Source organism: Schistocerca piceifrons, chromosome 1, assembly GCF_021461385.2.
Source record: "Schistocerca piceifrons isolate TAMUIC-IGC-003096 chromosome 1, iqSchPice1.1, whole genome shotgun sequence".
NCBI classification, from domain to species: domain Eukaryota; kingdom Metazoa; phylum Arthropoda; class Insecta; order Orthoptera; family Acrididae; genus Schistocerca; species Schistocerca piceifrons.
The window spans coordinates 34926619-34998707 of record NC_060138.1 but is presented as its reverse complement, the minus strand read 5'-3'; the positions used below and the strand labels follow the sequence as shown (position 1 = coordinate 34998707).

The following is a 72089-nucleotide window of genomic DNA, read 5'->3' as shown; positions in this document are numbered from 1 at the left end:
CAGTTGCAAAATAGTAACACGAATTCTTCACAGACGAATGGAAAAACTGGTAGAGGCCGACCTCGGGGTGCATCAGTTTGGATTCTGTAGAAATGTTAGAACACGTGGGGCAATACTGACCCTACGACTTCTCTTAGAACAAAGTTTACGGAAAGGGTAACCTACGTTTCTAGCATTTGTAGACTTAGAGAAAGCTTTTAACAATATTGACTGGAACACTCTCTTTCAAATTCTGAAGGTGTTACCGGTTAACAACTTTTTACTCGAGTACCATTGCAGGAATCGTTGTTGCTCATTAGCGAGAAGCTGGATGGGGAACTTTCAGACTTATTCCAACATGTGCTCACCTCGACTTACTTTTTATTTAATGGACAATACTTTGAACAGACTGACGGCGTCGCAATGGGTAGTCCCCTGTCACCCATTGCGGCTAATCTTTTCATGGAAGACTTCGAGGAGAGAGCCCTCCAGACGTCGGATTTGAAACCTACGTGTTTTTGGCGATATGTGGACGACACCTTTGTTATCTGGCCTCACGGCTTTGTATAGTTGAATGTTTTTCTTGAGCATCATAACTCGCTTCATCCCACATCAAGTTCACGATGGAGATGGAGAAAAACGGCGAACTTCCATTCCTGGACGTGTTGGTACGGAGAAAAGAAGATGGCACATTAGGTCACGCAGTGTACCGTAAACCAACGCACACGGACTTATACTTACAGGCCACCAGCTGTCACCATCCTTCGCAACGAAGTGGCGTACTGAGGACGTTGGTCCACAGAGCACGAGCCTTATCAGACTGACAGCTTATCCAATGAGCTACTCCATCTGCGTACCGCTTTCCAACAAAATAGATACTCCGAACGGGAAATTAGCCGTTCCTTACAACCGAAGCGGGTTACCCAACGTGAAGAAGTGGTACAAGGCGATGAACAAAGAGGAATGGTCATCTTGCCATACATCGGCGGGTCTCTTCAAAAATAGGAAGATTATTGAAGAGGCATAACGTTAAATGTGTTGTGGCGTAACAAGCTTGCTACGCCACACTGAGAAGGGAGCCGAAAGGCACGCGTACACACACGCCGACTGGCGTCAAGTCTGGAACAGGATACGTTATGACTGCTATAAAGAAAATACGTAGCTTTGGAATATACTTAACTTCATTCTTTGTTGGTTTACACGTTCTTCTTGAGACATTTATACGATAACTCTCAAACTAGGTAAGGCTAATGGCGCCTTGCTAGGTCGTAGCCATGGACTTAGCAGAAGGCTATTCTAACTATCTCTCGGCAAATGAGAGGAAGGCTTCGTCCGTATTGTCGCTAGCAATGTCGTCCGTACAACTGGGCCGAGTGCTTGTCCGTATCTCGAGACCTGCCTTGTGGTGGCGCTCGGTCTGCGATCACACAGTGGCGACACGCGGGTCCGACATGTACTAAATGGACCGCGGCCGATTAAGCTACCATCTAGCAAGTGTGGTGTCTGGCGGTGACACCACAAAATGTGTCTTTCGTCCGCCGGCAAAACTCAGAGCTCTCTTGCGCTCATATAAGGACAGCCTTGGCCTAAGAAGACCCGGTGTTTACGAGATTCCTTGTAGATGCGGCATGCCGTACATCGGACAAACTTGTCGCACTGTAGAAGATAGATGTAAACACCGACGCTACATTCGTCTAGAGCAACCAGGAAAGTCTGCAGTGGCCGAGCATTGTCTCAGTACAGTCCATTCTATGAATTATCTACATACAAAAATTCTCGCATCGACGAGTTCGTACTGGGACAGTGTTATTAAGGAAGCAGTGGAAATACGTAGCTCGACAAATCTTGTAAACAGAAACACAGGCTTTCAGCTTAGTACAGCTTGGGATCCAGCACTGGCCATATTGAAGTCGCTTCGAGCAGAGAGGAGTACTATTGGTCATAAGGCGAATGACGATTCACCACCAACATAATTTTTTCTGTTGACAACGGGAGGATAATCAAGGCGCCTACGTGGACGCGCATTTTTGCTTGCGGCTTCCGACAGAGGTCGCTGGGGCGGCCGATGGCAGCGCAGAGTAGCGGCGGCAGCCTCCGCGCCTGCGTCAAAGTCTTTGGTTCTTCATCCTGTAGGTGGCGTTGCTGTCCTTCCAGCTATCGGTTGATATCGTCGCTATTGGCCATCGAATTTGGCGCCTCCACGCCTGCGCACTTCCTGCCCAATACTGGCATAAATAGGGAGCTCTGGTCCTGCCTTAGAAGCGTGCTCGTCGCACCTGAAGATGTCGGTCAGTTGCGCTGACGAAATGTTGTGGAGTTTTCACTATGACATCCGACGTCTCGCCTGAGAACCATATATACAACATGTCCGTCGGGAAAGTCTGAAGCAACACAGGGTTATACCTGTCACCGATGTTATTGAATCTGTATATTCAGCAAGCGTAAAGGAAACAAAAGATAAATTTGAAGTAAGAATTAAAACCCATAGAGAAGAAACAAAAACTCTGAGATTTGCCAACGACATTGTAATTCTGTCAAGGACAGCAAAGGACTTGGAAGAGCAGCTGAACGGAATGGACAGTGCCTTGAAAAAGAGGATATAAGATGAACTTCAACAGAAGTAAAAAGAGGATACTGGAATGTAGTCTAATTAAATCACGTGATGCTGAGAGAATTAGATTAGGAAATGAGAAAGCAGTAGATGAGTTTTGCTATTTGGGGGGCAAAATAACTGATGATGGTCGAGGTAGAGAGGATGAAAATTTAGACTGGCTTTGGCAAGGAAAGCGTTTCTGAAGAAGGGACATTTGTTAACATCGGGTATAGATTTAAGTGTCAGGAAGTCGTTTCTGAAAGTATCTGTATAGAGTGTAGCCATGTATGCAAGTGAAACATGGACGATAAACAGTTTAGACAAGAAGAGAATAGAACCTTTCGAAATGTGATGCTACAGAAGAATGCTGAAGATTAGATGGGTAGATCAAATAACTAATGAGGAGGTATTAAATAGAATTAGGGAGAATAAAAATTTGTGGCACACCTTGACTAGAACAAGGGATTGGTTGGTAGGACATGTTCTGAGGCATCAAGGTATCGCCAGTTTAGTAATGGAGGGAAGCGTGGAGCAAAAAATCGTAGAGGGAGACCAAGAGATGAATACGCTTAACGGACTCAGAAGGATGGAGGTTGAAGTTATTCGGAGATGATGAGGCTTGCACAGGATAGAGTAGCACGGAGAGCTGCATCGAAACAGCCTCTGAACTGAAGACCACAACGACAGCAACCACAGTAACACTCATACAGGATTCAGAAGTTGCATCATCTGAAACCTCACGATCCACAGCAACGTTCTGAATGTTTTCTTGGGTTTCTGGCACAGATCGAAGTTGATATGACATGTGGCCAGACAATATTCAGTGGAATGACGAAGCACATTTTACTTTACAGGGAGCAATGAATAAACAGAACTGCTGAATTTGGGGCAATGTTAAAACGTGTGTTGTGTACGTAGAGCCGCTGCACTCGTCGTATGTGACTGGATGGTGTCGTTTCTTGACCCGTTCTTCGTTTCAAGAGAGTACACCAAGAGGGCCTGTCCGGTGTACTATGGAGTCTGCACGTTATCGAAACCTGCTGGTAGACAGAGCATGTCATTCCTGCTGTGGAAGAGCGCATCCATGTGGAAACCACTGTTTTCATGCAAGATGGAATAACCTCATGTCGCTCGCCCAGTGAAAGACCTGCTTAATGCAACATTGCAATAACGTGTTATTTTCACAGGTTTTCCAGATACATGGCCTGCAAGATCACCTGATCTGAATCCGTATGACTTTCTGCTCTGGGGGTTATCCAAAAGAACGCCCTTACGAGTTGAAAATAGGGTTTCTACATAATAAGGAGGCCATTACACAGGAACACATGGCTTAGATTCCACCAGGACTGCTGCGAGCACCTGATGTTCAAGTTATATTATGGATGTAGCCTCTCTTCGTCCTCTCCAGTGCTCATATTGAACAAATTGTGTAAGCAGCAGTTAATAATAAGATCAACGTTATGGCTTCCTGACTTGTTTGACCTCGTCTGCCCACATTCCGTTCCTAATCCACTACACTTCTATTCGTATTTATTGCAGATTTGCACCTATGGGTAAAACTGGAATTAATGCCTTTCCGTTGTAAACCGGCTCCGCATTAACGCATTGGAATATCTATCAAATTCCACCGCCATATGACAATTACAGCCCACACTAGACGTCTGTGAGCAGCTGCACTTTAATTATACCCAAACAGTACCTGACAAGTTTAGTGCATTCATCTCAACAGTTCCTTATGTCCAATCCTTATCTGTCAAGAAAGTGGAGTACCGCGTCAGCCAGCTCCTCGCCACCATGTCGTGAATCGGCTATCAATTCAGCAATACGTTCTACTGCTAACCATAGTTATTTGATATAGCACCACAGCTTAACTAATCATTGTGCGCAATATGAAGACTGGGGTCAACAATAACAATGTAATATTTAGCTGCAAAAATTACTGTCACTATTTGTTCAACTACTCTTCCCCATGATCCTTATTAAATCCTCTTATGTAGTGAAAGCCAAGTATGGCGTTTTTTCCTTCCCAGAATCTTTCTTTTGTGACAGATGCCTGGCAAGAAATAATCCAAATTCAGCAATACGTTCCACGCCCATTAAGAAGCTGCCCTTCTGAACACTTTCACGTTCATCATCATCATCATCATCATCATCACGACGGAAAGGCAGAATTCGAGTGCAAAGTTCGTTAACAACAGTAGTAACTCCTTGTAACGTACGTTTTTATTTTAACGAATCAGTCTCTTTATTTTGTTTTATCCCATTCATAGCAATGTAGTTCCACATTTTTCAGATTTTTTAAAAAAAAAGAAAGAACGAAAAGTATCAACACCGTGAAACGTTCCTCGACAATGCTGGGCGGTCCATTTTCCAATTACGTATGGTGAAAATGTAGTGTGTTCATCTTTAGTGTGTTTCCTCCTGGTCTTCTACAATTTCACTTGGAGAGTGCGTTTATTGTCTACCTGAATTCTTTGAGGATTTTATAAAAACGTCGAGAAAATATCTTCAATGCTTACTTTCTTTTCCTTTTGCTGGAGATCAATACTGAGCCCCATTTAATCGTTTCTTCAGTGATTACCAAAATATTGTAAAGCAGCACCCATTAACCCTGCCACCCTGGGCAGTTGCCTAGTTTGCACCACCCACCTCATCCCCTAAACACGACCGTGACCATGTGCATTCGCAGGTTGACGGTTGCCAGGTGCATTAGAAGAAAGGAAGGGAGTGGTAACCCGAAAATGCGACATCATTCTGGAGCAGCAGCTCACGACCGGTGGATATTTTCTTTCAGTGATTAGCCCTCCATTCTTCAACGCACGACATATTCAGCAAGTTTTAAGCTTCACTGTTATCAGCAGGACAGTCATTCGTCTTCTAAGGAAAGCAGAACTGAGAGCAAGAAACACTGTTCTCTAAGAGACATTGTCTACTTGCTACAGAGAAGCCTGCGCAGCCTTTGCTCCTGTTAATAGCGACACAACCCTCCACTTTTGGAGACGAGTGGTTTTCACTGGCGAAAACTTTCCTTTATGGCATCGACGGGAAAAGTACTTCTTTACCAGCCAAAAGCTGCTAATTATGATCCAAAATATATACTATAAGACAGAAAAAGACGCATCACGAAGTGGTCATCGGAATAGGACAGAAATCGGCAGATGTGTCGTACAAGTACAGACAAACAAATGAGTACTGTTTCAGAAAACTTGGATAATATAATCCAGAGAAAGAGCTTCACGAACTGAGGAAGTCAGTAATGCGGTTGTCTACGTCTGGCCCTTATGCAAGCAGTTATTCGGCTTGCCACTGATTGACAGACTTTCTAGATGTCATCCTGAAGAACATCGTGTCAAATTCTGTCACACTGGCACGTTAGATCGTCAAAATCCCGAGCTGGTTGGAGGGCCCTGCGTGTAATGCTGTGAACGTTCTCTGCTGACGAGACATCTGACGACCTTGCTGGCCAATGTACGGTTCGGAAGGCGAGAAGACAGGCCGTAGAAACTCTCGCCCTATGAGGGCGGGCATTATCTTGCTGAAATGTAAACCCAGAGTGGCATGCCAGGAGGGGGAACAAAACAGAGCACACAGTGTGGTCGGCGCACCGCTGTGCCGTAAGGGTGTCACGGTTGACAACCGAAGGGGTTCTGCTATGAAGTGAAATGAAATGCCACCCAGACCACCACTTCTGGTAGGTAGGCTGTGTGGCGGGCGGCAGTCAAGTTGGTATCCCATCACTGTCCAGGGCGTCGCCAGACACGTCTTCGCTGTTCATTCGGGCCTGGAATCTCATTGACCGGAGTAGAATTGTCTTCAGTGAGGAGTCCCAATTCGAACTAAGTCCCGATGGCCAGCGAGTACACATCTTGAGACCCTGGAGTGTAGTGGTATATCGACCTGTCTTCCACACTCCGTACAGTCTGACACAGTGATAGCCTGGGATGACATTTACTTTCGTAGCAGGAGCCCTTTCGTTGTCAGCTGTGACACCCTTACAGCACAATGGCACGTCGACTATACAGGGCTATTACAAATGATTGAAGCGATTTCATAAATTCACAGTAGCTCCATTCATTGGCATATGGTCACGACACACTACAGATACGTAGAAAAACTCAAAGTTTTGTTCGGCTGAAGCCGCACTTCAGGTTTCTGCCGCCAGAGCGCTCGAGAGCGCATTGAGACAAAATGGCGACAGGAGCCGAGAAAGCGTATGACGTGCTTGAAATGCACTCACATCAGTCAGTCATAACAGTGCAACGACACTTCAGGACGAAGTTCAACAAAGATCCACCAACTGCTAACTCCATTCGGCGATGGTATGCGCAGTTTAAAGCTTCTGGATGCCTCTGTAAGGGGAAATCAACGGGTCGGCCTGCAGTGAGCGAAGAAACGGTTGAACGCGTGCGGGCAAGTTTCACGCGTAGCCCGCGGAAGTCGACGAATAAAGCAAGCAGGGAGCTAAACGTACCACAGCCGACGGTTTGGAAAATCTTACGGACAAGGCTAAAGCAGAAGCCTTACCGTTTACAATTGCTACAAGCCCTGACACCCGATGACAAAGTCAAACGCTTTGAATTTTCGGCGCGGTTGCAACAGCTCATGGAAGAGGATGCGTTCAGTGCAAAACTTGTTTTCAGTGATGAAGCAACATTTTTTCTTAATGGTGAAGTGAACAGACAATGTGCGAATCTGGGCGGTATAGAATTCTCACGCATTCGTGCAGCAAATTCGCAATTCCCCAAAAGTTAACGTGTTTTGTGCAATCTCACGGTTTAATGTTTACGGCCCCTTTTTCTTCTGCGAAAAAAACGTTACAGGAGACGTGTATCTGGACATGTTGGAAAATTGGCTCATGCCACAACTGGAGACCGACAGCGCCGACTTCATCTTTCAACAGGATGGTGCTCCACCGCACTTCCATCATGATGTTCGGCATTTCTTAAACAGGAGATTGGAAAACCGATGGATCGGTCGTGGTGGAGATCATGATCAGCAATTCATGTCATGGTCTCCACGCTCTCCCGACTTAACCCCATGCGATTTCTTTCTGTGGGGTTATGTGAAAGATTCAGTGTTTAAACCTCCTCTACCAAGAAACGTGCCAGAACTGCGAGCTCGCATCAACGATGCTTTCGAGCTCATTGATGGGGACATGCTGCGCCGAGTGTGGGAGGAACTTGATTATCGGCTTGATGTCTGCCGAATCACTAAAGGGGCACATATCGAACATTTGTGAATGCCTAAAAAAACTGAGTTTTTGTATGTGTGTGCAAAGTATTGTGAAAATCTCAAATAATAAAGTTATTGTAGAGCTGTGAAATCGCTTCAATCATTTGTAATAACCCTGTATTCTATTCCCCTTTCTTCTGACCTTCGTGGCAAGCTATTCTGTACTTGCATTTCAGCAAAATGACCTGCATGCAGGTAGAGTCTCTGTTACTTGTATCGTGTTTTCCAAACCCTACCTGGGTCAGCAAGGTCACCAGATCTCTCCCCAGTGGTGGTGGTGGTGGTGGTGGTTGTTGGGATGTTTAAGGGGGACTAAACAGCGAAGGTCATCAGTCCCCCAGTCCAAAATCAGGCGAGCCGAAAATCTACGGAGCAGGTAAAAACCAAAGGGGGAGGAGACGCCCCCCAGGCGCTAAAAGAACACAAATGCAGCAACAAACACTACAGACAAGAACAGAACAGAGGAACACCAGACAGAAAGAAACAGAAGAAAGGAAGAGGGCCGGAGACTGGTTGACTGACCACGAGATCAAAAAAGGGAAAGAGGCAACCATCTCATGGCCTACCAGAACAGCAACAGACACAAGGACAAAAGACACAGAAAGGGAAAGGTGCAGGACTGCCCTAAATCGAACCATAAAACGCACTACCACGGATAAAATTTAAAACTTCATCAGCCATGGAGGCATCGTCGGATAAAACCAAAGCCAAAGTGCCCGGGAGATTAAAAGATTGCCGGAGTGTGAGCAGTCGAGGACACTCCAGCAAAATGTGGCCGACCATCAGCCGGGACCCACACCGACACAGGGGGGGATCCTCCTGACGAAACAGATGGCCATGCGTCAGCTACGTATGGCCGATGCACAGCCGACACAGGACCACCGAGTCCCTGCGAGAAGCCCGCAGGGAGGAACGCCACACAGCGGTCGTCTCCTTGACAGCCCGCAGTTTACTTGGGGCTGTCATGCCACGCCACTCAACAGCCCACATCCCAAGCACCTTACGGCGCAACACCAGCTGCTGGTCGCGAGCCGTAAGGCCGATCTCCAAAGCTGGGGCGTCGATCGCCCCTTTGGCCAGCCTGTCAACACGTTCGTTCCCTGGGATGCCAACGTGACCTGGCGTCCAAACAAAAACCACCGAACGATCAGAGTGGGTAATGGTGGAAACAGACTCCCGAATAGAGGACACCAGAGGAGAAGAGGGATAGCAGCGGTCGATGGCCTGGAGGCTGCTCAGGGAGTCACTGCAGATGACGATGGACGCACCTGAGCAGGAACGCATATGCTCAAGAGCGCGCAAGATGGCCACCAGCTCTGCAGTAAAAACACTACAGCCAGCTGGCAAGCAGCGCTGTTCAACATGGGCAGCGTGAGCAAAAGCTTAGGCAGTGCGACCATCAACCAGGGAACCATCAGTGTAGACAGGCTCACAGCCCGGAAATGAGGCGAGGAGCGCAAGAAAACGGCGACGGAGGGCCACAGGCGGAACCGAGTCCTTGGGTCCCTGTGCCAAGTCCAGACGGACGGACAGCCGGGACAAACACCAGGGAGGCGTAGGTGCACGGACCCGGAAGGGAGGCGGAAGAGGGAATAAACCCAATTCTGACAGCAGGGACTGAACACGGACAGCGACGGAAAGCCCAGACCTAGGTCGCCGTTTGGGCAGATGGAGGACCATGGCAGGGAAAAGCAGGCGACGATTGGGATGGCCTGGCGAGCAATGCACGTGGACAGCATAGTCGGCGAGCAGACGATGGCGGCGAATCCGCAGCGGGGGAACCCCGGCCACCACCAGTAGACTATCCACGGGGCTCGTACGAAAAGCGCCGAACCCCACAGTGGTGTATGGGGTCTAACAACTTCAACACTGAGAGTGATGCAGACCCATAGGCCAGGCTCCCATAATCAAGCCGAGACTGCACAAGGGCTCTGTACAATCGCAGCAGCGTGCAGCGATCCGCACCCCAAGACGTGTGGCTAAGGCAGTGGAGGGCGTTGAGGTGCCGCCAGCATTTTTGCTTCAGCTGAGTAATATGAGGAACCCATGTGAGCCGGGCATCAAACACGACTCCCAAGAAGCGGCAAGTGTCCACCACTTCAAGCAGGTGGCCGTCGAGGTAAAGTTCAGGATGAGGGTGGACCGTCTGATGCCTGCAGAAGTGCATAACTCGAGTCTTGGCTGCAGAGAACTGAAAACCGTGAGTCAGAGCCCATGATGCTGCCTTCCGAACGGCTACCTGCAGCCTGCGTTCGGCGACTCCCGTAGTCGTGGAGCTAAATGAGATGCAGAAGTCGTCGGCATACAAAGACGGAGACACCGACGACCCCACAGCTGCAGCCAGACCATTAATGGCCACTAGAAATAAGGACACACTCAACACCGAGCCCTGCGGGACCCCATTTTCCTGTGTATAAGAAGAACTAGAGGCGGCACCGACTTGCACCCGGAAAGAGCGGTGCAATAGGAAGGTTTGAAGGAAAGCCGGGAGCCGACCACGAAGACCCCACTCATACAACGTGGCGAGGATGTGATGCCTCCATGTGGTGTCATACGCCTTCCGCAGATCGAAAAATGCAGCGACGAGATGCTGACGTCGGGCAAAGGCCGTACGGACAGCAGATTCCAGCCGCACCAAATTGTCCACTGCAGACCGGCCCCGACGGAAGCCACCCTGGGATGGAGCGAGGAGACCACGCGACTCAAGGACCCAACACAATCGCCGCCCCACCATACGTTCGAGCAATTTGCACAAAACGTTGGTGAGGGTAATGGGACGATAGCTGTCCACCGCCAGTGGGTCCGCATCGGGCTTCAAGATGGGGACAATAACACCCTCTCGCCATTGCGACGGGAACACGCCTTCGCTCCAAATGCGGTTAAATACCGTGAGAATGTGTCTCTGGGAGTCCCGGGAGAGATGCTTCAGCATCTGCGCGTGGATGCAGTCCGGTCCTGGTGCTGTATCAGGGCAATCGGCGAGGGCAGCGAGGAATTCCCTCTCGCTGAAAGGAGCATTGTATTTTTCAGAACGACGCGTGTGAAATGAGAACTGCGTCCGCTCGGCTCCCTCCTTGAGAGAGCGAAAGGCGGGGGGATAAGATGCAGTCGCCGAGCTCGTCGCAAAGTGCGCGGCAAGGTGTTCAGCAATGGCGGCAGCGTCTGTGCAGACAGCGCCGTCCAAGGAGAGCCCAGGTACACCCATAGGGGTCTGGTATCCATAAATCCACCGGATCCGGGACCACACGAGCGAGGGGGAGACACGGGAGCCCAAGGAGGAGACATACCGCTCCCAGCACTCCTGCTTACGCCGTGCAATAAGACGGCGGGCCAAGGCACGGAGCCTCTTAAAGGCGATGAGGGTCTCGAGAGACGGGTGCCGCCTATGACGCTGGAGAGCCCGCCGACGGTCGCGAATAGCCTCAGCAATCTCCGGCGACCACCAGGGTACAGCCTTCCTCCGAGGGAGTCCAGAAGAGCGGAGGATGGCAGCCTCGGCCGCCGAAATGATGGATGTGGTTAAGACACGGATCACCCCGTCAATGTCACCTTGGGGGGAGACTCAATGGTTGCAGCAGAAGTAAAAGCCGGCCAGTCAGCCCTGTGGAGAGCCCAGCGGGGCAGGCGCCCAGAAGAATGACACTGGGGCAGTGACAAATAGATGGGAAAATGGTCACTACCACAGAGGTCACGATGCACTCGCCAGTGGAGGGATGGGACAAGGCCGGGGCTGCAAAGAGAGAGATCGATGGCCGAGAAAGAGCCATGGGCCACACTGAAATGCGTGGCAGCACCGGTATTCAAGAGACTAAGGTCGAGCTGAGCAAACACATGCTCCACGGCCCGACCACGGTCATCGGAGACAGTCCCACCCCAAAGACGGTTGTGGGCATTGAAATCGCCTAGAAGCAGCAAAGATGGCGGAAGTTGAGCCAGCAGTGCAGCCAAGACATGTCGGGGGAGCTCCCCATCCGGAGGAATGTAAACAGAGCAAACAGTAATAGCCGGCGGGAGCTCAACCCTGACAGCGACTGCCTCTAAAGGCGTCTGAAGGGGTACTGGCGAGCTACAGACAGAGTGGTGAACAAAAAGACAAACCCCACCTGACGCTCGTTGACAGGCAGCGCGGTTCTTATAGTATCCCCGATAACCGCGAAGGGCGGGGGTCCGCAGTGCCGGAAACCAAGTTTCCTGCAGAGCAATGCAGAGAACAGGGGAATCACTCAGAAGCATCCGGAGCTCAGGCAGGTGGCGGAAATAACCACCGCAGTTCCATTGGAGAATGGAAGGAGGAAGGGACTGGGAGGGCGTGAATGCGACTAAGAGGCAGACAGCGCCTCAGAGCCAACTGCCGCCACCGGGGCAGAGTCAGCTGAGTCCATAGGAGAGGCCCCCATGGGTTCCGTGAGGGCGAGATCTGCGGCAGAGGCGAGGATCTCCACCTCATCCCCGGAGCCTGGACTAGGTACAGCAGGCGGTGCCGAAACCGCCGGAACGTCCTCCTTCTTGGACACATGCCGTTCCTTCTTCTCACGTCGGCCCTTAGGGTGAGAGGGCTGGGAGAGCTTCTCTGAAGGAGCGTCGGAGGCTGACGACGACGCAGAAGCCCTACGACCAGCAGGTGGCGGAACCTTCAGCCACTGGCGGACATCCGGCTGGATAGGAGAAGAAACGGAGGAAGGGAGAGTCCCAAGGGACCCCTTCCGCGAGAGAGGAACCGGCGGAGGCAACGCCGGCGGAGAAAGAGGGGGAGGGATCGAGCCTCCCGGTCGTGGAGCAGATGTCACTCCCGAAGTTAGCGTGGGGGGAGCGACAGAAGAGGGTTTGCCCCCAACTGCTAAGGGGGCAACAGAGGAAGGCTTGCCCCCAGGCACGAGGGGGGCAGACAGAGATACACGGCCCCGAGGGCCCACTGAAGGCGGCAGAGATGAGGCGACAACCGTCGCTCGCGTGGGCGACGATAACGTGGCTGCAGCATAAGATGTTCGAATGGAAGCAGGATACAACCGTTCATATTTCTGTTTAGCCTCTCGATAAGTAAGCCAGTCCAGGGTCTTAAATTCCATGATCTTCCGCTCCTTATGAAGAACGGGGCAATCCGGCGAGCATGGAGAGTGGTGCTCCCCACAGTTGACACAGACAGGCGGAGGCGCACATGAAGAATCAGGATGAGAGGAGCGTCCGCAATCTCGACATGTAGCGCTGGATGGACAACGGGAGGACATATGCCCAAACTTCCAGCGCTGGAAGCACCGCATCGGGGGAGGCACGTATGGCTTGACGTCGCAACGGTAAACCATCACCTTGACCTTCTCGGGCAAGACATCACCCTCGAAGGCCAAGATAAAGCCACCGGTGGCCACCCTGTTTGTCTTGGGTCCTTTATGTACACGACGGACAAAATGCACACCACGTCGTTTCAAGTCGGCTCTCAGCTCGTCATAGGATTGCAACAAGAGGTCACGATGGTAAATAATCCCCTGGACCATATTTAAGCTACTGTGGGGAGTGACGGTAACAGGGACGTGCGCGTTTTTGGGATGTCATAGTGTATGTGTTAGAAACTAATGTATTGGTAGAAATTATGTCATAGCAATTTGTATAAGTGATACAGATGTCTAACCAAATATGTAACATAAGAAATACCACACTGCAATAAACAAACCCCTTCCAAACCACCACTACATTAACTATATTGTGTGACGACATAATAAAATACCGACGCCACCAACGGAAGATACTGTTTGAGACGCTGTACAGCGCTATCAAATACGCACCTAGAGATACAACCGTCCAATTACTGAAACCACCTCAGCGAACATCAGTTCGCTGACGGTAGCCTACCCCTTTGACTGCAAACTGTGGATGGATAGCCGCGGAAACTGCTGCTTGGAATATGACCGCGGACATGCGGAGCAACTGCTGAGAACGTTGGGGTGTAGTCATCCCCAGCCTGGTGGCTCACACTGCTGCCGTATCAGTTTTGGTCGAAAAGTCTCCTGCCCGCTGTAATATAAAAGCAAACAGATCCCAACATGTCGGTGTAAATTCAAAGAACGCTACAAATACACACCTGGATGACGAGGATCTCCTCCCCTGTGTTCACTGGATAATGCCAGCAGGGTACCGAACTCCCTGTGCGGTCACGGCCACAGAGTCGCGAATGGGAGAGCACTGCATGTCTGCCTAACAGTACACCAGACCGTCTCCCCAAATGTGGTGGAGAAATTTGCGCTATTTAAACAATACGTATCTGTGCACACGCAACAGACCTAGTGGCTGCCACAAATAGCACTCAGTCACTGGGGGAGAGGACAGTCCGCCACAGAAAACCTGTCGTAATGTACCGACGCCCTTGCAGATAAATGTTGCTAACAAATTTAGCGCCGAGTACTCCCTTTCCCAACCCCTTTTCTCTAGACCAATCAGAAACAGGCTTGCTCTGCTACCGCCTACCATCATTCTTTTAAAACCTCCGTGGGCTACTGCCATTGTTGTGTCCATTTTCCATTTTATATGGCTTTATGACAGATGGATTACATATACAGGTTCTTTTACACAATCTGTTGATGCTACAAAAGGGTGAAATGCATCGTCAATGTTAAATAATTTCGCATTCCAGTTTGTTGTTATGCTGAAATTGCATGGGTGACTCCATTTTCAGCCAGGTGGACCCCCATGTTGAGTGAAGATATGTGATTACGCTGTCTAAACAAAGTAAACCCTGCAATATTGTTTGTATATGCGGCGGAAAACCAGAGTTTGATCATTGCTACTAACATTATTTGACTGATCCATAGAAATACAAAGACACACGCTGGACAGCTAGAACATTGTGGTATTTAAACATTTCTACAAAAATTTATCTGTGCATGAATATAGTGAGTTGTATTCTCCAACAGTTTGTTGAACTTAACTTCTTCTACAATACAATAGCTGGCTGTGCAATAGATGTACATCGATCGAGTCAGATGTGGTTCCTCTCAGTCGACTGGTACTTCGATCGGCGGTGCAGTACAGCGACTTCGGTGATACCTTCTCAGAGACTCTGCTACAGCGGTTGCCATTATCAGTGGACGAAGACTGGTCTTCCTTCGACTGGCCGGGCCTATATAGTGAGCTGGAGCCAATAGAAACCCTGTGCAGGAATTCGTGGCTGGCTATCTCGCGGTGACCTCTGCAAGAAAAGGTTCCTATTAATCGACTGGAATCTTTGGCGTGTTTACCTGATGTCTTCGGCTGTTGGTTTGCTTCCCTCATAGCGTGGCTGTTATGCGGTGCTGCCTGCCATTTAGAGGAACCCGATGGCAGACAGTACACACCACTCTTCCTGGGGGGTGGGGGGGGGGGGGAGGGAGAGGAGGGCGACATCGTCCTGCTTGGCCTTGGCGGCCTCGTGGAGGAGGCGGTGAAAACTCGCCCCTGCAGAGTAGGGCGCGGCGCGGTGGGCCAGACGGGCGGGGCTGCGTTGTGGAAGATACGGGGTAGCCGGCCGCGACGGTGCCACGGGCATAGGTTCGTCGACGTCCGCGGGATGCTTCCCGGAAAATGGACTGCGCGGGCGTCGCTGGCTAGGCTGCGACACCGGCGGCGGCGGTGCCAAGGGCACGGGGGCATCGTCAACGATGGTGGATGGCGCAGCCGGTCGGGCCGGTGCAGGAGCCGGTGGAGCCAGCAGCCGCTGTGGAGACGACGGCTGTTGCTGCTGGACGGGGTCTGGCGGCCCTGCACGCCGACCACGGGTGGAAGGGAGTGCATCCGGGCGGCTGGAAAAAGGCGGTGGAGCTGTTTGCTGGAAAGAAGAGGCGGTCGGGAAACCGTGATACCAGCGCCTGAGTTGGTTGCGGTGGCGGCGGACCACTTTGTCAGCGATGCAGACATCAAAGAGCTGATGGCCTTGCGGCCAGACGATCACCCCCTGAATCCATCCAGCTCTCAGGCCGAAACCTCGCGTCCAGATAAGGGATCCAGGAACAAAGGGAGCCTGTGCAGTCGGAACCTGTCGTTTGGGTCCAGGCCGGAGGAGGTGCCTAAGGGTATGAGGTTGCCGGCCGTGCAAAAGTTCCGCTGGACTACGGAGGCCGATGGGCGTCGACCGATAGGAACTGAGGAACAACGTGCGCGACTCGTCCAAAGTGTGGGCGGAGGCATAATTTGTCACTTGGGTCTTAAATGTCCGGACGAGGCGCTCGGCCTCGCCGTTCGATTGCGGGTGAAAGGGCGCAGTGAGGACCTGTTGGATGCCATTGGCAGAACAAAACGTCGCGAATTCCTGGCTCCGGAATTTAGGGCCGTTATCGGTAACAATTGTTAGCGGCAACTCATCCGAGGAAAAACTTTCTGGAGAGCAGCGAGGGTCGCTTCCGAAGTGGGCCTTGGATAGAAAAGCCACTGGACGTTCTGTCCCATTCAGAAGCTTGTGGGAGAGGACAGCCCTGAGCCCGTAATCAGACGTGTCCATGGCCAGGAGTAATGGCAGAGAGAGATCATATGGCATCAGGTGGGAGGCTGATTGCAACTGGCGTTTGAGGGTGGAAAAGGCCGTCTCAAAAGCAGGGGTCCAACTCAAGGGGACATTTTTGCTGCATAACGAACGGAAAATGTGAAAAGGCATCAGTGACGAGGAGCCATTGGTAGCGGGGGAAGGGGCCGGCGAAGTCCAAATGAATGCGATCCCAGGGACCCGCCGGCTTAGGCCAAGAGAGGAACGTTTGAGGGGGCCGGGACAGCTGTTGGGCGCACATGGAGCAATTGTGAACCGTAGGAGCGACGTCCCTTGTAAGCCCGAACCAAAGGACGTGACGCCGGGCCAACGCCTCGGTGCGAGGGATTCCCCAATGGCCTCGATGTAAGAGACGCAAGACTTCGGTCCGTAGATGCTGGGGAACGACCACACGCGGCGTGGACGGAGGGACTACCCACAATAGGATACCATCCACCGCCGACAGCTGATGGCGGGTACAAAAAAAGATCTGAAGGTGCTGCTGGTCGCGGGTGGGGGAACTGCTGGGCCACCCACGCTGAACATAGAAGCGGACACGGCGCAACAATGGGTCACGCATGGACGCAATTGCCACTGTGGAGGCCATGATGGGAAACCCGCGCAGGGTGTCGTAGATCGCTTCATCAACTTGGAACATGAGGACGTCCGAAGAGTCGAACGCAGGGTCGGGACCAAGAGGAAGGTGTGGAAGAGCATCCACATTGGCGTGCTGGGAGGTGGACTTAAAATGCAAGGTGTAACGGAATTGCGAGAGGAACAGGGCCCATCGTTGAAGCCTCTGAGACGTCTTCGTAGAAAGCCAGGCCTCCGGGGAAAACAGGGAGAGGAGGGGCTTTTGGTCAGTGACAATATGAAAGTCCCGTCGATATAAAAAAGGCATGAGTTTGGAACAGGCGAATACAATAGCCAATACCTCCTTTTCGATCTGAGAGTACTTCAGCTGGGTGGCAGTTAGGGCCTTGGATAGAAAAGCCACTGGACGTTCTGTCCCATTCAGAAGCTTGTGGGAGAGGACAGCCCTGAGCCCGTAATCAGACGTGTCCGTGCCCAGGAGTAATGGCAGAGACAGATCATATGGCATCAGGTGGGAGGCTGATTGCAACTGGCGTTTGAGGGTGGAAAAGGCCGTCTCACAAGCAGGGGTCCAACTGAAGGGGACATTTTTGTGGCATAAGTGATAAGCGGGCCGCCACCTGAGCTGCCGATGGAAGGAACTTCCGGTAATACGATATTTTTCCAAGGAAGGATTTCAGCTGATGGATGTCCCGTGGGGAAGGCAGGCGGCGTATGGCGTCCATATAGGAAAATGACGGAGAGATGCCTTTATGTGAAATAACCTGGTAAAGTAACGACCACCAGCCAATCGATGTAAGAGATGATCAGACCGAGGGAGTGGAAAGTCGTCCACCTGGAGCTGGGTGTTGAGGGTCGCCGAAAAGTCCCCAAAGAGACGGAGACACCTGCCTGGCTTTTGGACGATGACGAGAGGTGTTGCCCAGGGGCTGAACTGAACAGGCTGTAGCACCCTGTCCTTTTGCAGACGGTCCAATTCGTCGTGCAGTGGCTGCTGGAGAGCGACGGGGACCTGCCTAACCTGGAAGTATCGAGGGCAGGCTGACGGCCAGAGGTGGAGCGTTGCTGCAAACCCCTTGGCGCACCCGATGCCGGGGGAGAAGCTATCCTGGAATTCGGTGCAGAGGGAGTCAACTTTGGGAAACGGCAGATCTGAAGAAACCAGATGTACATGATCATCGATCCTGAACCCGAACATTTGGAAAGCATCCAACCCAAACAGATCGGTAGCATTGGAACTGTTGACTGCCTGAAAAGAAATCGTATGACTGACCACCGTCGTGAACTGCCCCAACAAGGCGATTTCCTGTCTGTTGTATGTAAGTAGGCGTCGAGGGGCCGGATGAAGGCTTGGCGCTCCTAAAACGGTCTAGGTAGTGTAATTGAGCAGGGATACCGCAGCCCCTGTATCGACCTGCAGTCGAACTGGCTTACCCAATAGGGTGACATCAATATACAGTTTGGGGGACGCCAAAGACACAACTTGGTTGATGTCCACGGACGCCTTGGTGTCAGAGTGCCTGGAGATTGGCGCCGTGGCAGAGCGACAGACAGAGGCAAGGTGCCCGTCCCGACTGCAACGGCGACACGTCGCCCAGCGGTCAGGACAATCCTCCTGTTCATGCTGGGAATAGCATCCTGGACATGATGGAAGGCCCAGGGGTTCTCTGCGGCGGCGTTGCTGGCCCCGTGAGAGCTGCTGGTTGTCTTCCTTGAACGACCGTCTTTTTTTGTTTTCCGTACGCCGAGAAGATGCCGGGGCGGTGCGCTGGGGAGTGCGGTGTGAAGGTGCGTATACGGCCGCAATGTCCTCCTGGACGTCGGAAGTCTCTTCTCGGACGACTGCGACGTCGGTCCACGTTTCCAATCTGTGGTCAGCTGCAGTGGGAACTTCAAACTTGAATGCAAGGTCTATGATTTGATCTAGCGACGGGTCCAACTTTAAGGCGTCGTGGCAGAAAGCCGCGTCTGGGGCAGCTTGGATCAGGTGATCCCAGACCACGTCATCTGCGTAAGATTCCCGGGATATGCGGGCGACAAAGTTACACTTCCGAGAGATACCTTTGAGTTCAGCAGCCCATTGTCGGTACGTCTGATCGGGTTCCTTTCGACTCTGGTAAAATTCCACTCTTGCTGCCATGACGTGATATCTGCGGCGATAATAGGAGGTGAGACACATATGGCGGTGAAGGTGAGACTGTCAGGATCACATGGCTTGAGTTTCGTCAGGAGCTCGTACATACGGGAGACATTCCAAGAAAGAAAATAGGCTCTCTGATCATTTTCCTGGGATACCTGATGAATCCGGAAATGTTGACGAATCCTCTTTTCATATGTTTCCCAATCTTCAGCATCTTCATCGAATGCTGGGAACGCTGGCGGTGTCGGTGGTGAAGACTTTGAATTTCAGCAATCAGTTGCTGCTGCAGTATTGCGAAATGTTGAAAAAGTTGATTCAGTACCTGCTGCACTGATAGATTCTGCTGCTGCAGTTGTGATTGCGCTTATTGTTGTTGTGGTTCCATCTTCTTTGGGTTGTCGAATCCTTACTCATCGCCACTGTTGTGTTCTCCAACAGTTTATTGAACGTAACTTCTTCTACAATACAATAACTGGCTGTACAATAGATGTAGACTTCCGTCGATCTAGCCGGAGATGTGGTTCCTCTCGGTCGACTGGTACTTCGATCGGCAGTACAGTACCGCGGCTTCAGTGATATCTTCTCGGAGACTCTGCTACAACGGTTGCCATTAGCAGCGGACGAAGACTGGTCTGCCTTTGACCGGTCGGGCCTATATAGAGAGCTGGAGCCAATAGAAACGCGGCGTAGGAATCCGTGGCCGGATATGTCGCGGTGACCTCTGCAAGGAAAGGTTCCTATTAATCAACTGGAATCTTCGGCGTGTTTACCTGATGTCTTCAGCTGTTGGTTTGTTTCCCTCATAGCGTGGCTGTTATGCGGTGCTGCCTGCCATTTAGGGGAACCCAATGGCAGACAGGACATGAGTGTCCTTCAGTTGTGAGCAGGACCAGTGCAGCTGACGTATTACCCCACTACACGTCAACCATACCGGGTATATCGGGAGAAAATTTAGCGACAAAATATAGTCCTGGAATTACGTTGACGGTGGGCTGTATCTTCCCGTGTTCCCAGACAGAATGTAAAAACATGTAGCTCTCACAATATTACATCGCTATGTCACAGTAAGACTCATGAACAGATGCGGAACTACTCCGAAGTAAACGCGTCCTCACCACACACAAACGAAACTGAGTAAAGACCACAGTGTAGGAAAAAGAAACTATTTACGTACGCGAAGTCATATACTCACAGAGTCACAGTACAATAAATCGCGAGCTTAGAGAGTTGCAGGGATTGAGGACCGTTTGTCGATAACACTATTCTCCAAAGACTGTGTGGATTCAAACAGCGCACAACACACGCACAATGAGCTCTGTAGAAACAGGCTGCACATACCCGATAACACTGCAATCGGCACCATATTTGTGATGAAATGCTGTTCCTCTCTGCAGGTGCTACTGCTGCAGCAGTGAACCATGAGGTTTCACGTCGCCATTGCGAGCCTGTGGTCAGCTGTGGGAATACTGAAGGCGGCAGCCATTCGTCACATCTCCGAATGTGTTGCCGCTACCTCTAAACTGGTTGAGAGAAAGTGTTGAAGCGGCCTACGCAAAGCTGGAAAATTGGGGGGACGCAGCGACCTGTGTGCGTCATTAGGAGTAACGGACAAGAGATTTCTTTCATCTCCACCTGTGTGTCAGAAGACTATGGCTCCAAGGCGGCCGTTAAGGAGCCATATCTGAACAACACCCACACACACTAGCGACGCGCTCCAATCGCAGGAGGATGTTTCGATAAGGCTAACAACGTGGCACCTGCCGAAAGTACAGAGAATTCTTTATCAATAAAAACGCACTGAAATTAATGATTCGTTAAAACTACACCCTTTTACAACATCTACACATCCATCTCAAAGTATCAGATGTATTCCAGTCTCATGAATCATAACAATAAAAAGACGTCACGGTCAACAACATCTAATCGAGTATTACTGCCCCAGTAGGCAAAGTGCAAGGCGATCTTTGGGCTACATGTCTTTATATGAAAGCTTTAATAGGTAACGGCCTAAGTCTCCTCGACAAACAATTCCAACGTAACCTATCAGGAAGGTATAATTTGGTCTATATCGTAACCAGTAATGCAGCCACGAATTATCGTTGCGGTATCAGAATTATTTTCTAAATTTTTTTGCCATATTCATCCACATCTACAGGATTACTCTGCTATTCATAATAAAGGGCCTGGCAGAGGGTTCAATGAACCTCCTTCAAGCTGTCTCTTTACCGGTCCACTCTCGAACGGCGAGCGGGAAAAACGAGCACAATTTTTTCTGTGCGAGCCCTGATTTCTCTTATTATATCATGATGATCATGTCTCCCTATGTAGGTGGGTGCCAACAGAATCTTTTCGCAATTGGAGGAGAAAACTGTGGTGTCACCGCCAGACACCACACTTGCTAGGTGGTAGCCTTTAAATCGGCCGCGGTCCGTTAGCATATGTCGGACCCGCGTGTCGCCACTATCAGTGATTGCAGACCGAGCGCCGCCACACGACAGGTCTAGAGACTTCCTAGCACTCGCCCCAGTTGTACAACCGACTTTGCTAGCGATGGTTCACTGACAAAATACGCTCTCATTTGCCGAGACGATAGTTAGCATAGACTTCAGCCGCGTCATTTGCTACGACCTAGGAAGGCGCCATTACCAGTTACTATTGATACTGAATCATGTACAGTCAAGAGCGCCGCTCCTCATTAATGGATTAAAGTTAAGTATTCCACCAGCAACGTCCGTTTTTCTGAAGTCTAATTTCCTTGGCCTGTTCCAGACCTCACGCCAGCCTGCGTGAGCTAAAACACGTGCCTTTCGGCTTCCACTAATAATACGGTGTTGGCTCTCCTGCCAACCCACAACAAAAACTTGTGATTAAAATTTCATGAGAAGATCCCGCGCAACGAAAAACGCCTATGTTTTAATGATTGCCACTCCAATGTCTGTGGTACTATCTTCTCTATTTCGCGACAATACAAAATGAGCTGCCCTTCTTTGAACTTTTTCGATGTCATCCGTCGTTTCCACCTGATGCGGATACCACACCGCACAGCAGTACTCCAGGATAGGGCGGAGAACTAGACCTGCTACACCTTCTAAGTGTTCTGCCAATAAATCGCAGCCTGCCGGAGTGGCCGAGCGGTTCTTGGCGCTACAGTCTGGAACCGTGCGACCGCTACGGTCGCTGGTTCGAATCCTGCCTCGGGCATGGATGTGTGTGATGTCCTTCGGTTGGTTAGGTTTAATTAGTTCTAAGTACTAGGGGACTGATGACCTCAGAATTTAAGCCCCACAGTGCTCAGAACCATTTGAGCCAATAAATCGCAGTCTTTGATTGCCTCTATCCACATTTTCTATGTGATCGTTCCAATGTATTTTATTTGAAATTGCAATCTCTAAGTATTTAGTTGAAGTTACAGCCTTCAGATTTGTGCGACTTTTGGCGCAATCGAAATTCAGCGGATTTTGAGAGCTCGTTTCTCTGGATGGGGCAGGATAAGGTTACGATTGTGGATGGGGCCGTAATCAGTTACTCTCGGTTGCGCAAGAAATACGTTAACTTTATTTAAAGGAATTATAATTTTAAAACAATCTCTTAAAGTCACAATTGACTATGATACCACAGAAAAAAAATCCACAACTTTAGCGCTGAAGGCCAACAACAATAACCTCAAACAACAAACGGCGGAAGGCCTGAAATAAAAGTCTGAAGAACAATTCTAAATAGCACTTTTAAAATAAATAGCTTGCTTTTAAAATAAATAGCTTGCTTTTAAAATAAATAGCTTGCTTTTAAAATAAATAGCTTGCTTTTAAAATAAATAGCTTGCTTTTAAAATAAATAGCTTGCTTTTAAAATAAATAGCTTGCTTTTAAAATAAATAGCTTGCTTTTAAAATAAATAGCTTGCTTTTAAAATAAATAGCTTGCTTTTAAAATAAATAGCTTGCTTTTAAAATAAATAGCTTGCTTTTAAAATAAATAGCTTGCTTTTAAAATAAATAGCTTGCTTTTAAAACAGATTTGCTTAAAAACCTTACTGTAACACGTCTGAAGGCCTTATCACCAAAGAAGTGAAATTATTGCTCGGCTGAAGGTCATGTCAATAATAAGAGAATTACAAATATCTTTAAAACAAACATCACAATCTAAGGAATCAAGACAAGCGGTTCTCAGCAAGTGTTCCAAGGGCCTTGGAAGGTAAATCAAACGTAAGGTACGGTGAGACAGGCAGCCAAGAGTTGTATTCACGTAACAGGATGACAAAACTACTGAAACTAGGGGCACAAACGCTCCGACCGACCGACTAACCAGTCTGCCTAACGTCCTATCACCGGTACAACGATGGAATATTTTTAGGCAAGGGCGAAGAGACAGACAGCACTACGTCTTCAGAAAACACCCAAGGCCGAAGGAAACACCAGGACCGACGTAGTGGACCTCCGCGCCCCCCCCCCCCCCCCCCCCCACCCACACACACAAAAATATGCACAGTACAATACAAGAAGTTGTCAAACTACACGCCGTGTCGGACAGCATCAACACGACGAGGAAAGGCACACCACCTCCAGGGCAGGTAACTGGGGCGTTAGCGGCCACAAGGCAGAAAATACCACTGGTTGTACTTCACTAACAAGAATAATACCAAATTCAGTGATGAATAACAAATAGAGAAAGACGGCTGCAATATTTCACCGCCTCTGAACACTTCACTTGTTGGCGCCAGGGTCAGCGGCCCTGGAAGCAACAACCCGCCTGCAAAAGTCGAGATCTCAGAATAGTCAAGGTTGCATTAGCATTTAACTCTTCACTCAAACGTCCAGGGTTCGGTGTGCAACGAAGTCGTCGCTCTCGCAGCTACCCCTCCTCGATCCGGCAGTGGCAGCACGCCGCCAGCAACCCTGGCTTGCCCCTCGCGCTGCATGGACCTGCTCGCTGCTGCGCCCCCAAACGACCTCATGTCCGTTCACCCTCCCACTCACAACAAATCCAGTACGCAGACAGCATTAAAATAACCGCTCATTCAAAACCACGAGATACACACGGAGCCCGGAAAACAATTACGACAACAATTCACAATACTAAAACGAGTCACTATGAAACAACATGGACGAATTAGAAGTCGGCACGAACACAGAGAAGCCAGAAGCGGTCGGAAGACCAAATGTACGTCGTCCGCTGCGACGACCGACCGAACGACCAACCAACAGTCGTCTCCACTCAAGTCAGGCACAGGAAAGATTCCAGTATAAATCTTCGACTGACAACTTATTTCCATGGGATCACTTCGACGGCCACCCACACACACACACACACACACACACACACACACACACACACACACACACACACGTGAAAGTTGCACTACTCAAATATCACGACCCATTCAACTAAAACTCGCTGAATCCGGTCCTTGACGTGGTCGTGCACTCTCGCGACCACACCCTTCCGCCGGACAGTGGATGTGTGTCGCCAGCAGTCGGGCGAGCACTGGCTGTCCGGACCTCACTGCTGCTCTCTCCCAAATCCTCTTGTTCGACATACGACGGCCCGGAAATACTACAGGCTGCTCCAAAGATGGTACCACAGTAAGCGCTATCGATAAGCGCTGCTGCTGCTGCCACTCACGGACAGACAACGCGAGCAAACGTAGCGGCGCCAGTGAACACAATAAGAAAACGAGGCGCCACTATCGCTATTACAAGATGCCAGGCTATGATCCTGATCAGTTACCGCTTAGCAGCCAGCTATTGTTGCTCGAGCATCACATTAGCGAAGCTGTTACTTCACGTCATCAAGAGAAACAAGAATATTCATATCTTCAGTATCATTGTCGTCCAATTGTTTTGATTGTGATTATTGCGTCTGCTGACTCATCAAGTAAATATAATAGTCGTAGTGATGGGAGTGCAATAAAAATTAAGGTAATTGCGGGTAATGCTGTTCAGATAGTTTCAATTAAATGTCCATGATGTATATTTCGGTTTGTATAGCTCTTTGTGGATCGGAGTGTGGAAACAGATCCCTTCATCTGGCAGGTAGGTTAGAAAATTTAAAAAAGGAAATGGAAAGGTTGAAGATATAGCAGAAATTAGAGAGGTTTGGTGGCAGGAGGATGAGGGCTTCTGGTCCGGCGAATAAAAGGGCTATAATTACAAAGTCAAATATGGGTAATGCAGGAATGGTTTAGTAAAGAATAAGATGGGTGGTTGTTTGAGGTTTAAGGGACCAAACAGCAAGGTCATCAGTCCCTTGTTTCAAATATGCTCCATTCCGCTAATGCGACATCTCAGGAAAGTCAGAACAACAAAACGGAAAAAGGTAAATACCTAATAGGGCAGACATGTTGTCATTGGTAAAAACAAAATAAAGGAAGTCGGCAAGAGAACTAACCCAACGCTATGCTGAAGCAGCATAGGCAAGACCACCTGTGACTTAAAAGGTGCAACCGCTAGAATGTAGAAATACGTATGGGAAAAGGAGACTAACCAATCCTTAAAAAACAAAGAGGTAAAAACAGAGTAAAAGGGGAAGAAAAGAGGATCTCGGTCAGGGAGGTGAATCGGGAATCTCCCAACACGGCTTACAGAGGGAGACACCCAAACACTCACTCAGCGCCCTGCCCCAACACCAGAGAGATTGAAAACCTTAAAACTGAGAATAAGAACCACTTTCCCGGAGGAAACCGAGAACCAGAGAGACCATCCGGGAATCGTCAGCCAACATCAAAGGTAAAGTGTGGGGGAGTCTGTACTTAGCACGCAGAGCCAAAAGAAGGGGGCATTCAACCAAAATGTGGGCTACTGACTGGAGGGCTCCACAACCACAAAATGGGGGTGGCTCATCACGCAAAAGAAAACCATGGATCAGCCTGGTATGGCCAATGCGGAGACGACACAGTATGGTTGAGTCCTTTCGGGAGAGGCGAAAGGAAGAACGCCACGGGCCTGGTGTCACCTTAATCGCACGAAGTTTATTAGACAGGGGAGTAGCCTCCCAAGAATTGGCCCATGACTGTGCGAAGTGGGATTTTACGTGAAGCCGTAAATCCGCTGCAGGAGGGGCTACAGAAAACGGGGGTAAGTAACTGCTCCCCCAGCCAAACGATCAGCGAGCTCATTACCCGGGATACCCACATGGCCAGGGACCCAAAGGAAGTCAATAGAACAAGCAGCATGGTGAATATCAGCGAGATGTTCATGGATGGCAGAGACCAAGGGATGGCGCGAAAAACACCGGTCAATAGCAAGAAGGCCACTCATCGAGTCTATACATAACAAAACGCGGTTGTGTTGGGACTGTTCAACAAAGCTAAGGGCCTGGGAAATTGCAATCAATTCCGCAGTAGACACCCCACATGTGTGTGGCAGCAGATGATTTTCCATTCCAACAGAGGACTTGAAGGCATACCCAACATGATCAGCAGATTTAGAGCCATCAGTGTAAAGAACAACAGGATCACGAAACTCCCATAAAATTTGGCGGAAAAAGGAACGCAACACCTCCGGGGGGATGGAATCCTTCGCACCTCCGTGGAGATCCATCCGAATTCGAGGCCGAGGAACTAACCAAGGAGGGGCGGAGGGGAGGGAGCGAGGAAGACAGGAAAAAGAAGGAAGCTGAAAATCACGGCAAAGAGACGCAAGGCGGAGCCCAACCGGTAAACCCGCCCAAGGGCGGGAGTCGGGTGTGCGACGTCCATGGTCTGGGAACAGGATAGAATAGGATGGATGATTAGAGAGGAACGGATAGAGAGTGCATAAGACACCAAAAGCTGGGACCGCCAAACAGAAAGGTGGGGGGGGGGGGGGGGGAGATCCCAGCTTCAACCAGGAGACTATCAACAGGGCTAGTAGGGAAGGCACCGGTGGCCAAACGGATACCACGATGGTGGACTGGATCCAGCACGTGCAGTGTGGAAGGAGCAGCTGAACCATAAACTTGACAACCACAGTCCAAGCGAGACGGAACTAGAGCATGATAAAGACGGAGAAGGAGGGAACAGTCCGCACCCCAAGAGGAGTGGGCAAGGGAGCGAAGGACAGTGAGTTTACGGAAACTTCCTACCTTCAGGAGTCTCATATGGGGCAGCCAAGTGAGCTTGTTGTCGAAAAGAAGACCCAGGAAACGAAACTGTGGGACCACAGGCAATCGCTGTGCAGCGACATAGAGCTCTGGATCAGGGTGGACCGTAGTACGGCGACAGAAGTGGCACACCCGCGATTTTAAAGGAGAGAATTGAAACCCGTGTGAGAGGGTCCATGCAGAGGCACGCCGTATAGCCACTTGGAGCTGCCGTTCTGCAGATGCCATCGAGAAGGAACTAACCCAAACGCAGAAATCATCCACATTCAGGGCAGGGGCGACCAAGGGACCGACAGAGGCCCCAAGTCCATCGATAGCAATGAGGAAAAGGACACTCAAGACAGAACCCTGTGGGATGCCCGTCTCCTGGGTCTGTGGAGAACTGAAAGCAGTACCAACCGGAACTCTGAATGACCAATAGATCAGGAACTGGCGGATAAAAATCGGGAGTGGGCCCCAAAGACCCTACTGATGAAGGGAAGTAAGATGTGATGGCGTCAAGCCGTGTCATAGGCCTTGCGAAGGTCAAAAAACACTGCAACCAAATGGCGGCGCTGGGAAAAAGCCTGCCGAACTGCGGATTCCAAGCGAAGTAAATGATGGATTGGAGGCCGTCCCTCTCGAAAGCCACACTGGTAATGAGACAAGAGATCCCGAGATTCGAGGACCCAATTGAGCCGACAGGCTACCATCCGTTCAAGTAACTTACAAACAACATTGGTCAAACTAATTGGCCAATAGCTGTCAACAGATAGGGGGTTCTTACCAGGCTTAAGGACAGGAACCACAATGCTATCCCTCCACTGAGAAGGAAGTCATCCTGGAGCCAGATATGGTTAAACACCCGAAGAAGATGTTGCCGTTGTGGAGCACAGAGATGTTGAAGCAGTTGGTTATAAATGGAATCTGGGCCAGTGGCCGTATCATTAGAAGAAGATTCTGACTCACAAGGGGTGAAACATAAGGTGACAGCTTCAGCTCGCTGTTTTTGGTGAAGGAAAGCAGCTGGATAGGAGGCTGACGCTGATGCCACAGCAAAATGGGTTGCAAGATGTTCTGCAAGAACTAATGGGTCCGTACAAATGCCATCTGGGAGGTGAAGGCCTGGGAGGGTGGACGGCCGATGGCAACCTTGGAGAGAGCGAAGTGTAGCCCATACCCATGACAGAGGAACAGTAGAACCAAGGGAAGAAACGAATCGTTTCCAACATATGCGCTTGCTCTGTTTGATTAAATAACGGGCTTTAGCGCGGAGGCGTTTAAAGTTAGTAAGGCTGGCTATGGATGGGTGCCTCGTAAGGTGTTGCAAAGCTCGATGGCTATCATGGATGGCAATGGCAATGGCCGTACTCCACCATGGGACTTGCCAGCGACGAAATGGTCCATATGAGCGCGGGACAGCAAGGCTAGCAACGCGAACAATCGCCTCAGACACGTCACGTAGGACGTCATCAATACGACCCGAAAGAGAGGGAGAAAACACGACCTTTGCAGGGTATAGAGGCCAATCGGCGCGTCGGAAAGACCAACGAGGTAACCTGTCCATCGGGGAGCGGGAAGGGATAATCAACGGGAAATAGTCACTATCCAAAGGTCGTCGTGTGGCGACCAGCGTAATGAAGGGAGGAGAGAGGGAGAAGAAAGAGGGAGAAGAAAGAGGAAGATCAATGGCAGAAAAGGTACCATGACCAGCACTGAAGTGAGTAGGGGAGCCATCATTAAGAAGGCACAGGTCGTGGTCTGCAATAAATTGGTCTATAAGATGACCTCGTCTAGATGGAAAGGCACTGCCCCACAAGGGATGATGAGCATTAAAATCCCCAAGGAGGAGAAAGGGAGGAGGAAGTTGCTGAAGAAGGGCAGTTAAGGCAGCAGGTGTAAGAGTCCTACAAGAAGAGAGATAAAGATTGCAAACTGTGACTGCAGAGTCCAAGTGGACCCTAACAGCAACCGCTTCCAATATAGTTTGAAGAGGAATCCACGTGCTAGCAATGTCTGTACAGACCAACGTACAAACGCCACCAGAAGCCCACAGGGGTCCAACCCGATTTCGACAGAAAACACAGAACCCACAGAGGGTCGGTGAGTGAGCATCAGTAAAATGAGATTCCTAGAGAACCACACAAGCTGCAGAGTAGGACGAAAGAAGGGATTTCAATTCCAGAAGGTGACGATAGTATCCATTACAATTCCATTGGAGAACCACAGAACGATGGTTTAAATGGGGGCTAAACACGCTAAATCTAGTCATACCGCCGGGTCCCCACCCGTCACCGACAAGGAGGGGGCGACATCCATGAACGACAGGTCAGAATCCGGTTGTGAAGTCGGGGAAGGGACCTCCGGTGACACCAGAGGCTCTTTGTCCCGGGACTTATGTTTCTTCTTCTTTTCAGGCTGAAATCGAGGAGGGCTGTGTGGCATAAAGGAGCCAGCTGCAGCAAGATCAGGAACAGAAAGAGACCGGGCGACCTGGGGGCCGACAGACCGCGGCTCTCGCGGTCGTCGCGCGGCAGCAGACCTTTGGCTTGGAAGGTGCCGGGAAGGGGCATCCCGGGAGAGGCGCCCTTGACCGGCAGACGCCGAAGGAGTGGGACACTTCTCCGGCTGGGGAGGGGGAGCAGCGCCCATAGGAGGAGGTGTGGGAGCCGCAGGGGAGGGGGGGAGGAGAGGGGTCCGCGATGGGTGTAAGGAAGGGGGAGGAAGGGTTGTAGATGTAACCAAGGCGTAACTAGATGCCATGGACACAAGGTGAAGTCGTGTATATTTCTTACAGGCCTCTGTGTAGGTTAAACGATCGAGGGACTTATACTCCTGTATCTTCTTTTCCTTCTTATATACTGGGCAATCTGGTGAACGTGGAGAATGACTACCATGACAATTTACACACACAGGAGGGGGAACACAGGGACTCACCTCATGGAGTGAACGTCCACAGTCACCACAGAGGGGCCTGTGAACAGCGGGAAGACATGTGTCCAAAACGCAAGCACTTAAAACACCTCATAGGAGGTGGGATGCACAGCTTCACATCACAGCGATAGACCATAATCTTAACTTTCTCCCCTTCAAAAGCCAGGATAAAGGCACCAGTATCAATACGATTATCTTTAGGACCCATCTGAACACGCCAAACAAAGTGAACACCACGCCGTCCGAGATTGTCCCGAAGTTCATCAGTTTGAAGGATGAGGTCCCTGTGAAAAAACACACCTTGTACCATATTTAGAGACTGGTGGGGGGTAATGGACATAGGAATTGTGCCAAAATGGGTACAGGCACGAAGGGCCGCAGATTCGGCAGCTGAAGCAGTTTTATCTGCAACGAACCCGACTGCATCTTGCTCAGAGAGTCCACTTCGCCAAGCTTGTCTTCAATGTGTTCCACAAAGAATAAAGGTTTGACACTGGTGAAAGTATCTCCATCAGTCCTGGTGCAAACTAGGTAACGGGGGAAAGGTTTTGCCCCTAGCCAACGGGACTGACCCTCTTCCCAGGGGGTAGCCATGGAAGGGAAGGCCGAAGGGGCAAGAGAAGCAGCACTTGAGGAATCAGTTCCATGCAGAGAGATGGCCGCAGAATAACAGCCTGAGTTCTGGACCCGTACGCATTTCATTTGCATAGCGTCCGCCCACTCTGATCAGGGGCTCTCCTCACGGGGAGCACCCAGCCACAGCAAGGGCCGTCTGGCACGCCGGCCATTGCTGGGGGTTCCGATGCTCCAGGATGACGAGCAACCACTCCAAGGCATGCATGAGGAGGTCACAGCTCAGGTATCAGAAGTGTGATCCGTGTGTGTTCAGGGGGCTCAACCAAAAGGGTACATAGCGACCCCACCACACGGGCTGGCTACCGTGCTGGCTATGCACCCTAATATCAGACAACGACGTGAAAGAAAAGGTGGAATGTACTAGGAGGGCGCACGTCTGAGACACTAGGTAAGGTGCTCTTCCCAAATGGCTCACACTATGGAGGAGAAATTTTGTAATGGAGGTCAAACCCCAGAGGAGACCTAGGAATGCCAAAAGGAGGAGATGATTATGCAACAAAGCCGAATTGGAAAACCAAAAGAACCAGGAGGATAGCGGGGGCCAACATAAGCAAGGACACCAACAGAGGGAGAAGAGAGGGCGAGGGGAAGGGGGAAATGAGGGGAAATGAGGGTCAGGGAGGTGAAGGTAGGGGGAGGGAGGGAGGGGAGGGGGGGGAAGGGATGGGGGTAGGGATGGGGGTAGGGAGGGGGAAGGGAGGGGAAAGGGAGGGGAAATGCAGCCCTGGAGAGAAAGAAGGCTGCAATGGCTCGGAGCCCCGTGCTCACCACGTACGTATCCACAAAAGATTTGTGGACCCCCTGTGGGGTAACGAATAAGAAAATAGGAATGCGGGTACACTACTGTGAAAAGCATAGTAATGCATTTCCATTGATAAGGTACATTGAGGTAAAAAAAGTCATGGATAGCAATACGAACATATAGAGGTGGATGTAGTACCGCATACATGAAGTATAAAAGGACAGTGCATCGATGGAGCTGTCATTTGTAGCCAGGTGATTCATGTGAAAATGTTTCCAATATCATAATGCTCACACGACGGGAATTAACTGACACTGAAGCGTAATTTGAGCTAGGCGCTTGGGAAATCCATTCCGGAAAGCGTTAGGAAATTCAATATTCTGCGATCCACAGTGTCAAGAGCGTGCCGAGAATACCACATTTCAGGCATTACCTCTTATCACGCACAATGCAATGGGCGACAGCCTTCACATAACGACAGAGAGCAGCACTATTTGCTTACAGTTGTCAGTGCTAACAGACAACCAACATTGCGTGAAATAAGCGCAGAAATCAATGTGGGACGTACGACGAATGTATCCGCTAGACACAGAGCGAAGAAATTTGTAGTTAATTGTTTACAGCAGCAGACGACCGATGCGGGTGCCTTTTCTGACAGCACAACATCGCCTGCAGTTGGATTCTAAATGACTGGAGAACTGTGTCGTGGTCGGATGAGTCCCAATTTCAGTTGATAAGAGCCGATGGTAGGATTCGACTAAGGCACGGGCCCCACAGACCCAAGTTGTCAACAAGGCGTTGTGCAAGCTGGTGTAACGGTGCAGGCTGTGTTTACATGGGACGGACTGGGTCCTCAGGACCAATTGAACCTATCAGTGGCTGGAAATGGACATGTTTGGCTACTTGCATATCATCAGCAGCCACTGACGGACTTCGAGGTCCCAAATAACGGTCAAATTTCTATGGATTACAATGCGCCACGTTATTGGGCCACAACTATTCGTGACTCGTTTGAAGAACATTCTGGACAATTCGATCGAATGATTCGATTGCCCAGCTCGCCTGACACGAATCCCATTTAGGGGACATATACACAGATCAGTTCGTGCACGAAATCTTGCACTGGCAACACTCCCGCAATTATGGGCGTCTATAGAGGCAGCATGGCTAATTATTTCTGCAGGGGACTTCGAACATCGTGTTCAGTCCATGTCACATCCAATAGCTGCATTACGTCAGGCGGAAGGAGATCCGACAATTTTAGGAGGTATCCCTTGACTTTTGCGACCTCCGAGTAGTGACGAAGCCCACACCTCTCTCTGAATTTTTAGTGAATGAGAATATCCTGGGAGAAAACTGGTAAGCATAGTTTTCCCAGTATGTCACGGTAAGAAACTTATTGGCTGTTGTACTCGTCCGCGTCGGGCGCGAGGAAACCATAGACGACAAACGGAAGCAAAAAATATGAGAAAATGAAATTAATTACACTACTGGCCATTAAAATTGCTACACCACAAAAATGACGTGCTACAGACGCGAAATTTAACCGACAGATGCTGTGATATGCAAATGATTAGCTTTTCAGAGCATTCACACAAAGCTGGCGCCGGTGGCGACACCTACAACGTGCTGACATGAGGGAAGTTTCCAACCGATTTCTCGTACACAAACAACAGTCAACCAGCGTTGCCTGGTGAGACGTTGTTGTGATGCCTCGTCTCAGGAGGAGAAATGCGTACCATCACATTTCCGACTTTGATAAAGATCAGACTGTAGCCTGTAGCGATTGCGGTTTATCGTGTCGCGACATTGCTGCTCGCGTTGGTCGAGATTCAATGGCTGTTAGCAGAATATGGAATCGGTGGGTTCAGGAGGGTAATATAGAACGCCGTGCTGGATCCCTACGGCCTCGTATCACTAGCAGTCGAGATGACAGGCAGCTTACCCGCATGACTGTAACGGATGGTGCAGCCACGTCTCGATCCCTGAGTCAATAGATGGGGACGTTTGCAAGACAACAACCATCTGCACGAACAGTTCGACGACGTTTGCAGCAGCATGGACTATCAGCTCGGAGACCATGGCTGCCGTTATCCCTGACGCTGCATCATCACAGACAGAAGCGCCTGCGATGGTGTGCTCAACGACGAACCTGGGTGCACGAATGGCAAAAAGTCATTTTTCGGGTGGATCCAGGTTCTGTTTACAGCATCATGATGGCCGCATCCGTGTTTGGCGACATCACAGTGAACGCACATTGCAAGTGTGTATTCGTCGTCGCCATACTGGTGTATCACCCGGCATGATGGTATGGGGTGCCATTGGTTACACGCCTCGATCACCTATTGTTCGCATTGATGGCACTTTGAACAGTGGACGTTAGATTTCAGATGTGTTACCACCCGTGGCTCTACCCTTCATTCGATCCCTACGAAACCCTACATTTCAGCATTATAATGCACGACAGCTTGTTGCAGGTCCTGTACGGGCGTTTCTGGGTGCAGAAAATGTTCGACTGCTGCCTGGCCAGAACATTCTCCAGATCTCTCACCGATTGAAAACGTCTGGTCAATGGTGGCCGAGCAACAGGCTCCCCACAATACGCCAGTCACTGCTCTTGATGAACTGTGGTATCGTGTTGAAGCTACATGGTCAGCTGTACCTGTACACGCCATCCAAGCTCTGTTTGAGTCAATGCCCAGGCGTATCAAGGCCGTTGTTACGGCCAGAGGTGGTTGTTTTGGGTACTGATTTCTCAGGATCTATGCACCCAAATTGCGTGAAAATGTAATCACATGTCAGATCTAGTATAATATATTTGTCCAATGAATACCCGTTTATCATCTGCATTTCTTCTTGGTGTAGCAATTTTAATGGCCAGTAGTGTATTTCTGATAACCGATGCAAATTAAGCATCTGTTTACATCACCGTCCAATAACATCATGAAGCAGAACACCATCAGTCCACTGAAACGACAACCTGTGTCATTGTCCCACGTTAATGGACCGATCAGCTTAATACTATTCTTATGTAAAGATATACGCAACAAATGAAAAGAAATGATCGGCAATTTGATCTGAGTGGTTCGACCTGGAGATATTCAAGTAAGTAACGAAATACACGTAATATATCCGGTGGTTCTACCCTCGAACAATTCTTCAGTTATATTTTATTTACTGGCTGTGAACAGTGACAGAAATATTCGTATATAATCCTAGTTGTTATCACAGGACTCAAGAGGTGTGCTTTTTCTAAATAAACGCGATTCATACATTTCCCTTAATATCGTATGTTTAACTAAATACAAAGGACCACAGGAGCAGATGCTTACCCTCTGTAGAATCCGACAGAGAAAACGCCACCATCAGGCGAGGATAGATGAAGTACGTAACGATCGCTTATTTCTTCACCGTCACTATGTATTTTGCATTTGCCGCTTCGCTCACTTACCAAGTGTCTATCCTAACGATTTTAATTACAAAACATTTCTTTGTATAAAAAAAAAACAGAAGACATTTTTCGGTTCTATAAATTACAGTATTAATAGACTTCTATAAATACGTTTTTGAAATCACTTTGGGGGCAAGGCATAAACGTCTTTCACAGATAATGAGGATATATTATGTGTTATAAGCCCAATGAATGAATGAATGAATGAATGAATGAAGTTATATGATGAACAGAACATACTTTATGCATTCAATCAGTTACCATCTAGTACTTAATTGTTCGTTTAAATATTTTTCAAAATAATTTTACTCTTTTTTTAATGTATTGGTTATGTATGATTTTCTGCTGGCAAATTATTTTCAGAAATATTCTCATTTGCTTGAGTTGTATAATAACCAAGTAAAGTTTACTTGCGCACTGATCAATAAACTGTCATTATTATAAGGCTTAGTTTTCAGGATTGGATGAGAACTTTTTTCAATATTTACATTTGACTGAGGCAAAAGTGAATAGTTGTGTTTACGTGGCATTATACTTTGTTTCCATTCCTCGCAACGGGAAAAAACTCAGCGAGGGATAAAATTTCCATCCAGTTTTGTTTAACATAAAGTTTGCTTCATATTTACAACCGCTACGTAATAGAATTACACACAAAATTGTTTTGCTTTAATTATGTTATCAATATTATTGTACTGTTTGTTTTCAAGTCCGAGCTATTTTTGGCTCAACAGTTTACAAACTGCAGTAAAGTTCTTAAACTTAAGTGTGATACAAGTCAGCGTTGAAGTCTTAATTGTAAATTTCATTTGATACGACTCTCTATGTAATTGTTACGGAGCTCACATCACACGGTCGGCGGCTCCAATCATCTGTTCTGTTGCGGCTCTGCCGCTACACCAACTGCTTCATAGGAACAAATGCCTGCTGCTGGTACCAAGGTTAGCACGATGTGTCGCGGGCTGCGCTTCTGCTTTTCACCTCAGCATCGTTTATACGAAACAAATTAAGTGCAGCATCACAGAGACAAAACATTTGTTATCCACTATACGGCACTGAAAAGAGTTTTGCTTAGCATATTTGTCTAGTCAGTTGTTTAATGTAGTTTATACGCAGTTACTACTGTTCGTTCATTTCAAAGTAAGAACACGTTTCCTTGTTGGCAACACTGTCAGCGGTCAGAGCGCTGCATGACATCCACTACACTACAGAATTACTGTTAGCCTGTTGCACATAGTTCAGCTCTCAGCGAATCATATTATAAAACTGTCTACGACAAACGGTAGTTTAGCGTTCTTGTAGGGCACAGGTTATTTATTCAGTCCTTAAAGTTTTTGTACTTTAAACGCGCACAACCATACGTGACAATTGTGGACTTGTTAAGCACTGTTACTGAATACCACAACGGCTGACATCAGTTCGCTTTGTTAGTACCACGTTTATCAGACGCGTTTATTTGTGGTTCGGTGCGGGAACACTTATGAAGATACACTTGGTTAAAAGCGTTCGTGCATACTTCATCCGATTACCTCCATAATCCGACGCAGCAGAGGTGAGTACAGATTCACGTACTACTATGGGCTTTCACATGTTGTATTTGCTTATGCTTGCGTAGCCTTTCAGTATGTGCTGAGTTCCACAGTGGGTTTTAAACTGCACTATCTACAGAATCATTGTGTCTCTTTTCTCAGGAGCTTCTGTGTACGTTGACAAATAGTTGCTGTGCAAGTATTTTGTTCTCGTGCAAGGTGAAGCTTAATACAACACTAGAATTATTTGTATATTAATATCTCTCTTTTGTGATTTTAGCGGTGGAGCTATGTAACAAGATTTATATGTTCTCATAGTATTCGCTCATGTACTTAGTTACTTGGTTTAGTGGCCTGATGTTTACATGTGAAATATATTTCATAAAAGAAAAACTTTTTTCTTTTCGTACATGGCATCGACATACGACCTTTACTTCCATAGAAATTACGGTGTCTACGCAATAAGCGAAAATTACCACAGGAAAAAATGGGTAAATAAACCGTCCGCCGCGTGCGCGAATCAAACATGGGCATCCAGACACACACAAAGAGAAATTTTGTGTAACTACGAGATTGACAAGATTCAATAAGCAACTCATTTCCTAGATTTTTCTATTAGTACTATGTGCTTGCTTTATTTATGTAGAAAAATTCACAAGAAAAATAATTACTGGCTCCTGCCATAACTTAGCAACTACGTTTGTAAAAATAAGCTAAACATAAGCCATACACAATTACAGATTTGTGCCTTGCTTGCATAGCTAAAGATTTTTATTTCTCTTGCTTGCTGGTATATCCTACCCATACTGGTTGTGCTTACAGTAAAAGTGTGATTTTATGGTGTACATTTTAATATTCACTCCCATACCATGTATCTGTCATAAATTAGTACTTTCCCAAATTATTTTGAATTAACTATTGTACTGTTCAGAACATATTTAAAACTCCTAGCTTTACACGCCACTGTGGTTAGTCCATGAAACAAAGCGTACTTCTACTGCTTCAAAGCTTGTGTCCAAATCGTGATCAGTTGTTATACAAACATATTTGCATATATACATTAGTCCATGAGATTAGTACAGCCGATCATCTGTCCGAGACTGTCATGAATTAAACAGAAATATTTACTATCTATAATTACAAGAGGTTCACTTAACTTTGAAGGATCATGCTTTAAAATTAGAAAAGTTTTTTTTTTCATTTTTAGAAGAGAAATTCGCCGGACTGACTACATAATGCCATCCTAACTATTAATACTATATATGAAGCTAAATTCAATAGAAATTGCACCACCTTTCCTTAGGCCCAGGGAAAGCAATACGTCACATGACAGTACTGTATGTGCAGACGAAGTTGGTAGTCGGCGCATGACTGGTGTGAATGACCTGAAGGCATTTCGCAAATACAGTTGCCACTGCGCGCAGTGTCAACTTAGTTTGCGCCTATGATACATCTGATAAGGGACTACCTGCTCATGATATTCGTACCCCTTGATACCAGGCTTATGCGGTAAGACATTTGAATATTTATTCAGCAAATCAGCTAGTTCAGCCTTTTGTTGTGCTGTTAAATGCCCTGATTCGCCTATTTTCGTTTGAATATGGGATAAAATATCCATGGCATCTCCTGTATTCTGACATTCTAGTGCATTATGAACACAGTACTGCTCACCACTAGTGGATAGAGCCTTAGTTTTTATCAGTTTGAGACTTTGGCCTTCACTTTTTCGCAATACCTACCATGACATGATGTTTTCCTTAAGAAACTTACAACTTGTTCCGTTCAGATGGTCGATCTTTGCGTCCCCTCTTAGCAGAAATCCCATGCCTACCAGACAGGAAACGGACAAATTCTTGACAATGATAAACGTTGAGCCCGCGCCGAATAACGCTGCGCGAACGGCTGGGCACGTTTGGGGAGAGTGGTGGTGGTGGTGGTGGTGGTGGGGGTGGTGGTGGGGGTTACGGGCACGCCCTGTAGAGGAACTTCAGAGCGCTGGAGAGGGAGTGCGTTCTAAACTGAAGCGTACGCTCAAAATTTTCGTTTAGTATTAAGTGGAGCCCTCACTTGTATGGTGACCATTCGAAAAGCTCTGCCACCTCTGCTTTCGTTAATATCAAAAAAGAATTCCGCTGAATTGGTTTTCGCCTGGTTTATTAACCATTTGTAATTTTCAGAGAAGCATCATGAGTGCCGAAATTTAACAATACCTGTACTTTTAACTTGTTGCCCTGTTAAAACTTGCTTCTTTTGCCAGAGCACAGCAGAGTTTACAGTTTCACCTCACAAACATGTTGTGCAGAGAGAATTCCGAAACAGTGGCTCATGAAGTTTAAGTAAGGAACTAAGGAAAAGTAAGATCGGTAGCTTATGAAAAACCACACCCGAGGTATAAATATAAACGTGTACTGTCTAATATTGTTCCGAAACCTATAGCATGTGCTTTCTTCGAGAAAGTCTAGTTCGTGGAATAACACGGTAAATGAAGTTCTGCATAATAAACATAAGGAAAAATAGTCTCTTTGCGTTTTATCATTTGCCAAAATCTCATTTCGATATCTCAAACAGTTGAGGAAATATAAGAGATGATGTTGATATTACACTGTGGCTTCATTGATACGTCAGAGCAGTTTTTTCGAGATCGATGACAGACACCAAGTCCCAAGTCTAAACAAAAATTCAGTATGTTAGCTAAATTTAATACACCGCTATAATATAATGTAGTATGCACCGAAAGTTATCATAGCGACTCTTGTTTTTCAATGCAAACTTTTTTGAAATTCGTGCAGCGCCTTACTTCCATGCAAATATTCAACTATGACTATTAAGGAAATTATGTGCACACATTATCATGTAGATGATACTACTGTTCGGACCTCACGTTCCACAGTCACCTAACTAATTGTCCCTTGGCACCAGTAGCACCGGAGACTACACAGTTTTGGAATGGCATTATCGGTACACTAGTTTTACTAGTTACACTTTTGAAAATTTCACGTCACGGACGTTAATACCTGCTCCTCTGTCCAGTACAACTGTCGTGGGTATGCTCTCCACTACAGCATTCACGGCTGCCTGAACTAGTTCTTTAATTTTCATGCACGATTTAAAATCTCCTCACAGTTCTTCTCGAATATCTGTATCCTCTTTATATCGTAGCATACGAAACTTTTCATCAGGTTTCCTCGTAGGTGTATGTTCTGGGTGTTCACAAATTTTTAAAGTCAGTTAAATACGCAAGTGTGAAATTAATAGCATCTACTGTAAAACAGTTACGCTTATCAAGATATTTGTACAACTTCCGCCGCTGTCTATAATAATAATAATTTTCAACTCGTCTGAAAAAAATTATGTATATGGAATTTTGTTATTTTGTATATTATTTAGTGCAGTTAATGGCAAGAATGAAACAATGTTTAATCTTTCACTACTCTCCATTTCATATATTTGTGTAAGTGGCAGTTTTCGCGCCTTTTTTAGTTTTTCTGAAAAATGTACAAGATCATGTATGTACAATTCATGTGTGTACAATTTACATATGTACAATTCATGTGTGTACAATTTATATATGTACAATTCATGTGTGTACAATTTATATATGTACAATTCATGTGTGTACAATTTATATATGTACAATTCATGTGTGTACAATTTATATATGTACAATTCATGTGTGTACAATTTATATATGTACAATTCATGTGTGTACAATTTATATATGTACAATTCATGTGTGTACAATTTATATATGTACAATTCATGTGTGTACAATTTATATATGTACAATTCATGTGTGTACAATTCATGTGTGTACAATTTATATATGTACAATTTATATATGTACAATTCGTGTGTGTACAATTCGTGTGTGTACAATTCGTGTATGTACAATTCGTGTATGTACAATTCGTGTATGTACAATTCGTGTATGTACAATTCATGTATGTACAATTCATGTATGTACAATTCATGTATGTACAATTCATGTATGTACAATTCATGTATGTACAATTCATGTATGTACAATTCATGTATGTACAATTCATGTATGTACAATTCATGTATGTACAATTCATGTATGTACAATTCATGTATGTACAATTCATGTATGTACAATTCATGTATTAGTTAATGAATTGATTTCTAGGCCGATAATCGGGAATTATTACGATGCACGCACACAGCTTACGCGTATTATACACTTCTTTGTTGAATGTTCGCTTCTAGTCGCGCTTATTTGATTTCCTCACTTTCTCAAACAACAAATGTCGTCTGAGAGGCCCTGCTTCCTTTTCCTGGTGATTCTGTTTTCTGTTAGCGTTTAATACAGGTTCAAGGGGCCCAGGTTGGATTCACAGCTGGAGCAGAAGATTTTTCTCCATTTGGGGACTGGGTTTTGTGTCACCATCATTTAGCCCAATATGGGCGTCGAATGCAGTAAGTACTTGCCCTCGGCTGCCGAACTTCCCCAAATGGGGGACTCCCGGCTCACAATGCTGTACGCTCATTACGACAGGTTCAACAGAACTGATGTTGACACTGCACAAGAAAGCCGATTCCTGCGCAGTAAACAGCCAACTCCAAACACACACTGCCTTTCACGGAAATTATTAAATTCAACTAAAGCCATCTACCAATGAGGTCACTTGACCAGAACATGAATAAGGCGCTGAGAGCCACGAGGGCCAAAAGCACACTGTCCTTGACCCCCAAATTTAAGTGAATATCAGAGAAACCAGTGAGACAGCTTTTCTTGAATATTCTGATATACATGTAATGTGGGCCTACAGTGCCGATAAACCTGACCCACCGAAAGGTCAACAGATTTCAGAAGCATTGAATAAATGCTCTACACTCACAATTGACGATGATGTGCTTTATGGTTCTGAGTGCCTCAAATGGATTACTGTAGGATAAAATCCAGAACTGAATGTACTGTATCTCATTCAGAATCTCACAAAGTAGGTGTTTTTTGCCAGTATATCTATAAAATACACCAATGTCCGATCTAATGTTACCATATAGCGGGTGAATTGGCGTATCTGTGCAGTGTGCCAACTGCCTAGTGGGATTTATGCCAAGCAAACGACTGCTGCAGTGCGCTGTCACCTGGTGGCATTGATGTAAACTTGTAGATGAGTGCTGTGAACCGTGCACATTGCTTATCAAATCCGTATGTATTTGGCCCGTGAATGTGCGCCCGTTATCGTGATACAAAGTTTCAGTTTCACTGAGTCAGGGGAACAATGTAGCGTAGCGCGGTAGGTGTCATTTATTTCGGGTTACCCCATCTACATTATGTTTAAAGCGTTCAAAGAAAAATAACCAATAAATCAGCAAGGTGCCAAATGGTACGGTGTTCATGTGCTCTTGTGCTCTTACCCAACAGCTGCCACTGCTCTTCATGCCGTCTACCACTCGCCCCCCTTTCTGACGGTCGTAGTGAGTACGATGGGGGCGGTTTTAGTATGACCCACCAGCGTTGCTTGAGGACCATTCCTGGGACACCTCTAAAGTGCTCACGGTATGATTTTGCGTGAGTGGCGTCCAGTGAGGCGCAGGCCCCGTGTTTTGTCCCGATATACTGCGTCCATTATTTCTGTCATTGTTATTCATCGACAGTTTCCTAGAATGTGATTGCAACCTCTGAATTGTGTTCCGAGAGCAGTTATACCCTGGAGTAAATCAATGTCCAATATTTTGGTTACTATGTCGGCCGTCTGCATGCGACGGTTAGTGCATATGATGTTATCTATTGTGGCGTTCATTCGCGTGATACGGCACTGCGCCGTTGCCACACACACCCTAACAAACAGTATTTACAATTAGTCCAGTAGAATTAGCATTCCAATCGGAAATAATTGCTACAAAAATTTTATTGTTTTAATGGCTTCGTTTGTGTCCCAGTATGACTATCCTAGGTTTTCCCCCACAGCCGAGTTGTGGAAAAGTGCGGGGGGGAGGGGGGGGGGCAAAAATGTACCCTAGAAAGTGGTATTTTTGGGTTTCGTGATTATATCTCGTAAATGACTCACAAATCGAAAACAGTGCAATTAAAAATTGTAGGGCATGAAATTCTGCATTGAACGAGACCATCCGTATATTTCTTGGACCACCCGTTTCCATACTAGTGTTCTTCAAAATTGGACCAATTTCACATATTCATAAAAATTTTTCGTTTTAACCTCTGTTTTTTGGTATTATCGTAGAAACTAACCCACCTATCAATAGTGTCGTTCAGAAAAAAGATATGGAGAGAGAAATTTGGCATTCGATGAAACCAAAAGTGAATTTATTGAACCACCCATTTGTGTACTGCTCCTCATTAAATTTGGACCATTTCTCATCAATTTCAAATGTAGTTCTTCAGTAATTCTTATGTACAGTCTTTTAAACACAGAACTATAGCAACCAATTTTCTTGTACTTATGTAATATAGTAATAGAATAAAATACTAAAATTTTGTAAAATTTGAAAAATATTAAAGTTTTTCATATGTTGAGGGTTAAGAACTGAGACCTCGTACCTGACAGATGTCAGAGAAAGTTCTGACTCAAAAAAAACTTGCAAGTGGAAAAAATACATGTTAGAACAAAATGATGCAAAAAATACAATGCACAACCTGTGAGTAATAAGTGACTATCTCTAAATAAAAAATCAAAACAATCAAAATTTTTATTAAAGGTTATTTTTTTAGCTCCCCTGTGAAATTTGTCTTGTCAGGAACGTGGTATCCGTTCATAACCCTCAATATAATATAGTGATACCCATTCAACTGATATGAAGGACACAGGAAGAGAGACACACTCCTTGAAATTAAGTAGTGATTATTATATTTCGTAATTACAGAATTTTACGTGAATGTATGAGATGAGAAGGTAAAAGTAGGTATGTACACAAATTTCACATACGTCAACGTTTGACTGTCTTGTTGAGAGAAGAGAATGTGGAGCTGGTTCTTTGGAGGTAGGAATGAGGCCAAGACAAACTCTGAAGCCTGCCATCCCCAGAGGAGCGGATCCATCTGGTGTCCTATCCACATTTGTACTTGTAAGTAGGTCCACAAGCAATGCTGGCGATCTGCTTCCGACGTTGGTGGTAGGGATGCTAGGGTGAATCTGAATTTCATAATCGCTTTGGAAAACAGGTCGAATCGCAAGTTGTCTGAAGTCTCTCCTGCCATACCTCCGTAAATCAGAGGTCAGCTTCGACAATAGCTTCAGCTTGAGTGTCATGCTCTAAGAAAGGTTTGATATCTTCCAGAAGACATTTTTGACCAGTAGACTGACCACCTTCTTCTTGCCCTGACCGAAGGGTGCTGAAGTTGTGTCACATCCACTTATGGGGTAAAGAAATATGAGTGACCTGATCTTTGCCAGTTTGAAACTGTTAGAATCAAATACTTTTGATGAGGTCTTTCCTCTTCCAGGTTTCAAGAAATATATATTTGCTGATGGTGTGGCTAGGGCATTGAGCATGATGAGAAGGTCCGTATCCTCACCAACAACCACAACCTTCTCATGCTCCTGTGAAACCTCAAGCACTGTGGCAACAATTAGGTGGTCTGCGTCTTCAGTAGCTTGCCTTACTGAGAAGCCTTCATCTTCGAGCCTCGAAATAAGCAAGCTAATGAGATGTACTTTATTTCTGGAAAGGAACTGCTCCTGAGTCATAGTCACCATCATTAGCTCGGTAAATAAGACCTCAGGAGTAGTGTGTCTTTTGCTTCGGCAGAGGTGCTTAGCATATTTGATTCTCTTGGTGGGCAAGTCTTCTGGGTAGCCATCGACCACCACACTTGTCGCACTTCCGCTGTAGTGTCTTCTTAAGTATTCAACGTATTTGGTTAGCATTAACTTAAGTGTTTCACCATTCTTCCATACAACGCACTGGAGAAGAAATCCATCGATGACAAGGGTGCCATCTCATATTGGAAGAATTCTTTAATAAAATGAAGAACAAACCGCCTTCAGTCACAAGTTGCGTTTATTTACTACACTATGCATTTCGAGCACTGGAGGCTCATCTTCAGGTGCTTTTTAGTGATTTACATAATGTTTTTTAGTTGTTTGCCTGTTGATATTACATTTTTCTGTTACAACATGGTATATTCTAGATGTAAGTTTAACAGCGTTAATAATATGAAAATAACTTACAGTTTAACATTGTATGATGTCTGCTTCTGTTGTGCAGTTGGTATACACAATATACGTCTTTAATTTTGCAGTACATACTGAGATATATACATAGTCACACACTTTCTCGCACATTGTAGTAGCAGAACGTAAACCTGCCACAGATTCTCGTTCATACAGATGTTCTACTTATAAATATAATCGATTTTCTTGTTTCACAGAAGATAACGTGATAGTATTAGTACACAGGTATTATGAAAATAATTATTTGGCACCATGTTGTAGGTTGTCAGCTGTTCGTACTATTATGGATTTGATTTCTCAGGAAAAAATAAACTTTTGAAGGTGTAAAAAAAATTGTGGCTGTTAAACTCTGTTCATTCAACAAGTTTTCGGAACATTTTTCTTTGTGTAGCATTATTTCTAACTGTTCTAGTAGATTAAATTTTTTACTGTTGGGTTCTGTGTGAAGTACAGTTAGGCTGTTGTGGATGTCGTCAAGTCTGTTTATTAATATACATGTTGTTAGTTATTGTAGATTTTTCAAAATGGTGTAGTCGAAAGGTGTCTGTGTGTTCTTTATACCGTGTGTGGAAGGTTCTTCCAGTTTTTCCTATGTAAAATGCAGGGCAACTGTTACATTGTAATTTATATATTCCACTGTGTTATGTTATTGGCTTGTTTGTGTTCCCTGCGTGAGGTAAGTGGTATCCAAGTTTGCCGTTTGTGGAGAAAAATATTTTAATATTTTTTTAATAAGTTAGCTACTTTTTGTGATACTATGCCTAAGTATGGGATGCTTGTGAAGATTTGTTTGTGTTGGTAGTTTTCTATCTGCGCCTAAACTTACTTGCATCTGTGCAGGATGACAGAAAGTGGATGGAATGACCGGTTGAGATGAGTTTGTAACGAAGTATGATCTAATGGTAGATGATTGAATGGTAGATGCATTCTAGAGAGAGGAAGATGTTGCGTCAGATCATTTTAAAAAATTTTCCCTTCTGTTGGGGTGCATCAGTTGTGTGGCATAACCTGTGTTCGACTCGTATTCAACTGTATGTTATGTCTGAGGCTTAGAGAACTATCTACTCGCGATCTTTAACAGCAGATCTGCCATCAGAGAAGTTCCATCTCATGTGTGTGTGGTTATGACGATGACGACGACGACGACGACGACGACGAAACACGCCCATCTTGTTTCGGCACTTTCCTCTAGATGAACGAAGATATTTGCAAGGTACTCCATTAACCTGCCGCATCTTTGGCATAAAATCGAGTCTTCAGTTTCATAATTACATTGATTCTATGTTAGTGACAGTTTGTGAGATACTGAATTCCCATGGATACATCTGCTTGACAGATGTTCTGTTTACAGATTTAGTGACGGCATGTCTTGTAATTTCACATGTCGAACATCGTTGCTATGCGTTGGTCAGTTTCCTTGTGAGAGGTATTCTCCGTTACTAAAGATCATTTTGTATGGGACTGATGCAGGCATAGTATAATTTCTAAACCGTGATCGGATATGAACAGAGGATGCTATACACCTCTGCGAAACTATATTGTGCATGTATCACAGGGAATCGATGTCTTAAGGAAGTAGTTTTTTTCATTTCACAGTTTATCTTGTTACAGTTTCAGGGCGCAAAATTGCTACGGTCATTAGCGCCCATTCTGCGACTTAGGGAAGGGTACAAAAACCAAATGGGAAATCTGCAGCAATGAAATCTAAACTCAACAAGAGGGAAAACTAAAAAACCAAAGGGAAACTTAGGAAACCACTGTAGGAGAGGGGGTTGTTTTTCCCAAAAAGAGCTTCAAATGACAGACGTGATCTCATTGACACTGATAAACTCGAAGGCACGATCAGCTGAGCGCGTGTCATCATCTGAAATGGAAGGCATATCAGGCGACAGCTGTAGATGGGCTCGTAGTGGAGTAAAATAGGGGCACTCAAGAAAAAGGTGTCTCACCATCCACAGTTGAGAGCAGTGGGGATAAAGTGGGGGAGCATCGCCACTTAAAAGATGTCAATGGCGAAAAAGTCAGTGCCCTATCAAGCGTCTAGTTAAAATTACCTCCTCCAGATGACAAGTTCGGGAGGAAGATGTCTGAGCACTGAGAAGAGGTTTCACATCCCGCAATTTATTAGCGGGAAGTGTAGACCAATGAGCGTGCCATAAAAGAGCAACACGACGAAATAAGACACAATGCAGATCGGTGAAGGGCACCACGCGAACAGTGGGCCGAGGAAGGGAGACTGTAGCATTGCCTGCTATATCGGCTGCCTCATTTACATGGATACCAACAGTAGGGGGACAAGGTATGTTCTATCCGACATTCCATTGTTGCAAATTTGTTCAAAATGACGGCGATGACGTCATCCAAGATGGCGGCTCTAGACTTAGCAACAGTGCATGACGTCATCCAAGTTGGCGGAATTTGGTGAGAAGTTTGAATTTTGGCTGGAAGATAGCTCAATTGCGCTACCTCCACTAACCTAACCCTCCAGAAAAAAATTGGTTGGAAATTCAAATTCCAGCAGGATAATGCATCACACCACGAAAATGGCGGGAATATAGACCACTTGGGGTACGTCCACTAACCTAAACCCCAACCCCGTAGAAAATGGCGGCAAGCTCAAATTCCAGCACAATAATGACAGTAAAACTTGACTTGTCTTTATTATTACTTCAACAATATCATGCAGGTGTGTTCGCCACGAGGTCCAACTGGCTAAGTCACATAGCCACCAGCAGAGGGCGTCATTCAAGATGTCGGATTTTGGCGGGAAGTTTGAATTTTGTTGGAATGAAGGCCAACTGCGTCACGTCCACTCAACTACTGTCATCAAGGACGGCGACTTATTTTGTTTCACCACTCAGATGACCTGATTGGCGGTGCACATTCAGTCTTTGCTGTGTTGTCATCGTCAAAGCATCGTCACATGTTTGATCATCAAGATGAATGTGAAGGATGTAGACATTTGAGGGAGGACTAGCCACATTTCACTACATCATTTATAGAAGAGTATGATAATGCAGATGGCAGTTATAAGAATCGAGGGGCATGAAAGGGAAGCAGTGGTTGGGAAGGGAGTAAGACAGGGTTGTAGCCTATCCCCGATGTTATTCAATCTGTATATTGAGCAAGCTGTGAAGGAAACAAAAGAAAATTTCGGAGTAGGTATTAAAATCCATGGAGAAGAAAAAAAAAACTTTGAGGTTTGCCGATGACATTGTAATTCTGTCAGAGACAGCAAAGGACTTGGAAGGTCAGTTGAATGGAATGGACAGTGTCATGAAAGGAGGGTACAAGATGAATATCAACAAAAGCAAAACGAGGATAACGGAATGTAGTCGAATTAAGTCGGGTGATGCTGAGGGAATTAGATTAGGAAATGAGACATTTAAAGTAGTAAAGGAGTTTTGCTATTTGGGGAGCAAAATAACTGATGATGGTCGAAGTAGAGAGGATATCAAATGTGCTGGGGGTCATAGTATTTTCATGCAGCACTCGACTGTTGATAACTTATTCAATCTAGACATGGCAGTAACTAGTACTAAATAGATGGCGCCCATGTGTTCAAGCTGTATACAGTAACATCATTAACTGGCTTCAGACATGTAGCATTCACATAGAAGATATAGACCATTGTCTTAGCACCTGTATAACGGCAGCACCGAAGTCTTGTGCTATTCCTCAAATAAGTGTTGTGAATGTTGAACTCAAATTTAGTGATGGCATACCCAACTATTTCAATGGGTCTATAACATTATGAGATACATTTGCTGAATTTGAGGGATATAAGAAACAACTCTTTTCGAAATACTGTACTTCTGTTGCACCATTTGAAAAAGAATGAACTTATTGTTTTCCATGCTGATCATAATTTTATGTCTCGAGTAAATAAATATATTTATAATATTAAATTTCTCTTTGTCTTTTTCATTTCTCTAGACAAAAATGTCACAATTGTTAATGCACGTTAGTACACCTTTATGTACGTTAATGTACTGTATGTGACACACTTCCCTTTAAATACACCATGTGGAATTCATTCTGTCGTGTAGCCGTTTTAGTTCAGTTGGTAAGGTGATTGCACTATAGTGGCTACACACACACACACACACACACACACACACACACACACACACACACACACACACACACACACACTATTTATCATATAAAAGCCTATTGCACGCCAGTACGTAGCACAATAGGTATCATGGCAGGCTGGGTGATGCACACTTGCTGCATAGACTTTGTTGTTGGTGACTGGTTCTGTGATGATCAAGACCAGAAGACCAAGTAGTAGTAGTAGTAGTAGTAGTAGTAGTAGTAGAAGAAGAAGAAGAAGAAGAATGGAGCACTCCTTCACAACAGCATACGAGCTATAATTGTAGGTCCTTCCAACTGTGGTTAGACAAATGTCTTGATGGCTCTGTTAACACACACAGACTGAGTCCGCTTCAAGCACCTTTTCGTCTACTCTGAAACACTGCTTAAACCCAAGTACCAGTTACTGCAGAAAATGTTAGATGGGGTAGACGGCTCTTTTTTTGTTTTTTTTTTGTGGTTTTAGGGCGCACAACTTCAAGTGTCATTAGCGCCCAGACTATGTTAGGAATGCACCGTGAGGCACAAGTTTAAAACAGCAACTAAAATGGAAAACATGATAAAAGACAGATTGACAGGCATAGGATTAAAAACAGCATAATCAAATGTTCTTAGACAGGTTTGTCAAGTTGATAAAATGAAGTACGCGAGCAGCTGCTCCTGGGTCATCCGCTAAAATGGCATCTAGAGTACATGGCAGGCCAAGATCAAGATGCAGTGTATTAAAATCTGGACAGGACGTTAAAATGTGTTGGACCGTCATGGGCAGAACGGCGCCGGCGCAGCCGTCAGCAGATGGTGATGGCTGAACCGGCAGTGTCCAATTCGTAACTGGGCCAAAACTACCTCCTCCCGCCGAGAAGGGCGTGAGGAGGACGTCCAAGCCACGGGAAGAGGTTTTAAGGCCCGAAGCTTGTTGTCTGTAAGTGCAGCCCAATCGGCATGCCACAGCGATAAAATGCGCCGACAAATGACCTTGCTAAAATCGGACGAAGGGACACAACAAGAAGCTGTCCGAGGCTGGAGGACCGCAGCCTTGGCCGCGGCATCTGCAGCTTCGTTCCCAGTGATACCGACATGGCCAGGAACCCACATAAAGCTAACCGGAGAACCGACGTCCACCAGCTGCTGAAGAGAGCGTTGGATCCGGTGTACGAAAGGGTGAACCGGGTATGGATCACTGAGGCTCTGGATGGCGCTCAGGGAATTGGAGCAGATGACATAAGCAGAATGTCGGTGGCGGCAGATGTAAAGAACTGCCTGGTAGAGGGCAAAGAGCTCAGCTGTGAAGACTGAACAATGGCCATGGAGCCGGTATTTGAAACTTTGTGCACCGACAATAAAGGAACACCTGACCCCGTCATTGGACTTAGAGCCATCTGTATAAATGAAAGTCATGTCGATGAACTTCGAACGAAGTTCCAAAAAACGGGAGTGTTAGACCGAACCGGGGGTAACCTCTTTTGGGAGCGAGCTGAGGTCAAGGTGAATGCGGACCTGAGCCTGGAGCCAAGGTGGCGTGTGGCTCTCGCCCACTCGAAAGGTTGCAGGGAGTGAAAAATTAAGGTGTTGAAGGAGGCGACGAAAGCGAACTCCAGGGGGTAGGAGGGCAGAGACATACAACCTGTATTGACGGTCAAGAGAGTCGTCAAAAAAGGAACAATAAGATGGATGGTCGGGCATTGACAGTAGCCGACAGGCATACCGACAAAGCAGTATATCGCGCCGGTAGGTGAGTGGCAATTCGCCAGCGTCAGCATGAAGACACTCTACGGGACTAGTACAAAATGCTCCGATCGCAAGTCGTAAACCCCGATGTTGTATGGAGTTGAGGCGGCGTAAGATGGATGGCCGTGCAGAGGAGTATACGAAGCTCCCATAATACAGCTTGGAGCGGACGATCGACCGATATAGACGAAGTAGGACGGTTCGATCCGCTCCCCACGACATACCACTGAGAACACGGAGGACATTTAAAGAACGGGTACAACGGGCGGCCAAATATGACACATGTGGAGACCAGCTAAGTTTCCTGTCAAATGTAAGGCCTAAAAATTTTGTTGTCTCCACGATTGGGAGAGCAACGGGACCGAGTCGTAAGGACGGTGGGAGAAACTCTTTGTAGCGCCAGAAGTTAATACAGACCGTCTTCTCGGCAGAAAAACGGAAGCCATAGGTGACACTCCAGGAGTAAAGGCGGTCAAGAGAACGCTGAAGACAGCGCTCCAGGACACATGGACACTGCGCGCTGCAATAGATGGTAAAATCGTCCACGAAGAGGGAGCCTGATACATCAGCTGGGAGGCAATCCATTATTGGATTGATCGCGATGGCGAAGAGAGCGACGCTCAAAACTGAGCCCTGTGGCACCACATTCTTCTGGCGAAAGGTGTCAGACAGGACAGGACCCACACGTACCCTGAACTGTCGATCCATTAAAAAGGAACGACTAAAAAGAGGGAGGCGTCCGCGAAGGCCCCATGTATGCATGGTGCGGAGAATGCCCGCCCTCCAACAGGTGTCGTAAGCCTTCTCCAAATCAAAGAACACAGCCGCTGTCGGGCGCTTCCGCAAGAAGTTATTCATAATGAAGGTCGACAAGGTAACCAGATGGTCAACAGCAGAGCGGCGCCTACGAAATCCACATTATACATTGGTAAGTAGGCGTCGAGACTCGAGCAGCCAAACCAATCGAGAGTTAACCATTCGCTCCATCACTTTACAGACACAGCTGGTAAGCGAGATAGATCGATAACTGGAAGGCAAGTGCTTGTCCTTCCCCGGCTTAGGAATCGGGACAACAATAGACTCGCGCCAGCATGCGGGAACATGTCCCTCAATCCAGATGCGATTGTATGTACGAAGATGAAAACCATTACCCGCAGGAGAAAGGTTCTTCAGCATCTGAATATGAATAGAATCAGGCCCTGGAGCGGAGGACCGTGATCGGCCAAGTGCGTTTTCGAGTTCCTGCATGGTGAATGGGGCATTACAACTTTCACAATTCGAGGAGCGGAAGTTAGGTGGCCTAGTCTCCTCTGCCTGTTTGCGGGGGAGGAAGGCAGGGTGGTAATGAGCGGAGCTCGAAACCTCTGCGAAAAAGCGGCCGAAGGCATTGGAGACAGCCTCAGGGGCCGCAAGGACGTCATTTGCGACCTTCAAGCCAGAAACTGGTGAGTGGACCTTAGAGCCAGATAGCCGGCGCAGGCTACCTCAGACAACAGAAGAAGGAGTAAACCTGTTGAAGGTGCTTGTGAAAGCAGCCCAGCTTGCTCTCTTGCTTTCTTTGATAATACGACGACACTGAGCACGTAATCGTTTATAATTGATACAATTCGCCACTGTAGGGTGGCGTTTAAATGTGCGTAAAGCACGTCGACGAGCACGTAAAGCGTCTCTACATGCTGCGGTCCACCAGGGGACCGGTATGCGACGTGGAGAAGAAGTAGGGTGAGGGATGGAATATTCAGCAGCAGTGAGAATGACTTCCGTGAGGTGTGCGACCTGACGATCGCAGCTTGTGAAGGTTTGATCCTGAAAGGTCGCCCTGGAAGAGAAGAGCCCCCAGTCTGCTTTGGTGATGGTCCAACTAGAGGAGCACGGAGAGGGGGTATGCTGCAGGAGATGGATAACACACGGGAAGTGGTCGCTCGATTATGTATCAGAAAGTGCATACCACTCAAACCGGCGTGCAAGTTGGGGAGTACATATAGAGAGGTCTAAATGGGAATATGTGTGAGATGTGTCCGAAAGAAAAGTAGGGGCGCCAGTATTGAGGCAGACAAGATTGAGCTGGTTGAAAAGGTCTGCTAACAAGGAGCCCCTCGGGCAGGATGCTGGAGAGCCCCAAAGGGGATGGTGGGCATTGAAGTCTCCAGTTAACAAAAATGGTGCAGGTAGCTGAGAAATAAGTTGCATCATGTCTGCCCCGGTAACGGCAGATGACGATGGAGTGTAGACGGTACAAAAGGAAAACGTAAAAGTGGGGAGAGTAATGAGGATGGCAACTGCCTGCAGGCCGGTGTGCAACGTGATGGGATCGTAGTAAATATCATCCTGGACCAGCAACATAACCCCTCCATGAGCTGGGATACCTACCACAGGGGGTAGGTCAAAACGCACAGAGGTATAGTGTGCCAAGGCAATTTGATCGCATGGGCGTAGCTTCGTTTCCTGGAGGGCTACGATGAGCGGATGGTGCAAGCGGAGCAGCAACTTCAAGTCCTCTCGGTTGGAGCGAATGCTGCGAATATTCCAGTGAATAAGTGCCATCGTGAGAAGAAAAGGAAGATGAAAGAAGGGGTCACCTCGAAGGCCGCTGAGGGCCTGGCTTCGAGCGAGCACAGCCGCCGCTATCAATAGGCGGACAGTCATCGTCCATTGGGTCTATAGGTTCATCGGCCATCTCGGGAGGATGGCCGGAAGGGGAAGCTTCCTCTGCCGGTGAACGGCCAGATGTACGGCTACCAGCGGTCCGGCCAGGCGAAACGGATGACGGCCTGGGGCGGCAACCGCTGAGTGGCGTAGGAGAAGAAATGCGCCGTGGCGGAGAAGGAGAACTGTGCTTCCTATGAGCCTTTTTGGAAGGACGTTTGGTGGAAGTACCAGTCGAAGGCTGAGAGATCGAGGTACGTAGGAAGTCTGCACGGGATGGTTCCTTCTTGAAGGCCCATGCATCTGACTTCGGGGTCTTCATCTTAGCAGAAGCTGATGAAGGTGCTGGTGTCTGTGGGGTGATGGGAGGAAGAGGAGTCGTCGACCGCGCGATCTTAGCAGTGGCCGAACGGACGACCGTGGTGCTGAAGGTTAGATCGCATGTCTGGGTTGCTACCTCCCTAGTAGTCCGAGGAGAGGCGAGGACAGTACTGTATTTCCCCGCTGGGAGCAGCGTGGGCTTCCTACTAGCCAATAGCTTGCGAGCAGCCGAGGTGGACACTTTCTCTTTGACTCGAATTTCCTGGATACAGCGTTCTCCCTTATAGACAGGACAGTCGCGGGAGGATGCGGCATGGTCACCCTGACAGTTCACACAACGAGGAGACGGAGGTGGGCAGTCACCCTCATGGGCATCCCTGCCACAAGTGACACATTTAGCCGCATTGGAGCAAGACTGTCGAGTGTGATTGAAACGCTGACACTGGTAGCAGCGCGTAGGTGTCGGGACATAGGAGCGAACAGAAATAACCTCGTAGCCCGCCTTGATGCGCGATGGCAGCTTAACACTATCGAAGGTCAAGAAAAGTGTCCGGGTCGGTACAAGGTCGTTGTTGACCTTCTTCATGACCCTATGGACAGCCGTCACGCCCTGCTCAGCGAGGAAAGATTGAATCTCCTCGTCAGTCAATCCGTCGAGGGAGCTAGTATAGACTACACCACGAGACGAATTCAAAGTTCGGTGGGCCTCCACCCGGACAGGGAACGTGTACACGAGTGTGGCCCGAAGCAGTTTTCGTGCCTGAAAGGCACTCTCAGTTTCTAGTAATAAGGTACCGTTATGCAACCTGGTACAAGATTTGACAGATCCGGCTATGGCATCTACGCCCTTCTGGATAACGAAAGGGTTGACAGAGGAAAAATCCTTTCCGTCCTCAGATCAAGAAACGATGAGGAACTGTGGGGCAGGCGGTAGTACTTTTGTCACTGGTGGCTGGTCACGTTTCCGTTTTTGGGCAGAAGTCGAAAGCGATGGAGTAGAATCCATTGCAGAGGAATCCCCCATGATTGCCAGCGTCTCCGATGGCGCGCTCCTTCCTTGTGGGGACCCTCTCAGAGGGCACTCCCACCTTAGGTGAATGTTTACACCTCAGGTCACACCTCCCGAGAAACAGACGGAGGGACCAATCGGCATGGTCAGAAGGAATCAGCTCAGGCAATCAGCCCTCCCCGGGCCTGGCCTCTACCAGGTGGTATGCGCGTGCCTTACATGTCTACACAGGGCGGGGAATTACGCGTTACCCCGTCACCGGCTACGCGTGCGAACGCGTGGGTCGGCCTTCAGGCACGCACAGGGAGGAAGGAAGAAGAGGAAATAGAAAGAGAGGGAGAAAGAGGACAGACTGTCTGAAACGCCGAGGCGGAGACCAGTGAGGGGGGAGGCAGTGAGGGGGGAGGCAGTGAGGGGGGAGGCAGTGAGGGGGGAGGCAGTGAGGGGGGAGGCAGTGAGGGGGGAGGCAGTGAGGGGGGAGGCAGTGAGGGGGGAGGCAGTGAGGGGGGAGGCAGTGAGGGGGGAGGCAGTGAGGGGGGAGGCAGTGAGGGGGGAGGCAGTGAGGGGGGAGGCAGTGAGGGGGGAGGCAGTGAGGGGGGAGGCAGTGAGGGGGGAGGCAGTGAGGGGGGAGGCAGTGAGGGGGGAGGCAGTGAGGGGGGAGGCAGTGAGGGGGGAGGCAGTGAGGGGGGAGGCAGTGAGGGGGGAGGCAGTGAGGAGGAGGAGGCAAGGAGGAGAAGGCAAGGAGGAGAAGGCAAGGAGGAGAAGGCAAGGAGGAGAAGGCAAGGAGGAGAAGGCAAGGAGGAGAAGGCAAGGAGGAGAAGGCAAGGAGGAGAAGGCAAGGAGGAGAAGGCAAGGAGGAGAAGGCAAGGAGGAGAAGGCAAGGAGGAGAAGGCAAGGAGGAGAAGGCAAGGAGGAGAAGGCAAGGAGGAGAAGGCAAGGAGGAGAAGGCAAGGAGGAGAAGGCAAGGAGGAGAAGGCAAGGAGGAGAAGGCAAGGAGGAGAAGGCAAGGAGAAGAAGGCAAGGAGAAGAAGGCAAGGAGAAGAAGGCAAGGAGAAGAAGGCAAGGAGAAGAAGGCAAGGAGAAGAAGGCAAGGAGAAGAAGGCAAGGAGAAGAAGGCAAGGAGAAGAAGGCAAGGAGAAGAAGGCAAGGAGAAGAAGGCAAGGAGAAGAAGGCAAGGAGAAGAAGGCAAGGAGAAGAAGGCAAGGAGAAGAGGGCAAGGAGAAGAGGGCAAGGAGAAGAGGGCAAGGAGAAGAGGGCAAGGAGAAGAGGGCAAGGAGAAGAGGGCAAGGAGAAGAGGGCAAGGAGAAGAGGGCAAGGAGAAGAGGGCAAGGAGAAGAGGGCAAGGAGAAGAGGGCAAGGAGAAGAGGGCAAGGAGAAGAGGGCAAGGAGAAGAGGGCAAGGAGAAGAGGGCAAGGAGAAGAAGGCAAGGAGAAGAAGGCAAGGAGAAGAAGGCAAGGAGAAGAAGGCAAGGAGAAGAAGGCAAGGAGAAGAAGGCAAGGAGAAGAAGGCAAGGAGAAGTTAAGGGAAAGAGTAAGGAAGACAGTGAGGTGGAGAAGAGCAAAGAAAGGAACCAACAAAAGGAAGGAAGAAACGAGAAGTGAAAATCCAAAAAGACCACAATTATAGGTCGTGGAACCGTCCGTCTCCGGACGCAGCCGCTAACTACCCCCGTGAGGGGGATGGACTCCTTTTAGTCGCCTCGTACGACAGGCAGGAATACCTCGGGCCTATTCTAACCCCCGGACCCGCAGGGGTAGGATTTCTGTGGTTGGGAGCTATCAAGTGATTTAAATTAAAACACATTGACATGAGTACGGAAGGCTAAAATATGTTACTAGTTTCAGATTTTATTTTATTTCCACCTTTCAGACAGTCAAGCATCAATAGCCTTACAGAACAATCAAGTTATTCTTGTCGTTTTGCTAAGGAGATTTGGCTTTTATTAATCTTTTCCGCTGAGGCAGTCAATTTATTTGAAACGAACTGTTTAATTCCACACTACTGGCTGGTTTCAACTGTTTGCTGCATTTCAAAAGTGCATGTTTTCACCTTCTAGCACGTATGTAATTATGTTATAATGAAGAACCAAAGATGAAATGATACATTACTGGTACGCCAAGAAAATTTACATTCGAATCTGGACATACGAATGTGCACTTCAAGGCGAATTACGCGTTTTAGTGTGGTTCACGAAATTCCGATGCTCTTTGCGTTTCCTCTGATTTCTTTCTTTTATGACAATGTAAGATCTTTTAATGTCTTACACCTACGAACATACGAGCTTCCAGAATCCTAGTAGCTGCGCAAGCGCGGTGACGCCTGTTATCTGGCGCCTGTTATCTGGCGCTGGCTACTGAGACTAACCTATCTCTAACAGGTCGCGGGAAAATATTGCGAATGGTTATTTGAAAAGCGTTAGTTTCAAAGTAAATTTTCTTTTATGTAAGATGAACTATGTGCGAGAATTTACGATGAATTCCTTAAATCACAGAGCGTTTGACTCATTTAAAAATCAAGTCTGGTACGAACATTTAGAAAAATTTCGAGCTCAGAAGATCAGTCATGTCCTTGTTAAAAAATTTTACTGGCACATTTGTGGGATGTGTCTAAGTGTAACGTGCGCAAAAAAGATCAACATGATATGGGAAAGCTTAGCTTCTCTTGCAGCTTATTAATCATAGAGACCAAGATTATATGTGAAAACTCTGCTTTTCTTGTAGTAACAATATGTATATTAATTTAAACCATTAACGTTTCCTATCTGTGTGCACGCACTACTTAACGGTGGTATTGCTATCACGTGTCCTATGCTCGAATATTCGATGTCATCGGCTGGTGAGATCACGTGACATGAGCTATGACTGGTTACAAAAGCGCATTGCAAGCTTGATTTCAATGCTTCAGAAAGTGACATGCGGAATTTAAGTTTACACTTTCGTAACACGAAAATATGCAGCATACACGTTTCCAAATTTTTTTTTTTTTTTTTACTGAATGTGGTTTTCTAAAGAGCCGAGAAGTACTACACTGATGTATAAAACCAGAACCATTCAAGGGATTGATAAATTTTACAGTTTCGAGGAAAAGTACCCTGTCACTTAACAAGGAAAAAGTGTATTTTCACCCGGGAGAAAGTGTAATTTTAACCGAGAAATCCGGGAATTTTTTTTCTTGTCCTCTTATACACCCTGTATTTACTCCTGTCAGCTTAACGTCCGGGAATTCGGTTATAAATAGAATGTTATTCACAAGAGACCAATCTGTGCTTACGTAATGTGCTATGTCAAATAATGCACTTTTTATACCAGGGCCGGCCAAACGCTGCACAGTGTGCAGACGTGTGGAAGTGCTGCACATGTGCGACAGCGGCATCTGTTATTGGACATGTGTCCTAAATGAACGGAGGGGGCTCCACTTCCCTGTTTATGTGGTACAAGCAAGAGCGCAACATTCCCAGTCTCGTTTACCCCTGGTAACCGTAACCTTAACCTTAACAGAGAAGTACTGAGAAATGGCAAATACTGTGAAAAATTAAATGACGGGAGATCTATGTTCTCAGTCGTTTAAAAATGACTGGGAACTGCAATTCTTTTTTGTAGCCGTTGGTGAAAACTCTCAGTGTATGCTGTGCCGCCGAATAATAAGCGGCTAGTGTAAGTTTTCAATTGAAAGACACTACAATACATACCACAAAGACGAGTGTAGTGTACTCAACAGTGAAGAACGGCAAGCAAAATTAAATGTGCTTAAGAAAATGGATGAGACACATCAACTCGGTTATCATTTCTCATGACCAGTGATAAACGTGTTTGGATTTATTCCTTTCATAATTAAAAATTATTGTTTACTAACTGTGCATCATTGCCTCATTCTGCTCCATGTTACATTATTGTCAGGAAAGTTGGTCATTAAAGCGATTCTTCCAATGTATACTTACATTTAGGTTTTTCTTTTAATGCGTGAAGGGCTACGCTCAGCTGAAGTCGATAAAACATAACATTCATCTAATTGTCGGTTATTATGCAGATTTCAGACGTAACTGATGAAAGATATAGCAATAATGGTATTGAAATAACAGGTGATCATCGAGAGGTCTGCTGTTATTCTGTTCAGAGGTCAGTGAGACAAATTATGTGAGTAACTGAGGGCACCGAGAATTAGTTATAGGAAACCTTGCATTAGTTTAATGTTATTTTAAATCATGAATAAGGTTCTTGGGAGTCTAATTACTCTCTTTCTTAAATACTAGATCAAAAGCATTACGCGTATTTACGTGCCGTCAGTCAAGGTGCCTTAATAAAAATCCACGGTTGTTAACTGTATTACTTGTCTTACTGAGTTAAACTGTTAACATAAAAGTAGACGTCTCAATGAGTAGATTGTGACAGTATTTTAAATGTTTAATACGCTAAATACCTTCCCATGGTTGGCCTGCTAGCTGTGGAAAGAGCACTAGAATGCGCCGGTACAGAATATCCCAGCAAGTGGATAAAGCGACATCTGTGCGTAGAAACATGCACTACATGAACGCTGACTGCTGCGGCGTGCACGCTGTGACCCGAAAGTTGCATATGTGCAGGAGCACCGCACGCGTGCAGAATTTATGGCCGGCCCTGTTTTATACCAATCAGTCCACGCATATCAACTATCGTAGACAATTTTTTATTAATAACTTACTTAATAACAGAAGATCTTGTACCGTTTCACGCTGCAAGAAGCCTCTTCTTTGACATGCACACTTACAGTAGAAATATTTGACGTAACATCTGAAACGCTGAGTTCTCGATAATTTGTAACTTGATCAATTAATTCTTAGCCTATTTCTTTGGAACTGTCATCAGAAACACCTCTCACCTCTAAAACGTGTCACGTCTTTAGCACACATTGCAACAAACTTCGTTTTTTTATTACAACCTACATTCCTGAAGGAGATGTCAGTGTGGAATTTCATACAACTGTATTTCTTTAAATGAGTTGCTCGCGACTGGAAAAACAGAAACGTTGGTCAGCTTACGCGTGACACATATGCTGTAGAATTTCTTTAGTTTACAACAAATATTTATTCCTTACTTCTCTTTTTGGACACTCCCGTTTCCTCTACGTTTACGCATTGGTTTCAGTTTTACTTGTTACTGCAAATACTTCCTCACTCTGCATGATTACAAATACACCACGAATGAGAATCCTGTGCTGGATGTAGTTGCGCAGGGATGAAGGTACGTTTAACGTTTTTGGAACTAACATTACGTATGACTTGGCCATGGCCTCTACGCTCGGCCACTGTTGACTGGTTCGGGCAGTCTGTCCAGGCAGTCTGTGCTCGATTACTCCGTCATGCAAAACTAGCCCGCCCGAACATCAACTGCTCTTCTACACAGTTTGACTGACCGACAAATTTCGTAACAGTCTACACAACGCGCGTCCCGACCCACTTCATGATTTCAGCGCCGCCCAGCTCCTAGAGCTGGTTATGACGTTCTGTTCTACGCGATACCGCTTAGAAGGGAACCTCCCCATCGCACCCCCCTCAGATTTAGTTATAAGTTGGCACAGTGGATAGGCCTTGAAACACTCAACACAGATCACTCGAGAAACAGGAAGAAGTTGTATGGAACTATGAAAAAAATAAGCAAAATATACAAACTGACTAGTCCATCCGCAAAATAGGCAACATAAATGATAGTGTACACTCAGGATCGTTGTGTTCCAGTTGTTAGCGTGTGCTGCTGCGGCGCAAAAGGTTCTTGGTTCAAGTCTTCCCTTGAGGGAAAATTTTACTTTATTTTCACAAAGTTTGATCTGTCCGTTCGTTCATTGACGTTTCTGTTCACTGCAATAAGTTTAGTGTGCCCCTCCAATGGGAACTGAAAACATTTGATCGCAAGGTCATAGGTCAACCGATTCCTCCACAGGGAAACACGTCTGATATATTCTATACGACACTGGTGACGGCATGTGCGTCACATGACAGGAATATGTTGTCGACCCACCTAACTTTTACACTTGGCGAATGGGTAAAAAGATTCTTCTACCTTGCCGGATTTAGGTTTTCTTGTGGATGTGATAATCACTCCCAAAGAAAGTGATGAAAACATAAGAGTTTTTCACAAACTGCAGCAAATGAATGCAACAGTTTCACAGTCGCTCAGTTTTCCCTATGCTCTGTCAAAACATATGTTTTTAACGTTTTCAAATTTTTCCGTGTGTAGACAGTCAAATCCTGCATATGTCCAAGCAAATCTGAACATGTCCTGGAATTTTGTAGATCGAAGTTGATTTTGTGTGAGTGCCTGAACTGAAAATAAAAAATTAAAATATTCACTGTAGGCAAGTCTTCAATCAAGGCCCTGTCGTTTCGCAGCTGCTCACGCTAACCACGAGACCACGGCGCTCCTGAGCTCACACTATCCGTGATGCTGCCTATGTTACACATGGACTACTAAGTTTGTATATTATGCCTATTTTTTCCTAGTTCCACACAACTTCTTCCTGTTTTCTCCATTGATCTGTGTTCAGTTTTTCAAGGTCTATCCACTGAGCCAACTTATAACTAAATCTGAGGGGGGTGCGATGGGGACGTTCCCTTGTTAGTATTCCACAGGAAAAGAATTGGGTTTTGGCTTGGCTGTTCGAACTAACAAAGCCAGAAAAAGCCGTGATAAACCTGTGGGTAAAGAAATGGCTAATGCAATGGACCAAATGCACCTACGCTTTGTTACTTACGGAGCAGAGACCCGAAGATTTTCGGAATTATTTAAGAATGGATGAAAAATGCTTTTCGGAGCTCCTGAACGTCGTCAAACGATAGCCACATACAATTTCTAGCCACTGGCAGAATTTACGAGGACCTCAGATTCAGCGCAGTTAATCCCCAAAATTATTATCTAAAATGATTCTTGAAATCTGCAGGGTGATTCTTAGTTGCTTGAGGAAATATTCGTGATAAAGCAGAAGCGAAACGAAACTTATATTCATGTAAACTTTATGAATTTATGTTCGTATGTAGTAATAATATCCCCTGTAATTTCAAGAAACTCCTTTCAGATTCGGACGACTGCAAATGGCGGCGGCGCATATTATATATTCAGCAACATATTCATAAGAAGTGAAGCACTTAACAGTTGTTAGAAAAGAAAAGTCCTTCACTTTGCTCTTCATAGCAGAACAGGCGACGATAGGTAGGATTTTTGTAACACTTCTAATAATGAACCAAGTGGATTTCATGAATGAAAGTCCGTGTACTGTCTATAATTCGGTTTTTAGTTCCTACTATCGATACGTATCTGAAACGAAATAAAAATCCAATCTGTCTCTATTTAACGTTATCTAACTTCATTTCCGGTGAGTATTGGAAATAAAACCGTGAAACAGACAGACGACTAACCATTATTCACAAAACTGTGTATGTTTTATTTTCTCTGTTTGCCACATGAAACTACTACAGATTTGTTAAAAATGAAAGAAGCACTTCATTTCTTACCCCTCTATTGCTATACTGCTCGCGCGGCACGTCCCACAGACATCTGAAGACTCGAAAACTTTCCAGAAACTCTGTCATAAAAATTTCGTCTACCTCGCACACTACCGTGTTAGCCACATTCGGAGTGCGCTGAACCCCGCGCGTGGTGACTGAAAAGGAACTGTTGTGGGGCGGCTTGCAGGACAGACTACACAATTTGTACGGTGAATGGGGTCGCGGGGAGGCGGGTGCGGCTGTCTGCTAGTCTTACCTAACAAACCAACCGCAAAGAAAAATTACGTACAGTTGGTCGGTCGGTCGGTCAACAAGCTACACACGCACAATTTATCGGTCGGTCGGTCGGTGAACTGGGCATGTGTAGGATAGGGTCCTTTACTGACAGTGGGACACTGATAGTAACTGAATAAGAGAAAGAGCTCGAAAATCTAGATTTCGCAGTAGCAGATTCCGATGTCTCCTAATAGGCTTCTGACTTCAATGTTGAAGGGTTTCAATACTATATCTTACCAGGTATGTAGTATACCGAAGCAACATTACGACAGGTTACTGGCAATGCTTGAGGAAAGTTCGGTTGGGTGGCTGACCACGGTTTCTCTCGGAGCTTTGCTTGTAACCTCAGAATCGTTCCTTCAAACTACTATGAAATTATCGAGTGGGGTAACGCAGTGGTTAGCACACTGGACTCACATTCGGCAGGTTGACAGTGCAAACCTGCGTCCGGCCATTTAGGTATAGGATTTCCGTGATTTCCCTAAATTGCGTACTGAAAATGTCGGGATGGTTCCTGTGAAAGGGGACGGCCGGCTTCCTAGTCCACCCTTCCATAGTCCGAGCCTGTGCTCGGTCTCTAATGTCCGCATCTCGTGGGCGTGCGGTAGCGTTCTCGCTTCTCACGCCCGGGTTCCCGGGTTCGATTCCCGGCGGAGTCAGGGTTTTTCTCTGCCTCGTGATGACTGGGTGTTGTGTGATGTCCTTAGGTTAGTTAGATTTAAGTAGTTCTAAGTTCTAGGGGACTGATGACCATAAATATTAAGTCCCATAGAGCTCAGAGCCATTTTTCGGTCTCTAATGGCCTCGCTGTCGACAGCACGTTAAACTCTAACCTACACCCCCACCTACGAAATTGGAATTAATTTGGTCCCGATATAGGGAACCACAATTTGTCCACGAAATTGGTGTCACTAAGAACCTGTGCTCCGTACTTTGGGAACAATTGTCCACTTTTCAAGCGGAAGTAATTAAAATTAGCACCAGAACGAAAAGATTTATCCAGCTGCGCTGGCTATCATCAAAGACCAGGCAAAGGAAACAGAGACAGCTCAGCGTCGGAAAGCAGGAAATACGGATTTGTCATCGGTTTAGGGTCTAAATGAACAATATTTGAGTATACAAGGCTCCTGCACTTACACACTAATTTATCGGATGACAGAATGACCAAATTGATCGCAGCCTCCACACGTCCGAACCGACTGTACTCGGCGATTATAGTGCCGCCCTGTTGTTTGTTTTATCTTCAGTTCACTGCGTTTTTGTTCTAAGAGATCCGGCCTGGTTTTTCATAAAAAATAATAACGGGGTTTGCATTGGCTGTTTTAAAGGTAAGAAGGGAAAAATGCAGAAAGAAAGCTGTGGGCGAAGAAGTGGCCAATGCAAGGGAAGAAATACACCCATGTTCAGGCTGGGAGCTTATAATTTTCCTGATTATTTTAGAAGGGTGAATAATGCATTTCGAAGCTGCTGGACATCATAAAACGTTTGTTAAAGGAAAAATAATGCAATCCTGAGAGAGGTGCTAAACTTCGAGGAGAGACTGTTAGCTGTATTACGATTTCTCGCCACTGGCGGCAGACCTAAGATTCAGTACTCTCATACCGCTACAATTATTAACTAAAATTATTCGGGAAACGTACAACGAGATTTATAGCTGACAGAGGTAATAAATCATGATAAATTAAAATAAATAAAACAAAAGACGTTCACGAAAACGTTATTAATTTACTTACGGATGTAGTACAAAAGATGACCTGCAAATTTCAGAATCTCATTTCATATTTGAACAAGAAGGACTACACATGAGGGCGGCGCGTATCATCTAGTAAATACATCTGCTACATCTACATCCGTACAGATGCATAAGAAATAAAACATTTTGTGACTGTTAAAATTGTTGGGTTGGGTTGTTTGGGGGAAGAGACCAAACAGCGAAGTCATCGGTCTCATCGGATAAGCGAAGGACGGGGAAGGAAGTCGGCCGTGCCCTTTCAAAGGAACCATCCCGGAATTTGCCTGGAGCGATTTAGTGAAATCACGGAAAACCTAAATCAGGATGGCCGGACGTGGGATTGAACCGTCGTCCTCCCGAATGCGAGTCCAGTGTGCTAACCCCTGCGCCAACTCGCTTGGCGTTAGAATTGTAATAAATAAATAAAAAAAAATGAAAGATCCCACACTTTGGACTACAGGGAAATTAAAATGTAAAAACAGAAATAAAGAAGATAGACAGACTTAATCACGTGTTGCGCATAGAGAAACCACTATGGATTCGTTAGAAAATGAAAAAAGTGCATCATTTCTTGCATCTCTATTGTTATACTCCTCGCACGATGTGTCGCGAAATCATATGCAGTCTTTGAATTTCACTAAAAACTTTGTCCTTAAAGTTTCGTCCGCCTCGGACGTCGAAATGTATATTACAACAGTATTTAATTCCGAGAGCTTTGTCAGAACAGGAGTTTTACTGATGCGATTGGCACGATCGTGCTACACACGACACAATTTCTTGGTTCGGTTGTCGACTGGTCGGACGCGCCCGACATCCCGACAATAAAAGTTCGTCGGTCGGTCAGTCAAAACACCGACACACTGCCAATTTGTCAGACGGTCAGTTGGTGGGGCGCCACAAGAGGCGCTGTTATCTAGTCACGTGATGTGCCTGGCGGCTGCAACGGATGACACGAACAGCTGAGGGTTATTCGTCTTACTTGACTAGAGAGAGAGAGATCGAAATATTACGGCGTTGTTTTGTTGGTGAGAGGAGTTTTGTTGTTGAGAGGAGTTTTGTTGTTGAGAGGAGTTTTGTTGTTGAGAGGAGTTTTGTTGTTGTTGCTGCGGTTGTTTTGAGTTTTGTTGCTGTTGTCTTGAGTTTTGTTGTTACTGTTTTGAGTTTTGTTACTGCTGTTGTTTGGGGGAGAGTTTTTGTCGTTTGACAGGAAGGAGAGTTTTTTATTGTTTGGAAGGGAGGAGAGTTGTTGCTGTTTGCGAGAGGAGGAGAGGTTTTGCTGTTTGCGTGCGAGTGGTGGAGAGTTTTGGCTATTTGCGTGCGAGAGGAGGAGAGTTTTTGCTATTTGCGTGCGAGAGGAGGAGAGTGTTTGGTGTTTGCGTGCGAGAGGAGGAGAGTTTTTGGTGTTTGCGTGCGAGAGGAGGAGAGTTTTTGGTGTTTGCGTGCGAGAGGAGGAGACTTTTTGGTGTTTGCGTGCGAGAGGAGGAGAGTTTTCGGTGTTTGCGTGCGAGAGGAGGAGAGTTTTCGGTGTTTGCGTGCGAGAGGAGGAGAGTTTTCGGTGTTTGCGTGCGAGAGGAGGAGAGTTTTCGGTGTTTGCGTGCGAGAGGAGGAGAGTTTTCGGTGTTTGCGTGCGAGAGGAGGAGAGTTTTCGGTGTTTGCGTGCGAGAGGAGGAGAGTTTTCGGTGTTTGCGTGCGAGAGGAGGAGAGTTTTCGGTGTTTGCGTGCGAGAGGAGGAGAGTTTTCGGTGTTTGCGTGCGAGAGAAGGAGAGTTTTCGGTGTTTGCGTGCGAGAGAAGGAGAGTTTTCGGTGTTTGCGTGCGAGAGGAGGAGAGTTTTCGGTGTTTGCGTGCGAGAGGAGGAGAGTTTTCGGTGTTTGCGTGCGAGAGGAGGAGAGTTTTCGGTGTTTGCGTGCGAGAGGAGGAGAGTTTTCGCTGTTTGCGTGCGAGAGGAGGAGAGTTTTCGCTGTTTGCGTGCGAGAGGAGGAGAGTTTTCGCTGTTTGCGTGCGAGAGGAGGAGAGTTTTCGCTGTTTGCGTGCGAGAGGAGGAGAGTTTTCGCTGTTTGCGTGCGAGAGGAGGAGAGTTTTCGCTGTTTGCGTGCGAGAGGAGGAGAGTTTTCGCTGTTTGCGTGCGAGAGGAGGAGAGTTTTCGCTGTTTGCGTGCGAGAGGAGGAGAGTTTTCGCTGTTTGCGTGCGAGAGGAGGAGAGTTTTCGCTGTTTGCGTGCGAGAGGAGGAGAGTTTTCGCTGTTTGCGTGCGAGAGGAGGAGAGTTTTCGGTGTTTGCGTGCGAGAGGAGGAGAGTTTTCGGTGTTTGCGTGCGAGAGGAGGAGAGTTTTTGGTGTTTGCGAGAGGGGACGACTTTTGCATCAAGTTAACAGCCATGGTAAGTGAACTCTGATATTTCTTGTAAATTGTATTTTGCAGGGAGGTTAAGTTTTAAGAAAATGACAGTGTTCCTGTTTTAGTTGATGTTCTTGTAAACATGTTATGCAGGTAAAAATAAAAATGGCCGATATTAAGGTATCTTTCACTCATTGAACCGGCCCTCTGATACAACTTGTCTAATAGCTTGCTCATTGTGAATATTTTTTTTACAGTAAACATCAGACATATTACATTATTATATTGCCTGTTTCGACTCAATAGATGGTTGATTTTTGTCAGCAGTGGCTGCGCTGTTTATTTTTGCATTACAGGTTTTCCTTCCATCATATGACTTCAGATTTCGTATCCATCCAACTCGAAAAGCTCTGGGTGAAGGGTGTTCGACCAATAACGGACGATTCTTTCCATTAATTTAGGAAGTTTTCTTGTTGGTATTTGGCAGTTGTTAGTGGTTGGTAGGTGTCGACATCAGTTTACCATTATTGGTTGGTCATATTTTTTCTACTATGTCTGGAGAGTTTTCGTTTGTTTTACTGTGGACTTCGTGTTAGATATGGTATGTGAAGATTTACGTAATGGGTTTTTACGATTTCAATGTGTTTGTTTTCGTCACTATGGGCTTTCTTTTTTCTGCTATAATGACCAAGAGAAATGTGCGGTATCAGTTTTCAGAGATGTGTGTGAGTATCTGGTATCGAGGGTTTCGTTCAAGCAATACAGGTCAAGCGAAGTTACAATGCCACGGGTTTTGGTTTTGCGTATTTGGATTGTGCTTACTGTGCAGAACTTCGTGTGCTAAATTTTTTGGTTAATATTGGTCTGGAAAAGTGTTATTATTCTCAGTCAGAGAGAGAGAGAGAGAGAGAGAGAGAGAGAGAGAAGGGGGGGTGCCGGCAATACCACGCTTTACCTAGACGAAACACCAAAGTTACAGGGCCTCCGTGTAATACGAGATCTTCAATATTTTCTAGCTGTATTCGCGCAGACTAAAACAAAATGAGTAGAGCATTTTTGTAGCGTATGTAATGCAGTTCAATGTTTTAACGGTATGCATTTGTAATAGTAGTCTGTTCTCGAGTTGTTACAGAAACGCGTACAAAAGTGGTCTCCAACTACACTAACTTCCTCACACTCTATCCTCCCCCACCGCTTTTCCTCCTATCAGAATTCTTAGTATGTTGCTCACGGCGCTCCCTTTTACCATTGCTCGAAAATTTGAGACTAAACGAATTATTTCCATTTTCGACCGGCTCCGTGGACTATTTAATCATAATTATTAAGTTATGTACTTGATGTAAGCACTTCCATTAAATTTACGAAGGTTTATAGAATTTCTTGGTGGTGTTCTGCAATACAATTGTTCAGTAATAATTAAATATGGCGATTAATAACACAGTGGTTGTGCAAGGAGTGTTAAAATTTGTTACGTAAAGGGTGCTTTAATCTGTCTGGTCGATATTTCTTCGTTCTCTCGGATGTTTTCTTTCTTCTTACGAGATGACTCTTCCTGTAGTTCTTCCCCTGATCTTCGTTTGGGGTCTCGTTTGCCTGTCTTCCAGTATTTTGGTTTTTTAATTATCCTCTATAATTTGCAGTTCTTATGTCTTCCTAAATTTGTGTGACGCATTTAATGTTGCTCTTACTATTCCACAGCTTTTCTATTACTCCTGTACTAATTCTTTTCTGTGGTGTTCTCATAAGATGTCTAAAGAACGATACGCGATACTTCCTGATGGTGTTAGTTATTAGTTCTGTTTTCTTGTGTATTGTTTACTTCGGAGTTACTATCCAATGATTTTATGTATGTCTATGTATATTCTCCGATGCCCATTTACTGAGATATTGTTGGTCTCCTAATTCTTCTTTCTGTCTTTGGTCCATTTCTGCTGTAGTAATTTTAAAGATTTTTCAGCTGCATATGTTATTTCTGGTCGTGTAACTGTTTCATAGTTTTTTTAATTTAGCATCTATAGACACGCTTTTTAGTTGTTTAGTAATGTATTTTTCTTTCTTCAATTGCTGTATTTTGCCATTTTTAGTTCTCATTTAGATTGTTTGTTACGATTTCACCTAAATATTCAAATTTATTAACAGTTTTGGGTAAAAGCTGCGTATTGCCCCCCCCGCCCCCATCCGTTTTTCAATATGGCACAGATGTAGATATTAGTCTTCGCTACTAGGTAATTTGTTACCTCGACCATACATTCTACTGTCACATTAGTTGGCTTTGCCACCTTGTAACATAAACTAGACAAAGGAATGTTCCACGAATCTTTGTCGCCACGGCCACAAATTCAAGGGGGAGGGGAGGTGTCCAATACGTAACTCAGTTTCGATTCCCTGTTATATTGTAATTTAATTTGCAAGTCGGATAAGACAACGTAATCTTGTTTTCCGAATGATATTTTAAGGTCAATTTCCTGTGCTGTTTCTTGTAGCGATTTAACTTGTATTATTTCCTGAGTATTGTTGGCTAGGTGAGCAAGAGCATCAGCAAACCCCAAGAAGTTGAAACTTCATTTGTCGCACACACAATTCTTATTTTCTTTTGATTATCTTCTTACCATTCACTCATTACATATTCCAGTGAACAGTTGAAGAGCAGTAGTGTTAGCCTGTCACTTTGTCTGAAGCCAGTTTTTATATGGAATGCTTCAGAAGTCGCACCTGTGAACTACTTTCGATGTGGTGTTGGGTAGAGTAAGCACTGTTACCATCATTAAGCTGGTCCCTTTTCCAAACGTCATTCGTTAGTTGAGTGATCAGTTAATATAAACAATACATACAGTAGTGATACACAATACATTCATCTTTACATATTACATATTGCAATCGAGGGCCTTCAGCTTGGAATTCATTTAGTGCAAACAGGTATTTACTAGGAAAGCTAACCCCCTGTTTCACAAATTTTTAAAGTATGTGGCAGCTTGTTGAACCATACATACCTATTAAAATATGGACTATTCTTATATTTTTGTCCTCTGAATGATCTTATTATCCCACTTCTAGTTGCGTGTATCACATTTGCTTGCTTTGTTTTTACTGTTCACAAAAACTATAGTAAGTTAATACAAATATAAGGAATATATTGTTAAATATTTGTCAGACAAGGATTTCACACGAGGACTCTCCGGACCTTAGTCTGTGCATTAACCTCATTGCCTTTATCTACAATACCAACAGTGTATTCAGGTGTTGTCCTGCCACGCGGCCGCACACTTCAGTATCGTGATTAACAAATTATCCCATGTTTAGGGATTGAGCCGGAACTGTTTTTGCCACTTCGCGTATCAGGTGGAACCTACCGCTTATTTTCTCGCACACAGAATAGATGTGGTTTACGTGACGAAAATTTTTGTCCAGAAGGACACAAAGAAATTTGTTACCTATTTCTTCCTATTTAATATCACATATATTATTTTATCCTCATTAGAGCAAATTGTTTTAATGTTAGTAACAGATTTACTGACTTGAGGATTTAGGCCTCAATGTAGGAAAATACGTGGTTACTTCTGTCACTCCTTCAGTTTCAAATGCCTCTAATCCCTCAGCTTTGCTGGTAAAATAGAAGGGTGGTGGTGTCTTCAGCATAGCTTACCAGATGAAGGTGGAAGAACTGTCGTAGTAGTAGTAGTAGTAGTAGTAGTAGTAGTAGTAATTCGGTGCACTGCTTGCTATAGTAAGTTAACAGTGACTGAATGTTGTATGCCTTAAATTTCATGAGCGACCCACGGCTGACTTTCAGAGGCTTTGGAAAGATGTAATATTATACCTCTTCTTTTCATTCCTTCATCCATTCTTTCCTAAAGCCATGCTGCATTTATTTATTTAAAATAACCATTTCAAAAACCATATTAAATCTAGGGACAATGATACTGAGCCCTAGTTTGAAGCCTTTATTGTAGGTTACTTCGCTTCTTAGCACTGGTTTAACAGTGTTTTTTTTTTAGACTACTAAGATTTTCTCCTTAATACTACAGATTGAGGCAAGTTGTGGTTCCTTCTATGCACTTTCTTCAGGGCTCGACGTCATAGCTGAGTATTTGTTCTTTAATGTTAGGATTACCTTGCTTGTTTCATTTCCCATAACCTTCTCAGGTTGAAACTTCACGGTTTTGAGTGGTATGGTTTGGTATCTCATGGTAGATGCCCATAACATTTTCTGCTGGTGATAAGAAATTCTTATCAAAAAGAATACATACTTCTTTTGATATTTTTACGATATTAGCGTACTGCACTTTGCACTAAGCTTATCCCGTTTATCTGACGCTTCTGCGTGGGATAGTGTATCCAATCCCTCCTAGCTACCTTATTTTTAATGAAATTTGATCTTGCTGTTATTCAAAGCTCGTTTCTTTTCAACACTTTTTGTTGTTTTGTAAGAACTGTTATTTATTCTGTGTGTTGTGGAAGGTAGTTTGAGTAATGGGAAGTCCACGTTACTTAACCAGTGTCACCAGCAATTTTGAGAATTGTTGCGTGATGTATCCAGGTAGATCTAGAAGCTGTGAGACCCTGGTGTCAAAGGAAAGTATATTTTTACGGTTGTATGATCTTAATATAGCTGAGTTTCATGACAGCTAATTTGCTGAAGCTGACATCAATGTTTGTCTCAAAGTACATTGTCATTGGAACCAGTCTGCTTAATTTCGTCACTGAAACTGTAGAATCTTCACAAGATCGGTCTTGCCACAGAATCGGTGGTTTCATGCCAAAGGGACAGGTACTAAAAAACAATTCGTAAAACGCTGGTTGCAGGTTGAAATGACTGGTCTTTGTCGCTATGCCAGCCAAAAGCACATTAAAATCCGTTAGCTCGCATTTCAAATAAAATTGCACATGACACTGTCAACGTTTTAAAATTAAATGACTCATTTCAGCGAATTCAACTGCACGAGTGTTTCGTCAGAGATATAAAAAGCTTAAACAAAAGAAATAAACCCTTGGCCAAAGGCTCATTACTACTTATGCCTGAACTAAGTTAGGCAGAAAATCTAATGATTAAAATGTTTGATAGATATGCGAAGCTTCTAGACAAAATACTGTCTTGAACTACGGATGGAGGTACGACTACGTTGTAAAGAAAAAAATTCTCACGTCTGCTAATCATATACTGCATGTGGTAGAAACATTAATAAAGTTGCGTCTTATTGTTTGGACGATCTGTTTGAAGTACGAACCAACGGATTTTAATGCGTTTTATGGTGGAACAGCGACAAAGACCCTTACAAGGGTTGCAATTAATCACTTGACATAAAGAATTGGCATCTGTGAAACCTGTAACGTCATTTAACGGTGATACCAAATTTAATTCATAATTTTACATTTTATGTGGAGTGTGCTGTCTAGTGATGCGTCTGTAGGTTGTGCCAGTTACCACCGCTTTCCCAAGTGACTTCTTAAATATGCGATTAGACGGAGCTTCCCTCACACAAATATGTGGAAGATATGTGACAAGTTTCTCGCAGTCATGGCGGTTTGTAGAAGGTTTTACGTAGATTTCTGACTCTTATCTGTTCTTGAAGCTGCTGCAACTTTCGTCATGTGACAACCAGGTAGCTTGAAAATGAACAATGTGACAAAATTAGCTAATAGCGAAAAATCATGAAATAAGTGTTCGTATCAAAATGAAAAATCGCATACGCAGGGCAATGACTTCCCTCAAGAAACTTGAACATGTTTCGAAATACTGAGGACAAACATTCAGCAGATTGCCTAAGAATCACGTAAAAATTTTATTGCGCTATACAGTACGTGGGTAAGTCCATAATTGTTTTGCGTTAGTTTGCGGTTCTGTTATTGATTCCGTAGGAGGAGGGAAATGAAGCTCAGGAGGTAGTTAAAGATGAATTTTTGTTTTCCGCAGGGTATTTCAGAGGCAGCTGCACAGTAAACTACATTGA

General features: G+C 46.1%; 1 protein-coding gene across 1 annotated transcript; it reads left to right on the top strand.

The window, feature by feature from the left end:
• The first annotated feature begins 19059 nt into the window (after positions 1 to 19059).
• Positions 19060 to 55849, top strand: LOC124775046 (vicilin-like seed storage protein At2g18540). Its single transcript, XM_047249869.1, has 2 exons — positions 19060 to 19071; positions 55034 to 55849. Exons 1-2 carry the CDS (start codon positions 19060 to 19062, stop codon positions 55847 to 55849), a joined length of 828 nt encoding a protein of 275 aa, XP_047105825.1.
• The last annotated feature ends 16240 nt before the right edge of the window (positions 55850 to 72089 follow it).